The 72,089-nt window shown below is 40.6% G+C and overlaps 1 protein-coding gene and 1 long non-coding RNA gene across 2 annotated transcripts in view; both read left to right on the top strand.

Moving 5' to 3' along the window:
- Positions 1-5,269, top strand: part of LOC131217382 (disease resistance protein At4g27190-like) — a 24,038-nt gene extending 18,769 nt beyond the window's left edge. Inside the window, exon 3 of the mRNA XM_058212298.1 lies at positions 3,891-5,269. Within this exon, the coding sequence (XP_058068281.1) occupies positions 3,891-5,269 (1,379 nt within the window). The remainder of the gene's footprint in view (positions 1-3,890) is intronic.
- A 39,026-nt stretch (positions 5,270-44,295) lies between these two features.
- On the top strand, positions 44,296-48,187 carry LOC131258064 (uncharacterized). The gene is made up of 2 exons (XR_009177842.1): positions 44,296-44,945; positions 47,984-48,187. It is a non-coding gene; the product is annotated as an uncharacterized LOC131258064 (long non-coding RNA).
- The last annotated feature ends 23,902 nt before the right edge of the window (positions 48,188-72,089 follow it).

Raw genomic sequence — 72,089 nt, 5'->3', positions numbered from 1 at the left:
CTCATCCAAGTGACTAACTAGTGCATTTCTGATCACCCTTTGTGAAAAACTACAATCATGCGGATTTTCTGTACTCTGAAAAACTACAATCATGTGGATTTTCTATATTTGTTAAGAGGAGTTTCTTCAAGGCATATACCAAGTACTCAAGGTATCGGTCGGCCTAGTTTCTCATCTCTGTTATGCTCTCTCTGTGAGGTTTTCTTGCGTTATTTTCAACTGTTCCGAGCCCGTGCCAACCAAAATTATAATGTTAAACAAACCCGGCCCTAGTGTGAGGCCCACCTTGAAGATGTGTTCTATATCTACATCGTCCATTCATTTTACCAGTCCATTCTAGGACGTGGTTCCAAAAATTGAACAGATCTAAATATCAAGTGGGGCTCCTAGACTTGGTAACTGGTGTTGAACATCTACCCCATCAGTCAGATGTACCATTCCATGATAGGCCTAAGGCTTAAAATTCAAGACAATCCGTGACTTTTTTAGGCCACACCACATACAAAAGTTGAGAGGGGTTACCCACCATTAAAATATTCATAATCATTTGTTGGGCCCACCGAGATGTGGTTCACAAATCCAGACCATCCATTATGTGTGTCCCACTTGGATGAGGAGTCAGACCAAGTTTCATATGTATCAAAATTTCAGGTGGGCCCCACCAAGTGCTTTTATATGTTTGAGCCATTTCTTCACATGATTTTAGATGGTATGGCCCACTTAAGTTCTGTATATGGCAGATTTTTGGCATATCCCATAATTTAAAGAGGTCCCATCAAATGCATGGTGTTGATGGTCGAGATGCCATTAAAAAAAAAAGACTTTTACCTACGAAATATTTCGTAGGTAAAGGTTTAATATATGTTTTTTAGAAAAGTTTTTACCTACGACAATTTTCGTAGGCAAAAGTCTCAACGTTTGAAATTTAAATTAAATATTATATTTTTACCTACGAAATATTTTGTAGGTAAGAGTTTGATAAATGTTTTTTACCTACGAACAATTTCGTAGGCAAAGGTCGAATTTTTAGTTAGAGATTAGATTTTTACCTACGAACCATTGTGGAGGTAAAAGTCGCATACACGTTTTTTAGCTACGAAATATTTCGTAGGTAAACGCCTCATCTACAACTATCTTATAAAAGTTTTTACCTACGAAAATAGTTGTAGGCAAAAGTCTCATAGACGTTTTTTTACGTACGAAAGTAAAAGTAAACTTTTCAATTTTTGAATTTTTTCAAAAATTTAAAACACCTTTACCTACGACAACTTTTATAGGTAAAGATGGGTTTTACCTACCAGATTCCATTTCGTAGGTAAAAGTAATCTTTCGTTCGTTTGTATTTTGGAGATGGGAAAGAAATGGAAAACACTTTTTAACTACGAAAATATTCGTAGGTAAAGATGACCTACTACCCACTCAAAGTTGAAAATTTGAAAACACCCTTTACCTAAGAAACGAAGTTGAAAATTTGAAAACACCCTCTACCGAAGAAAATTGGCGCAGGGAAAGATGACTTTTACCTACCTTTACGTACGAAAAGGAAAAATTGAAAACGCCTTTTACCTACGAAAATATTCGTAGGTAAAGATAACTTTTACCTACGAAAATTAATTTCGTCGGTAAAAGTTTCGTCGCTATAACTTTTATAGTGGTCTCATTTTTGGAGCCATGCCCCATATGAGCTGAAAAAATAGATGGACCGAGTGGATTTCTCATAGACACAAAAGCGGGCCCAACGTACTGTCCAAGTGAGGGTTGCAAGGAAATCAGTCAATTAAAAAACTTATCAATGGGATTGTTGGACATTTAAGCCAAGGGCTGGACCCTAGGTGGAGCCCGGTATGATATTTGTGACAAATCCATTCCGTCTGTCAGATTTTTCATCTTATTTTAGCACACATGAGTATAAAAAATGTGGCAGATATATATAAAGCTCAAGTGGGCCACACGAAACTAGAAATACTGGAGATTGAATAATGGCCATTGAACCGTTTCTGGTGCCACAGATTATTTGTGACAAAGCTATATCTTCTCCATCTGTTAAACCAACCCATTTTAGAGCATGGATGAAAAATGAGACAGCTTTGAAGTTCAAGTGGGCCTCACAACAGGAAACAGTAAGAAAGAATGCCTACTATTGAAATATCATGGGCCATTTTGCAACCTAGTTTGAGGTTTAGATCTGCCTCATTTTTTCGATCATAACCTTAAATAAGCTGGAAAGACGGATGAAAGAAGTAGATTTCACACCAACATGAAAGTTCGCTCCACATATGGTCAGGGTGATGGTTGGCACCACGGAAGCAGATTGACCGGTGTACCACACACCACCGACCCAGCTGGTGTCTGTAAGTGTCCTGCGAAGACGACAACCGACACTCCTCGAGCTCTACTAACGGTTGGGATCAAAGTTATATTGGGCCCATGATGATGTACTTATTATATCCACACCGTTAATCCGTTTGGCGAGATCATTTTAGGACATGATTCCAAAAAATGAGTTATAACGAAAGCTTAAGTGGACCACACCACAAATAGCAGTGGGAGTGATTCTCACCAGGACCGCCATAATGTTTATTTTCCATCCAATCGATTCATAAGGTCCCACGGACATGGATGAAGAGGAGAAATAAATATCATATTAATTCAAAACTTTTGTGACCCCAAAAGGCTTTCAATGGTGGACGTTCAATCCCTGCTACCTTTTGCATTGTGGTTCACTTGATCTTTGGATTAGTCTTTCTTTCTGGCTCAGATTAAAACGAACTCAGCCAAATGGATGTATGGTTTGGATATGATATATACCTGATGGTGGGACCCATGAAACTTGGTGACGTCAACACACCAGAAAGTTCAGTGGTGTGTGGTACACCAGCTAATCCGCTTCATGCGGACGCGGATTGCGTCCTACCCCCTCCGGACGGTAGTCCGTCCAGGCAGGGCTCTGTGGGGCCCATCGTGATGTAAGTATTTTATCTAAGCCGTTCATCATTTTTCTCATATCATTTTAAAATGAGATCCAAAAAATGAGGCAGGTACAGGCTTAAGTGGACCACAAAGTGGAGATTGAACATCCACCATTAAAAACTTCTTGGGAACTGGAGAAGTTTGGGATCAAGCTGATATATATTATTTTCGCTTCATCCACGTCTACATGACCTTATTTAAAGTTTGGATGGTAAAAAAAACATAACGGTGGCCATTAGAAAGGTTTCAACAGTGGGTGTCATTATCACTGCAGATTCCTTTGGTGTGCTCCACTGGAGCTGTGAACTTACTTCATTTTTTCTAGGACCCTTAAAATGATCTGAGAAAAACGATGAACGGCGTGGATAAAACATTTACAACACGTTGGGCCCCACAGAGCCCTGCCTGGACGGAGTAGGACGCAATCCGCGTCCCGCTTCCTGCCACCACAGTGAATCCAACGCATTGAGGAGAGGAGATGGCAAGTGCGGTAAATTAAGGGCAGTTTTGTCGATACGAAAATATAGAAGCTGATTCATACGTATAATTAATAGCAGGCGGTTTAATGTCTAACCGTTGAAAATATTGCCGGTTTTTGGAAATACATTGTGGCAGGTGTTCGGTTCATAGCTGAAAAGCAAGCGGACATGAAAAGATTTTTTTTTTTTATTTTTTTTAAAATTTAATTTCCGTAAGTTAAAAAAAGTTAGTTGTGGCCTTTCAACTCCCAAGGCTTGGCATATCATGTGACTAAAACAGGATGCCCAAGCTTGTGTTTAAAAAAAATATAGGTGATATAAGGGATACTTATGAAGTCAGGTCGGGATGGATCAGTCTAAAATGACTTTAGCCCAAGCCAGCTTAAGAATTGATCCCTCCCCATTTCCACCCTCATGAAACATGGAATTCAGATTTTGCAGAAAGGAATCGCGCGGAGGCGATGGCAGACTCCAGGGATGATGATGATCGACGGCTCAGAGGAGGAGGAGAGATTGTGAGCGATTGGTCACGATGCATGAGGCAACAGATTTGGGATTGCTTGAGAGATGAAAAGATTTCAGTGTTCTCAGTATGGGGATGGCAGGGAGTGGGGAAGACAAGGATCATGAGACAGGTGGTTGCAGCGGTGATGGAAGAATCCAGAGAATCTAGCCGTCTGTTTGATGTAATCATCCGAGTAAGAGCATCGGGGGTCGAGTGTCTTGCAGAGAAGATGCTGGCGAGAATCAGAGGAGAATTGGACAAATTGTCGAGTTTAAGGAGACGACTTTTAATGGCGTTGGATGCAAAGGGAAGAAGGAATCGGTTGATGGAGGTACAGATGGGAATCAAGGAGGCGTTGGAGATCCCAAAGTCCATGCACTTCTCTGCAGCTGCTAAACTAATCTCGGCTAAGCTAAGCGGCCAGCGTTTCCTCCTCGTCTTGGAAGATGTTTGGGAAAGCATCAACTTGGAAGAGATGGGAGTTCCCCCAGTCATGGCATCTGCTATCACCAGCAGCAGCAAAGTCGTCATCACGACTCGATCCCATGAAGTTTGTAAGGAAATGGGAGCCCAAGTAAACATCATGATGGGGGAGTGGTCTAAAGAAGACGCCTGGGATTTTTTAAAGGAAGAGGCAGCCAATGTGGCCACCAGCATTGGTTTCTCAACAACAGGAGACATGGTCTTGAAATGCTTCTCTTACGTCTCCTTGTTCTGTCAAAACGGATGCTCCATTGATGGGGATTCCTTGATAGATGAATATTGGAGGTCGGAGGGCTTTTTAAATGGATCCTTCAATGGGGAGGAGAATAAAGAAGCGGCTTTCAAGAGACTTGGGAATGTACTGCTCAAAGAGTTAGCAGAGAGATGCATGGTGCTACTGTCTCTGATGTCATCAAACCCAGATTACCTACACTTTTATCTAAACAAGTATGGAAAATATTTAGATAGCACGTCAAAATTTCAAACTACTGAAGACGGATTTATGGATTGGCTACAAGAGCAATTTACAATGGAGGAATCATCGGGAGGACGCTATCATGTGGATATGAATTCTCATGTGAGGCAAGTGATTAATTCTCAGACGTTCCTAGTGAAATACAACTTAGATGGGGAAGAAGCATGCCAATGGATCTCATTATCCCACAATCAGGTAGAAACATTTCAATTCAGCTCTCCAAACTACTCTCTTCTCTCGACGTTGTTGCTCAATGATAACGATCGCATGCAAGAAATCCCAGACAGTTTTTTCAAGAACATGACCAGACTCCGAGTCCTTGACCTTTCTTCTACAAGCATCTCTTCCCTGCCATAGTCCATGTCCTGCCTTCCCGAATTACGGTTGTTGAAGCTTCGAAGCTGCTGCAAGCTAGAGGTTGTTCCTGCATTCTTAAAGGATATGCAGAAGCTTGAGATCCTTGATCTCCATCAAACTCCCTTGACGAAAACGATGGAGGTATCCTTCCACAACATGCGAAGCCTCCGACGTCTCGACATATCGGGTGCCTGCACCCTCAAAAGGCTCTCACTCAAGGGTTGTCATTCTCTACTAACAGTGGTTAGTCTGGAGAAACTTTCAAAACTTGAGGCACTTGATCTTTCAGGCACGAAAATGGAAGAGCTCCCGGATGAAATTTTCAATCTGACTAGCATGCGGTGCCTGGATCTGTTGGGAATGTGATGTAGAGCGGGTTGCGGACAGTTTCATGGCCAAGATGGATCAGAAAAGGCCCGGTCGACGACAGAAGTAATCCGGACCATCGGACCTTAGATCGAGCGTATCTCGCAATCCGGAATGAGTTAGCTGACGTAAAATATATGATTTTGGGGTAGAACGAGCTACTTTAGCCAACCAACCCGCTACGTCGGGTTGCGCCGCCCGGAATTGCGAAAAACCCCTTGATTGACGGTCGTTTCCTTGTTTTAATTTCGTTTTTACTATAAATAGTAAGTTTTAGTTTGATTATAACTCTTCATCCGTTGGGCTTTAGGAGTTGCGCCCAACGTGAAAAGAGCTTAGAATAATTAGGGGAACGGTTTGGTGAAGCCAAATAGGACACTTACTATTTTTGGCCGAAAACCTTGCGCACTAGTAGACATCACGACCGTCTATAAATAGTAAGTTTACTATTTATAGTAAGTCGCGGATTCTAGGAGTTTGAGTTGTAGTTTGATTATGATTTCTTTCCCATTGCTTGATACCCTTATTTAAAGGGTTGTGAACTCAATTTTAATCATTCATCAATCAATTTCGATTTTATTAGAATTTATCTCTATTTTCTGCTTTCTTTCCTCGTGGATTCGAGAAGTCTCTGTGAGGAGTCTAGAGAAGTTCCGTGGATTCGGAATAGTTATCCTCTTGAGGAAGACGGTGCTCGACCTCACGTCCTCCCCTGCGTCACAAAATAGATGGACATAGGGATTTATCACAAACATCTTGGTGGGCCCCATCTATGGTTGAGTAACCTGCTCTCTAGACTTAAATGTCCACCGACCAGTGTAGCGCAACGAGAGAATCAGCAAGCCATGCAAGGGCTGCAGGCTTCCATCGACCGCATAGCGGATCTCTTGGCGGAAAACTTAAGGCAACTCCGTGTTCCTGGTGTCAATTCTCCACCCCCAATTAATCGCCCTGATCGCAGGATAGTACCGACAGTGCATCCAAGGGTCATTCCTGAGGAAGGGGGCTCCAGTGAGGAGAAAATCGACGACATACTCTTCCAACATCCCAGACATGGCGGTGATCGAGTAGATCGAACAGATCGAGAATTCAAGATGAGGGTTGATATTCCTAACTTCAATGGCCAATTACACATTGAGGATTTCCTCGATTGGCTTTCTGAAGTTGAGCGATTTTTTGACTATATGGACATCCCTGAAGTAAAGAAGGTCAAGCTTGTGGCCTATAAATTGAAAGGAGGAGCTTCAGCTTGGTGGGAACAACTGCAACTCGCGCGAACCAGGCAGACGAAAGCACCAATCCGCACCTGGCAGCGGATGAAGCAGCTACTACGTGCACGATTCCTCCCTAGCGATTACGATCAGGTATTATTCCAACAATACCAAAATTGTCGACAAGGTAGTCGGTCGGTGAGAGAATACGCCGAAGAATTTTACCGCTGGCGGCGCGTAACGATTTGGTCGAGACTGAATCGCAGCAAGTCGCCCGATTCAACGGTGGATTGCATATGGCTATCCAGGATCGGGTCCAGATGCAGTCCGTCTGGACGATGAATGATGCGATCAAGTTGGCTACTCGTGCAGAAGTGCAACTTGAACGTCCTAACACACGAGTCTATCCTACTGCAAGGATTCCTGTGGCAGGTCTGCCCCAGGGAACTACACAGCCTAAAGGGAAGGAACCCGTAGGAGCACGCACTCAACCTCCTACGTTAGAGAACCGAGATCAGGGAAGTGGGCAAGCTAGACCCCAAAGGGGCGTATCGACTGCTGCTGGTCCAAGTAGAATCCCGAACCCCTATGCTCGGCCAAGGCCCGATAACTGCTATCGTTGTGGCCAACCGGGCCACCTATCAAATACTTGTCCCCAGCGAAAAGTGGCAAACCTCGCCATCAATGATGGTAGTGCTGATAACGCTTATGAAGATCCAGATATTGAAGAACAGGAGCATACCACCGAGGACGAGGCAGATGATTCAGGTTGGGTTCAGCAAGATCACGGCGAGTCGCTTGTCGTGAGGCGACTATTATATGCGCCAAGAAAAGAAGTGTATCCACAGCGGCATAACATCTTCCGCACTAGGTGTACGGTGAATCGAAAGGTTTGTGACGTGATCATTGATAGTGGGAATAGCGAGAACATCGTTTCCAAGGTCATGGTGGAAAAATTGCAATTGAAAACGGAGCGTCATCCCTCTCCATATACAATCGGTTGGATCAAGAAGGTCAGCGAAACAAAGGTAACTGAACGGTGCACCATATTCTTTTCAATTGGCAAACATTATAAGGATGAAGTAGTATGCGATGTGGTCGACATGGAAGCATGTCACATACTACTCGGTTGGCCCTGGTAATCTGACCGTGATGCCACTCATAAAGGGCGAGATAATATATATATCTTCGTCAAGGACGGCCGAAAGACCATATTGGCCCCTATGGATCCAGAGGGACCACCTGAAACTTCTAAAGTGGAGGGCCATTTTCTCTTAACCATACAGGACTTCGTGGAAGAATCAAAGGAAACAGGACAGACTTATGCATTAATTGTAAAAGGGGAAGAACTCGAGCCCACCAACATCCCTGAAATACTAAGGCCCCTGCTACATGAATTCAAAGAAATCTGGCCCGATGACCTTCCCGATGGGTTACCCCCCATGCGGGATATCCAACACCATATCGACTTTGTCCCTGGGTCCAGTTTACCGAATCGTCCCCATTATCGAATGAGTCCGAATGAGTGCGAGATTCTGCAGGGACAAGTAGAGGAGTTGATCCGTAAGGGTCTTATTCGGGAGAGTATGAGTTTATGTGCTGTACCAGCTCTATTAACTCCAAAGAAAGATGGGAGTTGGCGCATGTGTGTTGACAGCCGAGCCATCAACAAAATCACCATAAAATACAGGTTTCCTATACCACGGTTGGACGATATGCTGGACATGCTAGAGGGTGTAAAAATATTCTCTAAATTGGACCTAAGGAGCGGCTACCATCAGATTCGAATACGGTCAGGTGATGAGTGGAAAACAGCCTTTAAAACGAAGGAAGGATTATACGAATGGATGGTCATGCCCTTCGGGCTTTCGAATGCGCCTAGCACATTTATGAGATTGATGAACCAAGTTCTGAAACCTTTCATTGGGCGGTTCGTTGTGGTTTACTTCGATGATATTTTGATATACAGTCAAGACGAAACCACCCATATGGAACACCTCAAGAAGGTCCTTCAAGTGCTCACTAAAAATAAACTGTATCTCAATTTTAAAAAATGCAGCTTCATGACTGATAGCCTATTGTTTCTGGGTTTTGTCGTCACATCCACGGGCATTCGGGTGGATGAGGAAAAGGTGAAGGCAATCAGAGAATGGCCGGTTCCTACAAATATTCACGAAGTGCGAAGTTTTCATGGACTGGCGACATTCTATCGTCGGTTCGTGAAAAATTTCAGTACCATTGTGTCACCAATCACAGATTGCATGAAGAAAGGGCAGTTTCAGTGGACTGACGAAGCCGACAGGAGCTTTGCCGAAATCAAGCGCAGATTATCCACGACCCCGGTTCTTATACTTCCCAACTTCGACAAACTATTTGAAGTCGAATGTGATGCCTCATATGTCGGAATTGGAGGAGTTTTGTCTTAAGAAGGTAGGCCGGTAGCCTTCTACAGCGAGAAACTTAGCGATGCACGTAAGAAGTGGTCTACATATGAGATCGAGTTATACGCAGTGGTCCAGGCACTGCGGCACTGGCGACATTATTTGATTCAAAGGGAATTCATACTTTACACGGACCATCAAGCTCTCAAATTCATTAATAGTCAAGCTAACATTAACCGTGTGCATGCTAGGTGGATCTCGTTTTTACAGGAATTCACGTTCGTACTAAAACATAAGTCAGGGCAACAGAACAAGGTAGCTGATGCACTGAGTCGCCGTGCAACTTTGTTAGTCACCATGAGCAATGAGGTTGTCGGGTTCGAGCGCCTCAAAGACATATATGCCGATGACGACGACTTCAAGGACGCATGGGTTAGATGCCAAGAAGGTCACCCCAGTGACTTACATATGCAAGACGGGTTCCTTTTCAAGGGAAATCGATTGTGCATCCCAAACAGTTCGCTAAGGGAACAGATAATCCAAGAGCTACATGGAGGTGGCCTCAGTGGACACCTTGGGCGAGACAAGACGCGAGCTCTTGTGGAAGAACGGTATTACTGGCCGCAATTGGTACGTGATGTGGGAAGGGCAGTCCAACGTTGTTATATTTGTCAAACCTCTAAGGGGCAATCTCATAATACAGGCCTTTACACTCCGTTACCCGTGCCTGACGGCCCTTGGGAGGATTTATCTATGGACTTCGTGCTTGGTCTCCCACGAACACAACGCGGCATGGATTAGGTGTTCGTGGTAGTAGATCGTTTCTCCAAGATGGCGCACTTTATTCCATGCAAGAAGACTCTCGATGCAACACACATGGCGAATCTATTTTTTAGAGAAGTTGTGCGGCTACACAAGGTTCCCATGACTATTATTTCTTACCATGACACGAAGTTCATTAGTCACTTTTGAGGGACTTTGTAGACTCGATTCAATACACGACTTCAGTTCAGCAGCACCAACCACCCATAGACTGACGGGTTGACCGAGGTTGTGAATCACACGTTGGGAAACTTCCTTCGATGTATTTCAGGAGAAAAACCGAAGCAATGGGATTTGGCCTTGTCTGAAGTGAAATTTGCATTCAACAACATGGAGAACCTCTCGACGAAGAAATCCCCGTTCTAGATTATTTATGAATGAGTACCTCGCCACACACTTGACTTAGTCCCCCTGCCTAAGCTCCCAGGTATAAGCATTGCAACAGAACATATGGTAGACAGGATCATGGGCAGTCATGCAGAGATATAAACCAAGTTACATGCCTCGAACGAAAAATACAAGGAGCAAGCCGACAAGCATCGGCGACAAAAAGTGTTCGAGGTGGGTGACCAAGTAATGGTCCATCTGCGCAAAGAACGATTTCCGACCGGAACGTACAATAAGTTGAAGAATAAAAAGATTGGACCGGTACCAATCATCCGAAAGATCAATGACAACGCTTATGTTGTTGATCTTCCAGATGACATGGCGATCTCACGGACTTTCAACGTCGCGGACTTGTTCGAGTATCATGAACCAGCGCATGATGAGAACTCGAGGACGAGTTCTTTTGAAGTGGAAGGGACTGATGTAGAGCGGGTCGCGGACAGTTTCATGGCCAAGATGGATCAGAAAAGGCCCGGTCGACGACAGAAGTGATCCGGACCATCGGACCTTAGATCGGGCGTATCTCGCAATCCGGAATGAGTTAGCTGACGTAAAATATATGATTTTGGGGTAGAACGAGCTACTTTAGCCAACCAACCCAGCCACGCCGGGTTGCGCCGCCCGGAATTGCGAAAAACCCCTTGATTGACGGTCGTTTCCCTGTTTTAATTTCGTTTTTACTATAAATAGTAAGTTTTAGTTTGATTATAGCTCTTCATCCGTTGGGCTTTAGGAGTTGCGCCCAACGTGAAAAGAGCTTAGAATAATTAGGGGAACGGTTTGGTGAAGCCAAATAGGACACTTACTATTTTTGGCCGAAAACCTTGCGCACTAGTAGACATCACGACCGTCTATAAATAGTAAGTTTACTATTTATAGTAAGTCGCGGATTCTAGGAGTTTGAGTTGTAGTTTGATTATGATTTCTTTCCCATTGCTTGATACCCTTATTTAAAGGGTTGTGAACTCAATTTTAATCATTCATCAATCAATTTCGATTTTATTAGAATTTATCTCTATTTTCTGCTTTCTTTCCTCGTGGATTCGAGAAGTCTCTGTGAGGAGTCCAGAGAAGTTCCGTGGATTCGGAATAGTTATCCTCTTGAGGAAGACGGTGCTCGACCTCACGTCCTCCCCTGCGTCAGAATGGAGCATCTGAAGATGATTGACTGGAGAAATATACATCGGCTTCCAGAAAAATTAAATTGGGATCGTTGTGGCTTGGACTTGATGCATGAACCGCACCAAGACAGCAGCAGACGTCGCATCTCGGTCAGTGATGCTGGTGTTTTCAAGTCTTTGGGCAAAAAATCGAGGCTCTGGAAATCCTACTTTCTAAAATTCCATTTCTTGGTCTGTCCCTGCAAAGGAGGACGCAAGGATATATGTGCTCATTTAAAAAGAAACCGATTTCTCTACCGGCGTATTTATTCAAGATTTGACCCATCTTTGAGTTATGAAAGAATTCTGGAGGTTTGCGGGGGTAAGAATTCCCTGGACGGTGTTATAGGGGTTCTCTCGGTGACAGAATTCTTTCATTTGTACGGCAATGCATTCGTTAAGGCACTGTCCGATCTCGGCATGAAGATGGACAACCTTAAAGAATGTTGGATTGAGAAATGCCATCAATTGGAGTATCTGGTTGTCGGAAGAACGGCAGACGTTGATGCAGTGGTCTGTTTAGAGAATCTAAGGGTGTCCGATCTTGCCAAATTAAGAACAGTGTGCCGGGGGAAGTTGGGAAGAGGGAGCTTCGCATTTCTAAAGAATATATATTTGGAATGTTGCCCGAAGCTCATCTACTTCTTCTCTTCAAGCATTCGGTTACAGAATCTCAAATTACTTGAAATAAAATTCTGTTGTAGACTGGAGAAGGTTTTTGAAGAAGACAATGTAGCAGGGCAAAATGCATTTCCACAGCTAGTTAATTTACGTCTTTGGGAGCTACGCAAGCTAAAAAGCATTTGTGGTGGCCACTTGCCGATGCTGAAGAAGTTGAAGATTCGAGGATGCCCGATGCTAGAGAAGCTTCCTTTCAATAACACAAATGATTCTACAAAAGAAGTCGAGATCCAAGGTGATCTGAAATGGTGGGAAAGCATAAAATGGGAGGGCAGCATCAAGCTGTTGAGGGTCAAATATTGCATATCAGACCCATTTATTGCATGAGTTTACAAGCATGACACCGTTTAATAGCCTAATTTAATTGAATTTGTGATGCAGGGCGTCTTCATGAGCTTGGACTGGGAAAGGACACTAAAAAGCATGGATTTACCGATCTGACGACACTAAAGCAGTGGACGGACTCCAGAAGACCAAGAGCGACGAAATTATACATCAGGGACCCAAGAAAATCAAAGAATTGAAGCTCAAGTGGCCTGAAAAGTGTCCAGAATGCAAGATCATAGGGTTCCCACCATCTGATCAGTTCAAAACTCCATACGTGTCCTGAAGACCATAAATGAACCGTACACGTGAAATTTCAGCTCCTGGATCACTGTGGAAAGGGCCCAACGGACAGATCAGCCCACAAATTATCAATCTGGGGCCCGCCAGACAGCTGGATATACTTCATTTTTGGATTCAACCCCTTAAACTGCGTGTTAAAACAGATGGATGGAGCAGATTTCTTACAAACATCACCATGGGACCCATGCATGCAGTGCACGTGCAAGGTGCACAAGTGCACCGGACGAGCATTAATGATAAGAAAGTCGGTCAGCAGGCGCTGACCGACTCAAAACGCAAAATTCTTTATTTTTACGCAGCAACGCAACGCTGCCGACCGTCGGTTCCGCTTGTGGGCCCCACACATCATGCATAACACCAATCAGAACGGTCCATTGTGTCCCACGGGTGCCTATAAGCCTCACTTATGTGTCCTTTTGGGCCCCTGAACGTAATAACAGGAAGATTACCGTCCAAACGGAAGATGGACGGCGGAGTAGAAAGCATTGTGGGCCGCATGGAATTTAGTCCAAAAGTAGTGCTTCCCACCTGATTTTTCGAGTAGAACACAGTGGACGGATCGGATTTTCCAAAGAGGAAGCCAGGTGGGCCCCACAAAGTCACAGCGAAAGCCTTTCGCAGGCTCTGTTTTAGCGCTGGACGTCGTCCGACTTTTGCGGCGTGTTGTGCGATCATGGCGGTGATCGGACGGACGATCTGAACCGTTCATCATCAAGGTCTGCCCGAAATCTTCCAAAGGACGTTGTCCTTTTGGAAGGAAAGCAAAGAAGAAGAAGAGGAGAAGACGCCGAGTTTTGCTGCTGTGCGTGAAGACGTCTCCGCAACCAACTCGTCCGCGGACTCCGGCCTTTCGCACGGGCACTCTATTCCGGGTAGGACTCCCGGACGACAATCTGTATAAGAGGACGGAAGACAGGAGGCTGGGGGGTGGTTTTTTGCAAGGAAGGAAAGGAAGGAAAGGAAGGTAAGGAAGAAAGGAAGAAAAGTGAAAGAAGAAAAAAAGGAGCAGAAGATGTGGAGGAACAGCGGCAAGAACCAAAAGAGGACAACAATGATGGATCCAGTGATGTCCCACAAAAAGTGGAACCGGAACTTCTAGAGAAGCCAGTTGCTCCATTCCCCCAACGGTTGGTTTCACCAAAACCTCTCTCTAACTCTCAGGATATCCTAGAGGTGTTGAAACAGGTGAAAGTCAACATTCCTCTACTTGATGTCGTTAAACAGATACCTTCATATGCCAAATTCCTAAAAGACTTATGCACGACCAAGCGACGGAAAATTATTCAAAAGAAAATCTTCTTGACTGAGAAAGTGAGCGCCATTCTGAAGCAAGACGTGCTGCAGAAATTCAAGGATCCCGGTAGCCCAACCATATCATGTGTAATCGGGAACCATCGAATTGATCACGCACTTCTTGACTTAGGAGCGAGCGTCAATTTGATTCCCTACTCGGTATACAAACAGTTAGGTTTGGGTGAATTAAAACCCACCCTAACCACACTACAACTTGCTGATCGCTCTGTTCGTGTACCAAGAGGGATAATTGAGGATGTGTTAGTCCAAGTGGATAGATTTTACTACCCTGTAGACTTTATCATCCTGGACACCGAACCCATCAATAACATGAGCACTCAGATTCCCGTCATTCTTGGTCGCCCATTCCTTGCCACGTCAAATGCAATTATCAATTGCAGGAATGGTATCATGACTATGTCTTTTGGAAATTTGACATTGGAGTCAAATATTTTTTTCAATAACGGCAGCAATTCAGAGGATGATGACGATTTCCACGATATTAACATGATTGACTCTTTCGTGGAAGATACGACACCTCTGACCTTATCCTCCGACCATCTAGAGACGTGCCTGGCCCACTCCCATGATTTTGATGATGACATGATTAGGGAGACTTGCGCCTTGCTTGATACTGCACCGGTACTTGAAGTTAACCGATGGAGGCCACAATTTGAAGAATTACCACAAACTGATGTAGTGCCTCTGCCGTCTAACCTCAAGCCGCCGAAGCTTGACCTAAAACCTTTGCCCTCTGATTTGAAATATGCATATTTGGGTCAAGATGAGACATATCCGGTGGTGATCTCTGCCCACCTGGAGAAAGAACAGGAGAGTATGCTTATATCTACTCTCATTGAGCATAAAGGAGCCCTAGGATGGACGATAGCGGACCTCAAGGGAATCGATCCCTCGATTTGTACTCACCACATATATCTTGAGGATAATGCAAAAACCGCTCGGCAACCACAACGTAGACTAAATCCAAACATGAAGGAAGTGGTTAAAGCCGAGGTTCTTAAACTATTGGATGTGGGTATTATATACCCTATATCCAATAGTCAGTGCGTGAGTCTAACTTAGGTGGTTCCTAAGAAGTCCGGAATCACCATCGTAGCCAATGCTAATAATGAACTCGTGCCAACTAGAGTCACTACTGGTTGGAGAATGTGCATTGACTACAGGAAGTTGAATACCGTCACGAGGAAAGACCACTTTCCCTTACCATTCATTGATCAGATCCTGGAAAGGTTAGCTGGTCATTCCTATTATAGTTTTCTTGACGGGTATTCGGGCTACAACCAGATAGAGATAGCCCCTGAAGACCAGGAAAAGACCACATTTACATGTCCCTACGACACCTTTGCCTATCGAAGGATGCCATTCGGACTATGTAATGCCCCTGCCACCTTTCAGCGATGTATGCTTAGTATTTTTTCTGACATGGTGGGGCAATATCTAGAGGTCTTCATGGACGATTTCTCTGTTTACGGTCCATCTTTCAGTAAGTGCTTGGAAAGTCTTAAATGTGTGCTGAAAAGATGTGAAGAGAAGAACTTGGTACTTAATTGGGAGAAGTGTCATTTCATGGTTCAGAAGGGAATTGTCCTTGGGCATATCATCTCGTCCAAAGGAATCGAGGTAGATAAGGCAAAAATCGATCTTATCTCTAACCTACCTCCACCCAAGAACATCAGAGACGTGCGATCCTTCTTAGGACACGCAGGATTTTACAGGAGATTCATAAAGGACTTTAGTCTTCTCTCTCGCCCTTTATGTAATCTTCTTCAAAAGGATGCTCCGTACGAGTGGACTGAGCAATGCCAGGAAGCTTTCACCAAGCTTAAAGGCATGTTAACCACTGCACCTATCATGCAGCCACCCGACTGGAGCCTCCCTTTTGAACTTATGTGCGACGCTTCTGATTATGCTCTTGGGGCAGTCCTAGGCCAGAGAAAAGATAAGAAGCCCTACGTCATTCACTACGCAAGTAGGACTCTAAATCCTGCCCAAGTGAACTACTCGACTAAGGAAAAGGAACTCTTAGCCGTAGTGTTCGCCTTGGACAAATTTAGGTCCTACTTGATCGGATCCAAGATCATTATATATACAGATCATGCGGCACTGAAGTATCTTCTTTCTAAGAATGATTCTAAGCCCCGCTTGATAAGATGGATCCTTCTACTCCAAGAATTTGATTTGGAAATTAAAGATAAAAAGGGAGTAGAGAACGTAGTGGCTGATCACCTTTCTCGCCTTAATACCTCTGATTCCCTTGAGGCGACCCATATCAATGACATGTTTCCTGATGAACAGCTGTTCAGAGTCTCCCATTCACCTTGGTTCGCTGATATTGCTAATTATCTTGCTACAGGTGCCATACCCACATTGGACCGCACAAGATAAGAAGAAATTTTTCACCGAGGTGCGCAACTTTTTCGGATGATCCTTACTTATTTAAATATTGCCCAGGACCAAATCCTAAGGAGATGTGTACCGGACGATGAGCATCAGAGCGTCATCTCCTTTCATCACTCTCAAGGCTGTGGTGGTCACTTTTCTCGCTAAAAAGACCACGGCCAAGATTCTGCATGTGGCTTTTATCGGCCCACTATGTTCAGGGACACTCATGAGTTTTGCAAAGCTTGTGAGCGTTGTCAGAAATTGGGAGCATTGTCCCGTCGAAATATGATGCCCTTAAATCCCATCCTTATCATTGAAGCATTTGATTGCTGGGGCATCGATTTCATGGGACCATTCCCCCAATCGTTTGGAAATCTGTATATTTTGCTCGCCGTGGATTATGTCACTAAATGGGTTGAAGCGATTCCGTGTCGAAAGAATGACCATCGCACGGTCATTAAATTCCTGAAAGAGAACATCCTTTCTCGATTCGGAACGCCTCGAGCCATCATTAGTGATGGGGGCTCACACTTTTGTAATAGACCATTCGAGAGCTTAATGAAGAAATACGGTATCTCTCATAAGGTAAGCACCCCATACCATCCACAGACAAGTGGACAAGCTGAGATTTCCAATAGGGAGATTAAACACATTTTGGAGAAAACGGTCAACCCAGATCGTAAGGATTGGTCAATCCGACTGATCGATGCCTTATGGGCATACCGTACTGCCTTTAAAACTCCTATTGGAATGTCTCCCTTTAGACTTGTCTATGGGAAAGCTTGTCACTTGCCTGTGGAGCTGGAACATAAAGCATACTGGGCGATCAAAAATCTTAATTTCAATCTAGACAACGCTGGCTCGCTACGCAAACTTCAATTGAATGAACTTGAAGAAATCCGGAATGATGCGTATGATAATTCGAGAATTTACAAGGACAAGATGAAAGCATTCCATGACCAACACATTTTGCGAAAATCATTCACGCCTGGTCAGAAGGTCCTTTTGTACAATTCTCGATTACATCTCTTCCCGGGTAAGCTTCGATCTCGTTGGACCGGCCCTTACATTGTTGTTACTGTTTTTCCTCATGGGGCCGTTGAGATAAGAGATCCCGACAATGGCAAGGAGTTTAAAGTCAATGGCCATCGATTGAAACCATTTGTCGAGAAATTTGATTCAGAGGACATGTCCATGCCTCTGACTGATCCTGTTTACCAGGACTGATCTCCTAGTCTGATGGAGGTATAGGTAGGTTTATCGCTTTCATAGGATTATGGTAGTTGTTTTGGTCTGGCTGAAGATGTTAAACTTAGCGCTCCTGGGAGGCAACCCAGCTCTTCATTTCATTTCATTTTTATCATTAGTTAGTTCAATGTTTGTGGGTAACATTACTGCAAACCCTCACGAGACTACAACTCGTCCACTAGGGGTAACCTAGGGGTTTAAAGGCTTGTTGCATGCGCTAAATGCAATCGAGAGCACCTGCGAAAGTGGTATAGGTAGAATTTTATTTTTGTTAGTTTTGTGCTGACTGGATTCCATGCCGCGATCTCTTTGAAAGTCTATCATGATTCATCACCCAGGTACTATCTTCCCTTCACTTTTTCTTTACTTTTGTTGTCCTATGCGCATTCCATACTCATATCCTTTACATTGAGGACAATGTAGCTTTTAAGTTGGGGGTGGGAGATTAGGTAACCTAATCAGTGTTCTTTCATCTTGAGCAACTGTGAAAATTTTTAAATTTTTTCTGGACTTTCTGGTGAATTCAAAGTGATTTGACGACCATCTTTGATTTAGAATTACAAGATATGGAATGTTGGTGATTTACTGCTCTTGGATTCAGTTGCTCGTTAGATTTCACAGTTAAGTTTAATTATTAATCCATGATTAGAAGTTGTAAACATTGATTGAGTCATGATTTCACATGTCACATCTCGCTTACACGTTAAGATTTCAGTTTGAAACTGAAGGGTTAATTTGATGATCAGTAAGCATAGAAGGAACCAATTGGAACAATTGCCCGTCAAGATCAATTAAAAGGAAGAGATACCGTTGACAAAGGTTAGGCAAAGAATCTTCACTATAGGTTTGCTCCCTATAAGTGTGGACTTCATTCCCCTTCTTGGTTATTAGTCTTTAAAAAAAAAAAAAAAAAAAAAAAAAAATGAAGGAATGAAAAGATGATCTTTGAGGCAAGCTTTGGTTATTATGAATTCTCTTGTTGATTACCAACGATATCCTGAAATAAAGAATTGAATATTAATGTTGAAAGTTGGGATTACACTTTACATCTGTGGAACTCAATGTTTAGGATTATTTCTAACTAAGGGACTAATACTTTGAATGAAGCTTACCGTGTGTTTGAGTCTAGGAGAGAGTAAGGCCTAACATTCATGAATTGTTGAATTCTGAATATCTAGATTGTTTTTCAAAATCACTCGAGTTCATAGAAATTCTCCTGTAATTCTCAACTTATTTTTTCGCATACTTTGCTCGGGACTAGCAAAATGCTGGTTGGGGGTTGTGTTGAGGGTCAAATATTGCATATCAGACCCATTTATTGCATGAGTTTACAAGCATGACACCGTTTAATAGCCTAATTTAATTGAATTTGTGATGCAGGGCGTCTTCATGAGCTTGGACTGGGAAAGGACACTAAAAAGCATGGATTTACCGATCTGACGACACTAAAGCAGTGGACGGACTCCAGAAGACCAAGAGCGACGAAATTATACATCAGGGACCCAAGAAAATCAAAGAATTGAAGCTCAAGTGGCCTGAAAAGTGTCCAGAATGCAAGATCATAGGGTTCCCACCATCTGATCAGTTCAAAACTCCATACGTGTCCTGAAGACCATAAATGAACCGTACACGTGAAATTTCAGCTCCTGGATCACTGTGGAAAGGGCCCAACGGACAGATCAGCCCACAAATTATCAATCTGGGGCCCGCCAGACAGCTGGATATACTTCATTTTTGGATTCAACCCCTTAAACTGCGTGTTAAAACAGATGGATGGAGCAGATTTCTTACAAACATCACCATGGGACCCATGCATGCAGTGCACGTGCAAGGTGCACAAGTGCACCGGACGAGCATTAATAATAAGAAAGTCGGTCAGCAGGCGCTGACCGACTCAAAACGCAAAATTCTTTACTTTTACGCAGCAACGCAACGCTGCCGACCGTCGGTTCCGCTTGTGGGCTCCACACATCATGCATAACACCAATCAGAACGGTCCATTGTGTCCCACGGGTGCCTATAAGCCTCACTTAGGTGTCCTTTTGGGCCCCTGAACGTAATAACAGGAAGATTACCGTCCAAACGGAAGATGGACGGCGGAGTAGAAAGCATTGTGGGCCGCATGGAATTTAGTCCAAAAGTAGTGCTTCCCACCTGATTTTTCGAGTAGAACACAGTGGACGGATCGGATTTTCCAAAGAGGAAGCCAGGTGGGCCCCACAAAGTCACAGCGAAAGCCTTTCGCAGGCTCTGTTTTAGCGTCGGACGTCGTCCGACTTTTGCGGCGTGTTGTGCGATCATGGCGGTGATCGGACGGACGATCTGAACCGTTCATCATCAAGGTCTGCCCGAAATCTTCCAAAGGACGTTGTCCTTTTGGAAGGAAAGCAAAGAAGAAGAAGAGGAGAAGACGCCGAGTTTTGCTGCTGTGCGTGAAGACGTCTCCGCAACCAACTCGTCCGCGGACTCCGGCCTTTCGCACGGGCACTCTATTCCGGGTAGGACTCCCGGACGACAATCTGTATAAGAGGACGGAAGACAGGAGGCTGGGGGGTGGTTTTTTGCAAGGAAGGAAAGGAAGGAAAGGAAGGTAAGGAAGAAAGGAAGAAAAGTGAAAGAAGAAAAAAAGGAGCAGAAGATGTGGAGGAACAGCGGCTGAACGGTTCTTTTTTTTTTCTTCCTTTTTGTTTTTCTTCTTTCTCTTAATTGGAGATTAGCCTACCCATGTTTGGCTAAACCCCTTAGCTAGGGCTAAGGGGAGAAGCTTGTAGCGAGATGGGAGACATTATTTCCTGTTTTTTTTATGAACTGAACTTGGATTTAAGTTGATTATCATAAGGAATATTTTTATTAGTCTTTAATGGTCTGTTGTGACAGAAATTACAATGGATTTGCAATGGCTTTGAATATTTCTTTCCTCTTTTTATATTTATGAAGTCAGGAAGCCCTGTTGTTCACCATCGTCTCCTGGGCATGGTAGGATGACAGTACCTTTCTGATCTTCATAAATTGTTGATTGGTTGGTAATTAGTTTAATCCTGTTGTTTGCTTTGTCTCCTGGGCATGGTTAGATGATGGAATCCATTCTAATTCATATACCTCTCATTTCTTGAAAACCACATCAAGTAAGTTCAGTTTGAATTCCATATGCGAGCATAAGATCTCCCGGATCTCTACAAGTGGATCCTCTGAATCCCTAGTTTCCCTTCCCTGAACTACTTAAGTTTTAGATAATTATTTCACAAATTATTTCCTAAATTCTATTTGGTTTAGATCACATCTTAGTCTAGTTCTAGTTCTACTTGGTTTCAGATAACGTACAGGTATCAGTCCCTGTGGATTCGACCTTGGTCTTACCGAGTTTATTACTACATCACAACCCTGCACTTGGGGAGTGAACACAAGCCACGCAACATCAATTTCAAAGAAAGGCGTCCATAACCAAGTGATTCTTCTCTGCTTAAACACCCATTGTTTACTATGTTATTCTTCTCTTCTTGAACTATTCTAATTCTTTTCAATTATTTCTGTTATGATGTGGTAGAAAGAAGAGGGTGTTCCATTGGACTTAAATGATTTAATCTTAGTTGCTTCAAATTATAAATTTCAGTAAGAAATTGGATGCATTACTTGGCAAATCATACTTCAGCAGTAAGCAAAACTCAGTTTTTCTATTTTTCTGTTACATCAATAAAATTATATACGGTAGTGCCCCAACAATTAAAAAGAAAGAAAGAAAGAAAAAAGTATAAACTAATCAACCTCACCCCAACCAATGGATAAGTCTGCAACTTGGGCGGGGCTCATCCCAATCGCGATTGATCCAACTCAATTGTTCCATGTTGGGGATGTTTAATTCTTTATAATATCAATGCTCTTAATCATGTTTATCCAATCCAGAGAAACAGGCACGGTTGGATAATAGTTTGGGCTGGGTTACGGGAATATGCATAGGCTGAGTTGAGGTAAGTCTGGAAATCGGGTCCCATCATATGGCCGATTTGTAGTCTTAAACAGGGCGTCATTGAAATACCCTTGGTATTTTCTACTTTTGGTAATCGTTTGCTATAGAAATCTCACATTTTAATTAGGGATTTTTATCACAAATTAGGATTTACCAAATAATGCCCTTACCAACCAAAATGACAGAATGACAGTCCTTTTTTTTTTTTTAGCACTGAAATTACCATAATGCCCAAGGTGCACTTGTTTATTTTGAAAGTGAGAAAGTAGACATTCATAGGGCCCATTACATATTTTTATAATATTCAAGCTGTCCAATGGATATAATTCCCTATGATGTGGAGAGGAACAAAAAATTGGATCAATCTAAAAGGATGACGAGAAACACCATAAAAAATAATATACACCTCTTAAAAACATCAAATTATAAGTGCAGCCCATCCGGTGATTCTACCAGAAAGATTTTTTTTTCTTTTTATCATTCTGATTATTATATTTGGTTGCTAATGTCATACACAAACTGTGTGGGCTGCTGCAATTTTTTTTGACTTCATTACTTTCTAAAGAAAAAAAATACACGAGGGTACTTCGGTCATTTTCCTTCACAAAAAGCATGAATTTAAGTTATTTAACTGGTTCAATATTTAAATTCTAAAATATTTATTAATTTATAATAAAAATTTGTTTTAAGTGAGATTTTCGGTACACTATACTGAGAAATTAGGGAGAAAATGAGATTTGTCACTACAAAGACCTGTAAATAGCTAACGGCCAATCTTAGATGCACCGAAAATATGGTGACCGTCTGCCATCCAAAATGAGGATTGTAATCGAAACAGTTAGGAGCTACTTTCATCCCACTGTGTGGGAGGAACCATTTCTCTGAAATCCAAACGCACAAGACGGTTATTTTCCAGATGCGTGCATGCGGGTCGCTAGAGCTTTGAATCTATCAGCACTAAAGCATCCAATACCTATCGTTGTTTACACCAAGATTAATAGAAGTTAAAGAAGCCGAGTTCCCTGTTGGTTTCGGTACCTGGTTGGCGTGGGGCCCATGGCTAGTCTATCCAAGCCATTGATAAGACATCCCCGATCATGGATGGATCATTCCCAGTATATCTTCCCAATCAGTCAACTGTAACCTTCCTATTGTTAAAAAGAAATGAACCAAGAAACAACACTCACTGGAGGAAAGGCCAAATATTTGATGACTAGGAGCCTAGGATCTTCCCATTTGGGAGATTTTGGGGGAATCGTCCATCCATGATGGCGGACTTAAGATGAATGGCTTGGAAAGATCAACCATGAAGCCTGTTTACTATGTTATTCGTCTGTTCTTGAACTATTGTAATTCTCTTTTAATTGTGTTATGATGTGGTAGAGTGGTAGAAAGAGGAGGGTGTGCCATTGTAGGGCTGTACACGAACCGAGTTAGCTCGCTCGACTCAACTTGAAAAAGCTCGATTCGAAACTGAGTTCTAGCCGAGTCGAGCTGAAAATTCGAGCTTGCCCGGGCTCGGCTCGACTCGGATCGAACCCCAACTCGAATCGAACCAGTTCAGTGACTTGGTTACTTTGACACTGATGTTGCTCAGCAAGTGTTTGATTAAAGGACTCAACAAAGTGTCAGCTGGTGGCAAGGAAGGTATGTATATGAAACAAATACCTTTTTTCTTGATTTTGATGTTGACTACCCACAAGGTGTTTGATGAAATACTTGTGAATAGCTGCTGCTGCTGTTTTACATACAGTAAGAAATTAAAAGTGCGCTCCATGTGTCTGTGAAAATGTTTCACAGGCTCGATCTTGGCTTGAACTTGGCTCGAACTGGCCCGAGCTGCTAACCAAACCGAGCCGAACTGGCCAGTCAGGCTCGAGGACTGAGTCGAGTTCGAGCTGGGGTCAGCTAGTGGCTGAGCTGAGTCGAGCTGTGCCAAGCTTGACTCGGTTCGACACGTGTACACCTCTAGCCAGTGGACTTAGGTGATTTAGTTTTAATGGCTTTGAATTATGAATTTTAAGAAGAAATTGGATGTGTTGCTCTTTTGCATGTATTTTGGAAAGGTAAACTAGTACCGGATTTTCTTGGCAAATCATGCTTGTGGCAGTAAGCAGGACTTATTTTTTATTTTTTTTCCTTTTATTTTCCTGATAGACTAGAATGGGTCCATTGGTCTTTCGTGTTAGATGATACTTGTTCCGGGCCTTGCTACTTTGTATGAGTTTGTTTGGTTTTTCAGGTTTCATTTATGTTCCACTAATGTAGATGTAATTTTCTATTATATCAATAAAATTACAGATGACAGTGATCCAACAATAAAAAAAACAAGGCATAAACTAATGACCTCAGCCCAACCCATGGATAAGGCTGAAACTTAGGCCAGGTTCATCCCAATCCCGACTGGTCCAACCCAATTGCTCCATGGTGGGGATCTTTAATTCTTTATCAACACTCTTAATCATGTTTATCCAATTCAAAGAAACAGGCACTCTTAGATAAAAGTTTGGGTTGCTAAGTTGAGGTAGGTCTGGAAATTGAGTCCCAGCTCATTCCTGATTTTCAATATTAACCAGTGAGCTATGGAATCAAGCTTTGGTAGGCTCACAAGCCAAATACTCAGCCCACCAAAGCAGACTCATATACCGTGCTTGGAGATCTTGAGTGTGCTGGAAAATTCTACTACAAATACATTGCGAGGTTACAAACTGATGATCTACTGTTCTCAGCATAATGAATTATGCTATAACAGATCATTTTGTTTTCTAACTTCTTGTGTGGACCACAATGAGTCATCCAAATAGGCCCTTTGTTTTGTTTTGTTTTGTTTTTTTTTTTTTTTATTATTTATTTTTTTAAAAAAACTTTTGGTAATCATTTGATGTAGAAATCTCACATTTTAATAAACCGATTGGACAAATTTTCAAATGAAGTTCATTGCTCAGCTAGATGTATCTCCTTCACACATTTATGTGCAACCTGGACATTCATAAGGTGGCCTCAATGGAAAAACACCTTTTTAGCCCAAGAATCAAGCTGGTCCATTTATCAGGTGGCCATGGATGTCTTGGAAAATGACAACCAATGGTATAATTTTTACATTGTGTTGTACTTAGCTAATCAGTGGGCTGCATGCCGGGGGACATGTCAAACTCATTTTTGGAAAATATCGGGCTGCTTGTGCTTGGGGTGAAAGCAGCTATTGTTTGCTGAAACAAAGTGGCTGTTGTTAAATGGAGAAGACCATCCCCAGGCTGGGTTAAATTAAATGTTGATGGTTCTTCTCGCAGGAACCCAGGCAAAAGTGGAAGCAGAGGAGTCTGCAGAGACCACTTTAGGATGCCTGTTCTTTGCTTTTCACCAATCTTATGGTATCTCATCTAACACAGAAGCAGAGTAAAGGGCCATTTTGGACAGTATTAAGATATGTAAACAGTTTAACCTGTCAAATGTAAACATTGAATTAGATTCCCTAGTGGCAACAAAGGCCATTCTCAACCATCATAGTGTTCACTCCCCAAGTATAGGGTTGTGATGTAGTAATAAACTCGGTAAGACCGAGGTCGAATCCACAGGGACTGAAACTTGTACGTAAATTGAAACTAACTAGAAATAGAACTAGCCTAAGATGTGATCTCAATCAAATGTAAATTTAAGGAATATTTGTGGAATAATTATCTAAAACTTTTAAGGAATTCAGAGGAAGGAAACTAGGGATTCAGAGGATCCACTTGTAGGGATCAGGGAGATCTTATGCCTGTATTAAGATTTATGGAAATCAAACTGAACCTACTTGATCTGGTTTTTAAGAGATGAAAAGTATATGAATTAGAATGGATTCCATCATCTAACCATGCCCAGGAGACAAAGCAAACAATAGGATTAAACTAATTACCAACTAATCAACAATGTATGAAGATCAGGAAGGGTACTGTCATCCTACCATGCCCATGGGACAATGATGAACAACAGGGCCTCCTGACGTCATAAACATTAAAAGAGAAAAAGAGATATTCAAAGCCATTGCAAACCCATTGTAATTTCAGTCACAACAGACCATTAAAGACTGAGAAAATATTCCTTTAATAATCAACTTAAAATCAAATTCAGTTCAGAAATTCAAATTAAACGCATGAAGTAGTATCTCCCATCTCGCTACAGGCTTCACCTCTTAGCCCTAGCTAAGAGGATTAGCCACACATGGATGGGCTGAATTCAAATATTAAAAACAAAAGAAGGAGAAAAGAAAGAGACAAAAACCAGGTCCAGGTCCAGCCCAAGCGATGCTGCCAGCAGCCAACCTCTCTGTACTCTCTCCCGCACCTTCTCGTTTCTTCCTTTTCTTCCTTTTCTTCCTTCCTTCAAAGCTAAGCCCCACCCTCTTGCTCACATCTCGGCTCTACTGTTTTTCTCTCCGTTTCTCTTCCTTCGTTCCCCTGGAGTCCGTCCCTTGCCTTGGGTATCATCAGAGCGTTAAATCCATGGTTTAAGCACCCTTTTTCAGTTCATGCTTGTAAATATACTCTGCATCACAAATACAATTAAATCCGGCTATTAAACGGTATCATGCTTGTAAATCCATGAAATAAATGGGTCTGATATGCAATATTTGACCCTCAACACAACCCCCAACCAGCATTTTGCTAGTCCCGAGCAAAGTATGCGAAAAGTAAGTTGAGAATTACAGAACAATTTCTACAAACTCGAGAGATTTATGAAAAACAATTCAGATATTCGAATTCTAAGATTTATGAATGTTGGCATTACTTTCTCCTAGAATCAAACTCACGGTACTTCATAATCAAGCTCAAATAGTAATCCATTAATTAGAACAATGCTAAATATTGAATTCCATGGATGTATAGTCTAATCTCGACTTGTCAACATTAGGTTTTACCTCGATATTTAAGGATATCATTGGTAACAAATAAGAGAATTCACGATAACCCAACTTGGCTTACACATTATCTTTTTATTCTTTTATTTTTGATTTTTTTTTTTTTCATTAGAAGTAACGCCAAGAAGAGGGATCAGATCCTCACCTATAGGGAGCAAACCTAAGGTAAAGATTGTACACCCAACTTTTTCACATATCATTCATGGGGAATCGAATCCTCACCTATAGGGAGCAAACCTATGGTAAAGACTGTTCGCCCAATCCATTCAATTTCTCAAGTTGGTTCCTTTCATGTTTAGTGATTACCAACTTAATCCTTTAATATCAAACTGAAACCTTAATATGCAAGAGAGATGTGTCCTGCGAATTCATGACTCAATCAATGTTTACAAATTCTAATAATGGATTAACAATTCAAACTTAGCTGTGAAATTTAATAGATAATTGAATCCAAGAGTCATGAAGTACCAACATCACGCATCTTGAAATTCTAAATGCCCTAGATGGCCGTCAAAATCACTTCGAATTCATCAGAAAGCCTGAAAAATTAAAAATTTTCACAACTTTTGCTCAAGACCAATAAATACTGATTAGGAAACCTAATCTCCCACCCCAACCAAAAATCTACATTGTCCTCAATGTAAAAGAAATAAACATGCAATGCACATGGGACAAAATAAGTAAATGAGAAGTGATAGGAAGATAATACCTGAAAAAATCAAGAGGCTTTCCATAGCTATTTACGTAAAAGAGGGTCAGTACAAGAGAGAAACCAACAACAGTAAAGACAAGATCCTACCTATACCACTTTCGCAGGTGCTCTCGATTGCATTTAGCATATGCAACAAGCCTTTAAACCCCTAGGTTGCCCCTAGTGGACGAGTTGTAGTCTCGTGAGGGTTTGCAGTAATGTTACCCACAAACATTGAACTAACTAATGAAAAAATGGCATGAAATGAAGAACTGGGTTGCCTCCCAGGAGCGCTAAGTTTACCGTCTTCTACCAGACAAATAAAGCAACTACCCTAGTCCTAAGAAAGCAAGGAAACACTACTGAGTCAAGCCGCAAGGTTCCTCTTTCGGCCAGTATCTTGATAAGTTTCTCAGTAAGTTCCTCAACAGGATCATCCAAAAGCCCTTTTTGCAATAGGCTTGGACGCCTTGGAGCATGACCTTCCATAGAAACTTATGTACCTCATAAGAAATTTTCCGTTGAAGTGCTTGAGATATCCAAAGTATATATGATTCACCTGTGTCAGAAAAAGTTGCAAAGTTAGTATCCCATGATGAATCAGAGACTACAGGTAGATCAAATTGAGAAAAATTTTCAGGAAGTGGTGTAGTATCAACACATTCCGAAGTAGCAAACTTCAATTTAATTTTCAGCTCCTCCTCCCCTAATGATACACATTCAGGGTCTGTGGAAGAAGGAGCTTCAGGGTAAGGGTTCACTCGGTCAGTGATGACTACCGAGATGTCGTCTTGCAAGGCATTCACTATGTCTCTTATCATGGGATCATTTGAATCTGCAAAGTGTGCCAAACAATCATCAAAAGAGTTGGGACATTCAGCTGAGGGTGACTCATTTTCCACATTAAAGCTTGCGATGATCTGCCCAAGGAATCCATTGTCTTTAAAGGTAAACGGAGGTGTGCTATCTTGCTCCAGCCCTACACAGATAGATTGAAAATCAATAGGGGAAGCATCGATGTGATCACTTTGTTCATTGAAACTACTCAATCGAGGTGTTGAGTTGTCAAATGTGTACAACTCAGATGGTAGCCTCAACTTAGTGGTTTCAATTTCCAAGGTTGTAGCGAGCAACTTGTCCTTCTCCCGAATCATATCATCATTTAATTCAGAGGAATGGTCCAAACATGTTTCACAAGAGTTAGAAGGGTCGATTGTAAGGGGCTCATCCTCTACCTTAAAATCAGACATGTCAGGTGAGGGGAGTGACTCATTATGATCGACCACTTCATGTACATCTTGATCATTGACCTGGACCAAACTTGAGATTGATTCTAGGGGACCTTGGGCTGTATATTCATGATCATCATCCCAATAAGCATCATCGTCTAATTCAGTGCAGTACACACTTGGGATGGGGTCACTCTCCTCACATTCTACACCTAAGTTCGGTTGAGGTTCACATAAACCAACATCTCCCTCATCATTGAAATCTAGTGTATCCTGTGAGTGAAGTATATCATCATCATTATATTCGAAAGACACCCATGTATCTCCACCATTCTTTTGAACAGTCATTGAGATCGACTCATCGGGGAATTGAACCGTATGCTCATTAATGGAATCCAACTCCTCATTCCAAATTTCAGATTTCTTCAAAAGCAAGTGAGGATCATTTTCCTCGCATTGTATTTCTGGATTGGATTGTAGTTGGGATGAGCAAGATTCCTCTATCATATCGAAGCGCGAATTGAGTGCTTCCATTGCTTTTCTAATACACTCCATGTTATGCTGAAATGAATTCTCTTGGATCGTTTCTGGTTGGTTCTCAAATGTAGGGTATTCAAGAGAATAATCATTACAACATGTTGTTGGTTCATCTTCCCAGTTTTGATGGTTCCACTGGTTATAGTCATACTGATCATACATGGGAGAACATGATGGTTGATAATAATCCTCATTCCCATCATTATGATCATATACAGACCTATTAGCCGATGGAGCATAACGTTCTAGTCGGTTCTCAATGTCTGTTCTCGATGGAGAAAAATCTTGAGGTATACGTTGAATTCCACAACCCTCAGGCATTCCCCAATATCTCTTATCCATCTCGGCATATGCATGTACCCACGCTTCCATAGTAGAACCCTAACCCTGAGTCTAATTCTAAGAAAAATAGAAAAAATCCTACAGAAGTATGGAAAGTAAGAGGAGGAGAAGTTAGAAAGAAGGTACCAAATGAGAAGTTCCTATGTTAAGATCCTGTAAAAGAAAACAATAGAAAGTTAGTTTCTAAAAAAAAAGGAACGTTCCCTAAACCTAGAAGCTAAGTTAGTTTCTAAAAAGAAGACCTGGAATTAGAACGTCTCTAAAATAGAAAATCGAAGCCTAAAAATAAAATAAATGAAAGATGAGTTAGTTTCTAAAATTAGGAAGAATTTCTAAAAAGGGAAATAATTATCCTAGTTTCTAAAAATAAAAGATGAAAGTTTAAAAATAAACTAGTTCCTAAAAATAAAAAAAAAAATACTAGAAAATAGAAAAATTTCAAAACTCAAATTCTAATTCTAAAAATAGAAAAAGTAGAGGAATTAGAAAGGGATTACCAGTTTAGAAGTTATTTCAGGATCCTACAAAACAGGAAAACAGGTTAGTTTTTAAAAATAAAATAAAATAAAAACTTTTAGCCTAAAGTTAGTAAAATCATAATCCTAACCTAATTCTAAAACTAATTAATTTCAGAAAAACATAACCGTCAGTCCCCGGCAACGGCGCCAAAAACTTGTTCACTCCCCAAGTATAGGGTTGTGATGTAGTAATAAACTCGGTAAGACCGAGGTCGAATCCACAGGGACTGAAACTTGTACGTTATCTGAAACCAAGTAGAACTAGAACTAGACTAAGATGCTATCTAAATCAAATAAAACTTAGGGAATAATTTGTGGAATAATTATCTAAAACTTAAGTAATTCAAAGGAAGGAAAACTAGGGATTCAGAGGATCCACTCGTAGAGATCAGGGAGATCTTTTGCCTGCATCAGGAATCATGGAAATCAAACTGAACTTACTTGATCTGGTTTTCAAGAGATGAAAGGTGTATGAATTAGAATGGATTCCATCACCAAACCATGCCCAGGAGACAAAGCAAACAACAGAATTAATCTAATTACCAATCAATCAACATGCCATGAAAGTTAGGAAGAGTACCGTCATCCGACCATGCCCATGAGACGATGGTGAACAATAGGGCTTCCTGACTTCATAAACATGAAAAGGAGAAAAGGAACATGCTCAAAGCTATCACAGACCCATTGTAATTTCAGTCACAACAGACCATTAAAAACTAGGAAAAATATTCCTTTAATAATCAAATATATCAAATTCAGTTTATGAATTAAAGACACACAGTAAAATCTCCCATCTCACTACAGGCTTCACCTCTTAGCCCTAGCTAAGAGGTTTAGCCACACATGAAGGGGCTAAGTCTTAAAAAATAAAAGAAATATCAAGGAAGAGAAGAAGAAAAAAAACCAGGCTGCGTCACTTCTCTCTCTCCATTCCTTAGCTTTTTCTTCTTTTCTCCTTCTTTCTTTCTGTTCCTTCAAAGCCAAGCTCCTCCTCCAGCCACATCCAACTTCTCCTTCCCGTGCTGCCAACAGTTTCCAGCCACGCCCTGTCTTGAATGCTCCTTGTCACGTTCCAGCGGACCTCCCTCTAAAACCTCTCTAGCCGCAGAAAACCCACCTGCTGCCTCCCTGCCAAACTCTTCCTTCTCTCTCTTTATAGGTGCTAGGGGCTGTGCAGGAGAGGCCTGGCCGGATTGCGAAATCCTTCACGGCAGAGTCCTTGCAGAACTCTGCTTCTGCAACAGGAGACGCTTAACTGATTACGTTTGGACTCAGTTTGCGAGGAGGAGTCTTCCCCTCTTTGAAATCTGCCAGCGTGGCGAGTGTAAGCACCCCTTGTATGATCAAATGGACGGCTTGGATTGCTGATCCGTTCACGGACGGCGACCCGCAACTTCCCGCAACTTCCGGTTTTCCCGGACGCGCGTAAGGCGTACGCAGAGGCGCTGACGTGTTCGGTGGGCCCCACAGAGGTGTTTTCGAGGAAATCCACCCCATCCATTAGATTGCCCTCGAAATTTCGGTCAGAAACGGATAGTTTTTCATGTCCATTGGCTTAGAATCAGAGAAGAAATCATTCAAACATCAATTTAAACGTTGCAGGGCAGTCCACTTATGGCCTCTGTATCGCACACGTGTGCTTGCATGGATCCAAAATTTCAGCATGGGTTTGAAGATTTCATGGCCCTCTACTTGATCTGGTTTTCAAGAGATGAAAGGTGTATGAATTAGAATGGATTCCATCATCTAACCATGCCCAGGAGACAAAGCAAACAATAGGATTAAACTAATTACCAACTAATCAACAATGTATGAAGATCAGGAAGGGTACTGTCATCCTACCATGCCCATGGGACAATGATGAACAACAGGGCCTCCTGACGTCATAAACATTAAAAGAGAAAAAGAGATATTCAAAGCCATTGCAAACCCATTGTAATTTCAGTCACAACAGACCATTAAAGACTGAGAAAATATTCTTTTAATGATCAACTTAAAACCAAGTTCAGTTCAGAAATTCAAATTGAACGCCTGAGGTAGTATCTCCCATCTCGCTACAGGCTTCACCTCTTAGCCCTAGCTAAGAGGATTAGCCACACATGGATGGGCTGAATTCAAATATTAAAAACAAAAGAAGGAGAAAAGAAAGAGACAAAAACCAGGTCCAGGTCCAGCCCAAGCGATGCTGCCAGCAGCCAACCTCTCTGTACTCTCTCCCGCACCTTCTCGTTTCTTCCTTTTCTTCCTTTTCTTCCTTCCTTCAAAGCTAAGCCCCACCCTCTTGCTCACATCTCGGCTCTACTGTTTTTCTCTCCGTTTCTCTTCCTTCGTTCCCCTGGAGTCCGTCCCTTGCCTTGGGTATCATCAGAGCGTTAAATCCATGGTTTAAGCACCCTTTTTCAGTTCATGCTTGTAAATATACTCTGCATCACAAATACAATTAAATCCGGCTATTAAACGGTATCATGCTTGTAAATCCATGAAATAAATGGGTCTGATATGCAATATTTGACCCTCAACACATAGCATCCCCTGTAAGATTTGATATATTGTGGGTGATATAGGAGCTTGAATGCTTAGACTTCTCCATCTCACATGTTTATAGAGAGAGCAAATGCAGCAGATGAGAGACTAGCTTGTCTATGAAGCCGTGGTGTGGTCGAGAAGTGATCTCCCTATGGAAGTTAGGGGTCTCTTAGAAATGGATGGCGTAGGGCTGGGCTGCATTAGAAGCAAAGGCTGATCCAATTGGCAGGAAGCATGTCTGTAAGGGCTGGGAAGTGTACAATGCCCTCAGATTCTGATTCTTTCCTACCTTGCAGACGCATCTGAGCTTCCCTTGTGTAAGACCTTCTGATGCAGGCTTAGAGGAATGGACTTATCTGCAGAGTATTGTATGTGCATGCCAGGGCTGCAGGTTAGTTATGTAAAATATAAATATGGATGAATGGTTCCAGAAGTTGCCGCCGTTACAAGTTTTCTGTTGGATGCGGCCTGTAGTCGAGCTCATCGCAGGCTAGGCTGTATGATGTATAAATGGAGTTGGTTTAGAGATAAGTTATTGTAGCCCTTTGTGAGGTGGTGGATGTGTCTGGCCTGCTTTGCAAGCTCAGTGGCCCTCATACTTCTCTCTTTCGAAATGTATATTGTGCTGCTCATGCTGTTAATAGAAGTCTTTGTGTGTGCGCGTGCATATGTGAGTGTGAGTGAGTGCGTGCATGCGTGTGTGTGTGAAGAGAGAGAGAGAGAGAGAGAGAGAGAGAGAGAGAGAGAGATGCAGATGTTGAAGAGGTGATTTGGGTGTGTTGTATAGTGTGTTAGTGGGCAGGGGAAGGGTATGTGCGAAATGGAGGTGTGTGTAATTGAGTGTTTTGTGTCTAAATGTAAATCAATGCAGCTGCTCCATTTGGATTGCTGTTGCTAGTTGATTACGGTAGTTGTTGCAGACGCCTCTGTTTGGACAGTTTTAGCTGATGTTGGTTGGAATGGGAAAGCTGTTCCTGCTGAAGTTTGGAGTGTGATCAGCTGCATATGGATGCAGCTCTTTCGGTTGGATTTGGATAAATCTGGATTTGGGTTTTTAGCTGAAGCATTTTCTCTTCAAATCCAGGAGCTAGATGATGAAGTATTAATGGAGAATCAGAGTTAGAATGTGCTCGGTGTTGCCAAGTCGGAGTAAGGCTGTAGTGGTTATTCTCAGAGTTGTGTTCCGGTGAACCTGCTAGCAATTCTGGATGGTTCTGGGTCTGATCCTCTAAATTGCTCTGTTTGATCATCGTCCTCTGCTCCTGTTATGCTGTGAGGGTAGTTGCTGTTGCTATGCCTGTTTGCTTCAGCTGCTGCAGCTGCTTCTGGTTTTGCTAGACATCTTCATTCTTCAACCTCCTTGCCGCTGTCTTGAAGACTACAATTTTGTCTGTGACTTCGCCTATGACTTTTGCAAGGCCATTATGTTGATCGGGAAGTAGGTCAATAAGGGCTATTGGAAACGCAATGCCATGTCTAAACATGTAATCTATCTTATTCCATCTTGGGGTATAGAAAATTTTCAGAGGAAAGGAATGGGACTCCATTGTTGGGTGACTGGAAGCAGGAGCTTCTGCTGGGATGAAATCCACTCTTGTCACATATCCTTTAGATGTCTTGCCGCTAACGATAGCAGTTGAAACTGGATCCAAAACGATGTCTAAGGTTGCACTGAACATGCTAAGAGATGGAATTGCTTCCTTTTCAGTGAGTAATCTTTAGACTGTGTTAATGAGGAGAAGTCTTAGAATATTCTTTTTTTGTGGGATATCAAAATGTTCATTAATTGTAGCAGAACATCTAAACCATTGATCTTGTTAGATCTTTCTGTTAAAATCTTCAAGGCGATGTTGGCAGGCAGCTTCCAACTAGCTTTGACATTTTCTTGTTAGATCCGATTGCAACATGGACTAAAATATCCAAGCCTAAATTTATTGGCAAGATGCTACTATAACATGGACGAGCGTGACAGAATCTATTGTATCTATGATCGGGACCATTTGATTCACGGAGTGGATGGGCCATATCCCCAAGGCCAGATCAACAGTGGGGGGACAAGTGACATTTTCAGCTAAAAACTTGTATTCGATCCCAGTTTCAGCCATCTACAGGTCAAAGATCAAGGCCCATCAGCGCTCAGTTGACACCATAGTCACAAACCCTGTTGTCTCTATTTCTCGATCGGCCCAGAAATTTCTTGGGAGATTCAAAATTTGAGGTTTTTCTCGGGATAATTTGGAAAATCTCATCAAATATAAAAATATTTTTGTAAATAAATATCTTTAAATTTAATTATATGTTCACATAACAAATAGTTCAGTATATATTTTGTGATGTTATCAGCATTGCTTGTCACACTGGTTGTGACTCATACTAACACAGCATGAAACAGAAAAAAGGATTAGACCAACGTCAAAATCCTACAAACCAGAGAGAAGATTCTCAAAAGGACAAGAGGTAAATTTTATTAAATGAAAGATATCTCTGCTATTCAGATTACATCTTTATTTATAGAGGAACTGCTAGAATACTAAAATAGGATTAATTGAGAAGGGAATGGAAACGGACAGTAATCAAGCCTACAATCAAGGCATAGATTGATTCTGACTTATTTATTAACAAATAATACTTTTCTAAAAATAGAGACCCGGCTGTCTTCATCCGAGAATGGAACCTCCACACAATCAGGGCTCTTGATTTCTGCTAGTGCTTCCGTGCCTTTTGATTGGACCGTTGGCGTTCCAATAGCTCCATGAAGTCTTCTGCCATTTGTCCTACATCGGTCCCCTCCACTGGGAGAGAACTCGACCTCGAGTTAAGTTCTGGATAAAGTGGCTCCTCAGCATGATATTCAAATAAGTCCGCAACATTGAAAGTCTTCGAAATCCCCACATCATCTGGCAGATCGATCTCATATGCATTGTTATTGATCTTCTTCAAAACCTTATATGGACCATACTTTTTTAGTTTTAGCTTATTGTAAGTTCCGACTGGAAATCTCTCTTTACGTAGAAAAACCATAACTGAATCACCCTCTTTGAACAACTTGAGACGCCTGTGCTTATCTGCAATTGCTTTGTACTTAGCATTAGTCTGCTCTAGTTTTTGTTTCACCTCTGCTTGCACAATTTGGGCTTGCTCGACCATGTTTTCTGCTGCCATGCTAAACCCTAGTCCTTTTGGGAGTTGCACCAAGTCCACAACATGTCTCGGGGGCTTCATATAGACCATTGCAAATGGTGACTTTCCTGTGGCATTGTGCACTGCATTGTTATAGGCAAATTCTGCTTGAGCCAATGCATGGTCCCACTGTTTCGGCCGATCTTTATAGATACTGCAAATTAAATTTCCCAAGGTCCTATTTGTTACCTCCATTTGGCCATCTGTTTGAGGGTGTGCAGTAGTGCTTCAGTTCAACGAAGTATCAAACATCTTCCACAAAGTCATCCAGAAATGACTAAGGAACCTTGAGTCACGATCAGAAGTAATGGACTGGGGCACTCCATGTAGCCGAACTACCTCCCGGTAGAATAGTCGCGCTATGTGAGAGGCGTCTGACGTCTTCCGACAAGGAATGAAGTGTGACATTTTGGAAAATCTGTCCACAATGACAAACACAGAGTCTACCCCTCGCTGGGTTCAAGGTAGTCCTAAAACGAAATCCATGGACAAATCTTCCCAAATAGTGGTAGGAACTGGTAAAGGCATATAAAGACCAGTATTTTGTGACTGACCTTTAGAAGTTTGGCATTTGTAACATCTCCTCACAAAATTTCCCACATCTCGCTTTAGTTGAGGCCAGATGTACCGCTCCTCCAAGCTTGCCACAGTTCTGTCTCTGCCCAAGTGTCTGCATAACCCTCCACCATGCAGGTCACGAATAAATTTCTCCTGCAGAGAAGTCCTAGGAATACATAAGCGATTCCCTCGAAACAAATATCCATCATGCACACAAAAATCATTGATAGGTTGATGCTCAATGCACTTCGCCCAAATCTCCCGAAAATCATCATCCTCTTCAATCATTTCCTTCAAGCACTCAAACCCAACAATCTCATGAGCCATCGTCACGAGCAAAGTAGCACGACGGCTCAATGCATCAGCAACTCGATTCAGTGCTCCTGATTTGTGCTGAATAGAGAAAGAGAATTTTTGAAGAAAAGTGGACCACCTCACGTGCATGTTGTCTATGTGCTTCTGGCTATTGATGAATTTCAAGGCCTGATGGTCTGAATATAATACAAATTCCCTCTGTATAAGATAATGCTTCCAGTGCTTGAGAGCTTGGACTACTGCATAAAATTCTTGATCATACGTGCTCCATTTTTTTCAGGTGTCGCTTAACTTCTCACTGAAGAATGCTACCGGTCATCCTTCCTGTGACAGAACAGCTCCGATCCCCACACCGCTAGCATCACACTCCACTTCAAATATGATGCGGACACAGGTGCATTCAAGGTGTACCAACGAAGAAAGCGCCAACCACAAGTGTCGTCCTTGTGGATAGGCGAATATTGAGGAGCTGAAGACCTTTCACATGTGATTGGGCATATAGAAGACCCCACTTAGGGAAGACACATGTGAAGGAAGATTGGAGAAAGAAGACCGAGTGCCCAAATTTTTTCATACTTATGTTATTTGTGCGTTTTTTGACTTAGTTAGGGGTCTTTTAGTAATCTTATATCTTTATTTGCTTATCCTAGGGGTATTTTAGTAATTTTATGTCTTTATTTGCTTATTTAAGTGGGGTAAAGCCCTAAACACGAATTTCAACTATTGATGAATGAAAAGCAAACCCTTTGGTTGCCTCCTTCCTCTCTTCTCTCTAATGGTGCTTCTTCTCTCCCCTTGATCTTCTTCTTCTAATTTCTTCTTGTGCCCCTCCAACTTCCTCAAGGTAATAACTTTCTTTCTTCTATTTTTTTTGTTTTGGCTAATTCCTCTTCGATCAAAATCTTGAGAACCGATCTAAACCCTAAATCCCCAAATTCTCAAATCCCTAATCCGAAAAACTTCTTGGTTCTTCGGACTAGTGATCTTCATTGATCGATTGGGTGTGACCATGCAAGATCGGGAGGTCTCATCCCTCGCCGGATCCAACCTAAGTAGTAATTGAATTCCATACTCCATGGTTGTAGTGATGGCCCGCTCCATTGCATGTTTCCTTTATGATTTTCTCAGTTATGATGATTATTGTTAGAATTTTAGATCATTTATTCCTTTTATTTCCGCTGTTTAATTATCTCCATGAGCATGCATCATAATTAGGGTTGTCCTACGTCAAATTTGGTATCAGAGCCTAGGCTTGCATGGTTTTTGTCTAGATCGAGTTATCAAATTAGGGTTTTGATTTTTTAGGTTTAACTTAGGAAAGTTCCAGGTTTAGAAAGTTTTCAATTTTAGAAACTTTCCAATTTTAGAAAGTTCCTAATCTGGAAAATTTTCAGATTTGAGTTGTTTCCTGTTTCAACTTAATTGTGTCTGTTCATAGTAGTTTTGCATTCATCGCATTCATCTTGAAAGTCATAACACCTAGTAGTCTAGTTAGGTAGAGTTTGGTTCAAGTCTTCATTGTATGCCCACGAGAAGAGGTAGAGGTTTCGGACTTCAACCTACCATGAATAACGAGCAGTTATCTGAGCAACTTGCTCAATTGATACAAAAGATAACCGCTCTAGAAGCAGGTCAAAGGCGTGAGTTTGCCCACCTTGAGAACCAAATTACCACAACCATGACTAAGGTGGAGCAACTAGAGGCGTTCCAAAAGGAAAATCCCGCTGTAGGGGAAGATGCGCACTCCCAAGTGGAAGGAATCATTGAAGAACGTGCTGCCACACGTGGTGGTAGTGAGGATAGAGATCGTGGTAACGGTCGTGGTGTGGTGCGAGAGGCACGAGCCGCATGTGGTCATCAAGACCGTTATGATCCAGATGAGCGTGCGATGAAGAGTGTGAGAGTTGAGGCCCCGAGTTTTGATGGACGCTTGGATCCCAAGGCATTTCTTGACTGGGTTGCTGATATGGACCACTACTTTGAGTGGTATGGCATGTCAGAAAACCGTTAAATGCGGTTTGCTAAGATGAAGCTTGTGGGTCAAGCCAAGCTCTTCTGGACCAACACCGAGCGTAGGATAGAGAGAGTTGGTAGAGCCCCTATCACACATTGGTATGAGATGAAAGAGAAGTTGAAGGAGAAGTACATTCCTCTCTCATACCGTCAGAAGCTCCTTGACCAATGGCAATCCTTACGCCAAGGGTCAATGCCTGCCGCTGACTACATCGCTAAATTTGAAGAGTATGTGATGCGATGTGATATCCGAGAAGACCCTCTAGTAACGCTCTCGCGTTTTAAGACGGGCCTTTGTGCGGATCTTCAGCGCGAGCTTATTACTTGGCCCTTAACGGACTTAGATGAAGCATATCAAGTCGTGCAGGAGTTAGAGCAGTATCTGAAGGCTCCTGTCGTTCGTCGTTTTGAGTCCCGAGACTCCAATGCTAGATCTAGTTCCCAAGGAACTAGACCTAATATTAGTAATCAACCTAGGGCACAGGCGACCATTCCGCCTAGGCCTAAGGAAGACAAGGGCAAAGGGGTTCTTGGTGCCGGTCCTATTAATATGCGCCAAGTGAGGTGCTATGAGTGTGGCAACCTTGGCCACATGTCTAATCAGTGTCCTACGAAAAGCCGTGGGAGAGCCTTAGTTATAGGCGAGCCCCACGAAGGTGGAGATGACCAGGGTGATTATGAAGTTGAAGAGTATCACCCTGAAGGAGGACTTACTGATGAAGAAGAAGTAGATGGAGACGTAACGCTTGCAGTAGTCAGGCGTGTGTTAGCTCAGTCTAGAAGTAGTGCTGACTGGCGTTGAAGCACTATCTTCTACACTATTGCCAAGTGTGGTGAAAAGAATTGTAAGGTGATAGTGGACAGTGGAAGTTGTCAGAATGTGATTTCCACTAGCACCTTAGATCGCTTAAAACTGAAATCCACACCTCATCCAGACCCGTATAAAGTTTCTTGGGTTGACAAGACATCCCTACCTGTCACCCAGCAATGTCTAGTCCCCATCGAGTTTGGGTCATACAAAGAGTCCCTGTGGTATGATGTTTTACCTATGGATGTGGGATATGTTATCCTAGGTAGACCGTGGCTATTCGATAATGATGTCACGATCTTTGGCCGTTCGAATGCGTGTACTTTTATGTATAATGGTAAAAAGATCAAACTTAATCCCATGCCACCTGAGAATACACTAGGGAAGAAGAAGGATGAGAAGGCAAGTGAGCCTAGAGAAATGGAAAAATCCAAACCTAAGTCTTTACATATAATCAGCGCAAGAGAGTTTGAAAAAGAGGCTAAGGAGGATTCTATGGTGTATCCCCTTGTGGCTAGAGAAATTACACCTGAGGTTCCATCAGAGTTGCCCTGTGAGGTGACCTCGGTCCTGAAGGAATACAGTGATGTATTTCCTGAAGACTTACCGAATGAGTTGCCACCTATGAGGGACAAACAGCATGCCATTGATCTTGTCACAGGGTCTACTCTACCGAACCTTCCTCACTACAGGATGAACCCTGCAGCGCATGCAGAGTTGAAGAAGCAAGTTGATGAGCTTCTGCAAAAGGGTTTCATCCAAGAGAGTATGAGCCCGTGTGCCGTGCCTGCATTGTTGACGCCAAAGAGAGACGGCACGTGGCGCATGTGTGTGGACAGCCGTGCCATAAACAAAATTACTGTCAAGTATAGGTTCCCTATACCTAGACTTGATGATATGCTTGACATGTTGGCCAGGTCCACTATATTCTCGAAGATAGACCTCAAGAGTGGATATCACCAAATCTGTATACGCCCGGGAGATGAGTGGAAGACGGTGTTTAAGACGAAAGATGGGCTGTATGAGTGGTTGGTCATGCCCTTCGGCTTGACTAACGCACCCAGTACTTTCATGCGGGTGATGACACAAGCTTTGAGGCCGTTCATGGAAAAATTCCTAGTGGTGTACTTTGACGATATTCTTATTTATAGTACCACTAAGGAATCACACCTTGAACATTTAAAGAAGGTCTGTAGTGTCCTTAGGAAGGAAAAGTTGTACGCTAATCTTAAGAAATGTGCATTCATGTCTAGCCAAGTTGTGTTCTTAGGATTTATAGTGTCATCTGAAGGGATGCGCGCAGACCCTGAAAAAGTCAGGGCCATAGTTGAGTGGCCAGAACCAAGGAACATTCATGAGGTGCGAAGCTTTCACGGCCTAGCAACTTTTTATCGTCGGTTCATTAGGGGTTTTAGCACGATCATGGCTCCCATTACTGAGTGCATGAAAAAAGGAGAGTTCGTGTGGTCTAAAGCCGCCATCAAGGCTTTTAAAGAAATTAAGGGCAAGATGGTGGAAGCTCCTGTCATGCGTCTACCTGACTTTTCTAAAGTCTTTGTAGTAGCGTGCGATGCGTCTGGTGTCGGTATAGGTGGAGTGTTGAGTCAAGAAGGACACCCAGTGGCCTATTTCAGTGAGAAACTGAATGAGGCAAAACAAAAATACTCCACTTACGACAAAGAATTTTATGCGGTAGTGCAATCCCTGAGACATTAGCGACACTACCTCCTACCGCAAGAATTCGTTTTGTTTTCTGACCACGAGGCTTTGAGATATTTGCATTCTCAGAAGAAACTCAACCCAAGGCATGCCAAGTGGGTAGCGTTTCTTCAGGAATATTCGTTTATTTTGAAACACAAGGCCGGAGTTGAAAACAAACCAGCGGATGCCCTTGGTAGGAGAGTGGCGTTGCTCAACTCCTTGAGTGTAGAGGTAGTCAGATTTGAGTAACTGAAAGATGAATACCCCATATGTCCTGATTTTGGGGGTACTTACGCGTCGCTCTCTAGTGACCAGCATATTATGGGTGAATATGTTCTTAAAGATGGCTTTCTTTTCAAGGGAGACAGACTTTGTATTCCCCGTATGTCCCTTCGTGAATTCCTCATCTGGGAGCTTCATTCAGGAGGGATAGCTGGTCATTTTGGTCGTGATAAGACCATTGCCCTCGTGGAAGATCGTTTCTATTGGCCAAGCCTCAAGCGAGACGTAGCCAAAGTTTTAGGGCAGTGTCGAACATGTCAACTGGCAAAGCAAAGAAAGCAAAATACTGGGCTGTACACGCCATTGCCAGTGCCACATGCTCCGTGGCAGGACATTAGTATGGACTTCGTGCTTGGGCTTCCCAAGACTATTAAAAAGCACGATTCCATTTTTGTCGTTGTGGACCGTTTTTCTAAAATGGCGCATTTCCTCCCATGTTCGAAGACGTCAGATGCGTCTCATGTTGCTCGTCTCTTTTTTGATGCTGTGGTGCGTCTCCATGGGTTACCTAAAACCATAGTGTCTGATCGTGATGTTCGATTTACTAGCTATTTTTGGAAGACATTGTGGCACATTATGGGAACTCATTTGCAATTTTCTACTGCTTACCACCCACAAACAGATGGTCAAACTGAAGTGGTAAACCGTAGCCTTGGAAATCTTCTACGTTGTCTAGTGGGTGAACATGTTAAGACTTGGGACTTAATTTTACCAACTGCTGAACTTGCTTATAATGGGTCAGTTAATAGATCTACAGGGTTGAGTCCTTTTGAAATTGTAAGTGGTTATAAACTTAGAATGCCTATAGATCTCTTACCTATGTCTGTTACCCAAAGGTCTTCTGAGTCAGCCGATGCATTCGCACGCCATATTCATGATTTGCATACACATATTAGACAGCGGTTAAATAAGAGCAATGATGATTATAAAGTTTCAGCTGATTCTCATCGTAGAGTGTAAGAATTTCAAGAAGGAGACTATGTAATGGTGCGAATAAGGCCAGAGCGATTCTCTCAAGGATCTGCAAAGAAATTACAAGCGCGTAGTGCTGGACCATTCAAGATATTACAAAAGGTTGGGTCCAACGCGTATCGGGTTGCCCTTCCACCTGAAATGAGCATTAATCCAACTTTTAATGTGGAAGATCTAGTCCGTGCCCATACTCCCATTGTTGATACATCGTCCCTTTCATGGCCTTTTTCTGAGTTTGCTACCCAACCCCTTCCACCCCCTCCTCCACCCATTACCCATAAAGAAGCAATTGAAGAAATCTTGGATGACGAGATAGTATCCACGAGAGATGGGGGTTTCCAAAGGTATCTTGTCAGGTGAAAAAACAAACCATCGTCTGAATCTACGTAGCTGTCGGGCGACGCATTGCAAGGTATTGATCCAGATCTACTCGAGCGCTACAAAAGCTTCAACTCGTCGGAGTCGAGTTTTTCTCACCCGAGGGGAATTGATGCGGACACAGGTGCATGCAAGGTGTACCAACGAAGAAAGCGCCAACCACAAGTGTCGTCCTTGTGGATAGGCGAATATTGAGGAGCTGAAGACCTTTCACATGTGATTGGACATATAGAAGACCCCACTTAGGGAAGACACATGTGAAGGAAGATTGGAGAAAGAAGACCGAGCGCCCAAATTTTTCCATACTTATGTTATTTGTGCGTTTTTTGACTTAGTTAGGGGTCTTTTAGTAATCTTATATCTTTATTTGCTTATCCTAGGGGTATTTTAGTAATTTTATGTCTTTATTTGCTTATTTAAGTGGGGTAAAGCCCTAAACACGAATTTCAACTATTGATGAATGAAAAGCAAACCCTTTGGTTGCCTCCTTCCTCTCTTCTCTCTAATGGTGCTTCTTCTCTCCCCTTGATCTTCTTCTTCTAATTTCTTCTTGTGCTCCTCCAACTTCCTCAAGGTAATAACTTTCTTTCTTCTATTTTTTTTGTTTTGGCTAATTCCTCTTCGATCAAAATCTTGAGAACCGATCTAAACCCTAAATCCCCAAATTCTCAAATCCCTAATCCGAGAAACTTCTTGGTTCTTCGGACTAGTGATCTTCATTGATCGATTGGGTGTGACCATGCAAGATCGGGAGGTCTCATCCCTCGCCGGATCCAACTTAAGTAGTAATTGAATTCCATACTCCATGGTTGTAGTGATGGCCCACTCCATTGCATGTTTCCTTTATGATTTTCTCAGTTATGATGATTATTGTTAGAATTTTAGATCATTTATTCCTTTTATTTCCGCTGTTTAATTATCTCCATGAGCATGCATCATAATTAGGGCTGTCCTATGTCAAAACACCTTTTCAAAGCTAGGCAGAGCTAGCACGGGCGCCGTGCACAATTTTTCTTTAATTAAGCCAAAGCTCTTTTCAGCTTCTTCACCCCAATTAAAACGGCCCTTCTTCATGCACTCCGTGATTGGAGCCATTCAGGCACGAAAATGGAAGAGCTCCCGGATGAAATTTTCAATCTGACTAGCATGCGGTGCCTGGATCTGTTGGGAATGGAGCATCTGAAGACGATTGACCGGAGAAATATACATCGGCTTCCAGAAAAATTAAATTGGGATCGTTGTGGCTTGGACTTGATGCATGAACCGCACCAAGACAGCAGCAGACGCTGCATCTCGGTCGGTGATGCTGGTGTTTTCAAGTCTTTGGGCAAAAAATCGAGACTTCGGAAATCCTTCTTTCTAAAATTCCATTTCTTGGTCTGTCCCTGCAAAGGAGGCCGCAAGGATATATATGCTCATTTAAAAAGAAACCGATTTCTCTACCGGCATATTTATTCTCAATTTGAGGTCTTTGAGTTATGAAAGACTTCTCGAGGTTTGCGGGGGTAAGAATTCCCTAGACGGTGTTGTAGGGGTTCTCTCGGTGACAGAATTCTTTCATTTGTACGGCAATGCATTTGTTAAGGCACTGTCCGATCTCGGCATGAAGATGGACAACCTTAAAGAATGTTGGATTGAGAAATGCCATCAATTGGAGTATCTGGTTGTCAGAAGAACGGCAGACATTGATGCAGTGGTCTGTTTAGAGAATCTAAGGGTGTCCGATCTTGCCAAATTAAGAACAGTGTGCCGGGGGGAGTTGGGAAGAGGGAGCTTCGCATGTCTAAAGAATATATATTTGGAATGTTGTCCGAAGCTCATCAACTTCTTCTCTTCAAGCATTCGGTTACAGAATCTCAAATTACTTGAAATAAAATTCTGTTGTAGACTGGAGAAGGTTTTTGAAGAAGACAATGTGGCAGGGCAAAATGCATTTCCACGGCTAGTTGATTTACGTCTTTGGGAGCTACGCAAGCTAAAAAGCATTTGTGGTGGGCACTTGCCGATGCTGGAGAAGTTGAAGATTCGAGGATGCCCGATGCTGGAGAAGCTTCCGTTCAATAACACAAATGATTCTACAACAGAAGTCGAGATCCAAGGTGAGCTTAAATGGTGGGAAAGCATAAAATGGGAGGGCAGCATCAAGCCATGCAACATCCATTTCAAAGAAAGGCGTCCATAACCAAGTGATTCTTCTCTGCTTAAACACCCATTGTTTACTATGTTATTCTTCTCTTCTTGAACTATTGTAATTCTCTTTAATTATTTCTGTTATGATGTGGTAGAAAGAAGAGGGTGTTCCATTGGACTTAAATGATTTAATCTTAGTGGCTTCAAATTATAAATTTCAGTAAGAAATTGGATGCATTACTTGGCAAATCATACCTCAGCAGTAAGCAAAACTCAGTTTTTCTATTTTTCTGTTATATCAATAAAATTGTATACGGTACGGTAGTGCCCCAACAATTTAAATTAAGAAAAAAAAAAAAAAAAAAAAAACAAGGTATATATAAGCTAATCACCTCAGCCCAACCAATGGATAGGTCTGCAACTTGGGCCAGGCTCATCCCAATCCCGATTGATCCAACTCAATTGTTCCATGTTGGGGATGTTTAATTCTTTATAATATCAATGCTCTTAATCATGTTTATCCAATCCAGAGAAACAGGCACGGTTCGATAATAGTTTGGGCTGGGTTTTGGGAAAATGCGTTGGCTGAGTTGAGGTAGGTCCGGAAATCGGGTCCCATCACATGGCCGATTTGTAGTCTCAAACAGGGAGTCATTGAAATACCCTTGGTATTTTCTACTTTTGGTAATCGTTTTCTATAGAAATCTCACATTTTAATTAGGGAATTTTATCACAAATTAGGATTTACCAAATAATGCCCTTACAAACCAAAATGACAGTCCTTTTTTTTTAGCACTGAAATTACCATAATGCCCAAGGTGCACTTGTTTATTTTGAAAGTGAGAAAGTAGACATTCATGGGGCCCATTACATATTTTTATAATATTCAAGCCGTCCAAAAGAGATAATTCCGTATGGTGGAGAAAAACAAAAAATTTGATCAATCTAAAAGGATGACGAGAAACACCATAAAAAATAATATACACCTCTTAAAAACATCAAGTTATAAGTGCAGTGGATCCAGTGATTCTACCAGAAAGATTATTATTATTATTATTTCTAATCTTTCTGATTATTATATTTGGTTGCTAATGTCATACTCAAACTGTGGGACGCTGCAATTTTTTTTTTTTGACTTCATTACTTTCTAAAGGAAAAAAATACACGAGGGTACTTCGGTCATTTTCCTTCTCAAAAAGCATGAATTTAACTGGTTCATTATTTAAATTCTAAAATATTTATTAATTTATAATAAAAATTTGTTTTTAGTTAGATTTTCCGTACACTATCCTGAGAAATTAGGGAGAGAGTGAGATTTGTCACTACAAAGACCTATAAATAGCTAACGGCCAATGTTAGAGGCACCAAAAATATGGTGACCGTCTGCCATCCAAAATGACGATTGTAATCGAAACAGTTAGGAGCTACTTTCATCCCACTGTGTGGGAGGAACCATTTCTCTGAAATCCAGATGCACAAGACAGTTATTTTCCAGATGCGTGCATACGGATCGCTAGAGCTTTGAATCTATCAGCACTAAAGCATCCAATCCCTATCGTTGTTTACACCAAGATTAATAGAAGTCCAAGGTTCCCTGTTGGTTTCGGAACCTGGTTGGCGTGGGGCCCATGGCTAGTCTATCCAAGCCATTGATAAGACATCCCCGATCATGGATGGACCATTCCCAGTATATCCTCCCAATCAGTCAACTGTAACCTTCCTATTGTTAAAAAGAAATGAACCAAGAAACAACACTCACTGGAGGAAAGGCCAAATATTTGATGGCTAGGAGCCTAGGATCTTCCCATCTGGGAGATTTTGGGGGAATCGTCCATCCATGACGGCGGACTTAAGATGAATGGCTTGGAAAGATCAACCATAAAGCCTGTTTACTATGTTATTCTTCTGTTCTTGAACTATTGTAATTCTCTAGTGGGGGTGGCTAACAGTGAAGTGTGATCTGACAGTGGGTGTACTAACAAGCTAAAAAAAAAAAAAGAACTATTGTAATTCTCTTTTATTGTGTTATGATGTGGTAGAAAGAGGAGGGTGTGCCATTGGACTCGGGTGATTTTAGTCTCAGTGGCTTAATTTGAATTATGAATTTCAATAAGAAATTGGATGTATTTTGGGAAGCTAAACTAGTACAGGATTTTCTTGGCAAATCATGCTTGCGGCAGCAAGCAGGACTCTTTTTCTTTTTTTAAAAAAATAAATAAATTTATTTTCCCTTTTATTTTACTGATAGACTGGGTCCACTGGTCTTCCATGTTAGATAATTTTTTCTCTGGGGCCTTGCTACTTTGTATGAGTTTGTTGGGCTTTTCAGGTTTCATTTATGTTCCACTAATGCAGATGTAATTTTCTATTATATCAATAAAATTAATTACAGACGATAGTGATCCAGCAATCCAAAAACAAGGCATAAGCTAATGAGCTCAGCCCAACCCATGGATAAGGCTGAAACTTGGGCCAGGCTCATCCCAATCCCGACTGGTCCAAACCAATTGCTCCATGGTGGGGATCTTTAATTCTGTATCAACACTCTTAATCATGTCTATCCAATCCAAAGAAACAGGTACTTTTGGATAAAAGTTTGGGTTGCTGAGTTGAGGTAGGTCTGGAAATTATGTCCCAGCACATGCCCGATTTTCAATCTTAACTAGTGAGCTATGGAAATAAACTTTGGTAGGCTCACCAGCCAAATACTCACCCCACCAAAGCGGACTCTTATATGGAGCTTGGAGATCTTGAGTGTGCTAGAAAAGTCTACTACAAAGACATTGTGAGGTTACAAACTGATGACTCTACTGTTCTCAGCATAATGAATTATGCTATAACAGATTATTTTGTTTTCTAACTTGTTGTGTGGACGACAATGAGTCATCCCCTTTGTTTTTGCTTTTTTCTACTTTTGGTAATCGTTTGATGTAGAAATCTCACATTTTAATCAACCGATTCGACAAATTTTCAAATGAAGTTCATTGGTCAGAGTTGTGTTCTGGTGAACCTGCTAGATATTTTGGTGTTTCTGGGACTGATCCTCTAAATTGCTCTGTTTGATCATCGTGCTCTGCTCCTGTTATGCTGTGAGGGTGGTTGCTATTGCTATGCCTGTTTGCTTCAGTCGCTGCATGTGCTCCTGGTTTTGCAGGACATGTCTTTATCCTTCAACCTCCCTGCGCGCTTTCTTGAAGACTATGCAATTTTGTCTGTGCCTCCACCTCCGATTTTTGCAAAGTCATTATTATGATTGGGAAGGAGGGCGGTAAAGGTTATTGGAAAGGCAATCTACCACGGGTGACACAGAGAATTTCATGTAGTGCCATGCAGCTGTTTGCTTATGAATCTTATAAATATTCAGTTTTTGATGTCCAAACATGTGAATGTGATCTCTCTTTTCGATCTTGGGATATAGAAAATTTACAGAGGAAAGGATGGGGAGCTCTCTGTTGTTGGGTGACTTGAAGTAGGGGCTTGAGCTGGGATGAAATCCACTTGCCACATATCCTTCAGATGTCTTGTGGCTAAGGCTATCAGTTGAAACTGGATCCATAACGATGTTCGAGGGTTGCACTGAACATGCTAAGAGATGGCATTGCTACCTTATCAGTGGGTCTTGGACCTTCTCTTCTTGTAATTGCACTGCACCTTACATTGCTGTGAACTATTGCATTTTCAACTTGCGAGCTTACCATTTCAGAAGTCCTTTTATATTTACCAGGAAAAAAAAAGACCTAGGCATTCAGGGTTTCATAACACCAAGTGTTACATGACCATTGTAACAAATATTGCATTTTCAACTTGCGAGCTTACCATTTCAGAAGTCCTTTTATATTTACCAGGAAAAAAAAAGACCTAGGCATTCAGGGTTTCATAACACCAAGTGTTACATGACCATTGTAACAAATATCACAGATCTTGAAAATCTTGTGCAACGTTAATAAAACAACATATTAATATCTTGAGATTTTCAAACACTGGCAGCATTTTAATTTTCAGTAATTGTATTGTAAAATTATATTGCTATATTAACACATAACATATCTAAAATTTTAAATAATTATTACATACGTACACATATAATAATTTTAAAATGATTTGTTAGTTTAACTTCTAAATTTTAAATTTTTAGCAAGATTTTTCCCATGATAATTCAAGAAAAAAAAAAAAAAGCTGAAAAACTCTGGGGAGCTTCTGGAACTGACAAATTGCCACGAATGATTTAGATAGTTTTTGAAGGTTAATAGATGAAGGATGATATCATCCATAAACCGCTACTTGTTAATCGATGAAGCTGGTTCTATTTGAAGGAAGCTTTCTCCACATTAGTTTGCAGTCTCTATTCAAGCGGGCCACAACAGTACAACCTCCGACGGTCTTTAAAGAGCATCTGAACTCCCAGCAGAATTTGTACGTTCTCTGGAGATGTTCTGTTGTCTTTTTTTTTTTTTTTTTTTTTTTTTTTTCAAATTTAATTTCTAGAGCGATTCAAAAGTAATCTTTAGAAATTGTTAATGAAGAAAATGGCTTAGAATATTCATTTTTGTGGGATATCGAAATGTTCATTGCTTGTAGCAGAACATCTAAACCATTGATCTTGTTAGATCTTTCTATTAAAATCTTCAAAACGACGTTTCGCAGGCAGTTTCCAACTAGCTTTGACATTTTCTCATTAGATCTGATTGCAACATGGACTAAAATTTCCAAGCCTAAATTTATCGGTAATAGATGTACTAAAATATCCAAGCCTAACTTTATCGGTAAGAGACGCTACTATAACATAGACAAGCATGATTGGGACCATTTGATTTGCAGAGTGGATGGGCCATATCCCCAAGGCCAGATCAAAAGTGGGGACAAGTGACATTTTGAGCTAAAAACTTGTATTTGAAACCATTTTCTGCCATTTACATGTCAAAGATCAAGGCCCATCAGCACTCGGTTGACACCATAGTGACAAACCCTGTTGTTGCAATTTGCCCAGAAATTTCTTGGGAGATTCAAAATTTTAGATTTTTCTAGGGATAGTTTGGAAAATCTCATCAAATATAAAAATATTTTTGTAAATAGATATCTTTAAATTTTAATATATTTTCACTTATCAAATAGTTCAGTATATACCTTGTGATGTTATCAGCAATGTTCGTCACACTGGTGGCAGTATAATGGTTTCTGTAATATGTAGATATTAGATAATATGCGTAAAGAAGCATCCATGAGGATGTGACTTTTTCCTTGTTGACTGCAGTTTCAACACTATGTTTAGACAAATCCATTGTTTGAAGGGTCAGAATTCATGTAGTGTGAGATTCTGAAGCATGTATAATGTTCTGGTTCTGATAGTGTAGCCGCACCCTTGCAGAACAAAATCATAGGAAAAGGTGGACAATTGCAGTGAGTTTGTCAATGAGATTCCAAAAAGGCATAGATTTGGATTTGCTCAACAAACAGAGGATTAGCAGTGTGACAAAGGTCTCTATGTTGAAAAATCTCATTATACTATTGTGGGAAATAAGATGAACAATATAATTGGGGAATTTTCAAAATATCGGCAAATTTAAATCACTCATATTTTTTCTGGATAATAATGTAAAAATTTTCTGATGTTAGGAATTTTGACAAATTGGGATTTTACCAAATAAAGTCCCTGTGAATGAAAGGGCGGAGAAGTGCTTTTTGAGTGGTGAAATTATCATAATACATACAGTGCACTTTTGCTTTAGAAAGTAGTAAAGTGAAATATTGTGGGACACATGTGGTAATTTTATGATATTCAATCCATCCAATAGATGTAATCCGCTAAATGTTGAGAAGAATAAAAAATTTGGTCAATCTAAATGGAAGATGAGCCACACTATAAAAACATCAAAATACATGTATAACCCATTTGGTGATTCAATCAAAAATATTTTTGGTCCGTGGGATCATTGATTGGTAGTAGATGTTTGGTAGACTTGGATATCATATACATACAATGTGGGGCCGTAAATTTTACTAACTGTACTTCCTTTTAAAAAACAACACCTGAGGGTATTTGGGTAATTTCCATTCTAAAAAAGAACAAGATTAATAATATTTTTGAAAAAAATTAGTAAGATTTTCACAATAATATCGTGAGACAACATCAAAATTCAAAAACCTCCCAGCCTAAAATTTTTGGAGAATGAGGTTTGTCACTACGAAGAACTATAAATAACCCACGGCTAATCTTAAATGCACCCAAACGAAAAGATGGTGACCATCTTCTATCCAAAATGAGCATTGCAATGGTAAGAATGAGGATTGCCTACGAGGCTGTAACGGCTGGGAAGCTAGGTGGGCCCTCCGTGATATTTTTGAGAAATCCACCCGTCCAACCCTTTTTACAGATCATGTTAGGACCTGGGCCAAAAAATGACGCAAATCCAAAACTCAAGTATCCTCCAGACCGAGCATTGAATGTCCATTGTTGAAAATTCACGGGGCCACTGAAGTTTTGGATCAGGCTAATTTTTTGTGATTTCAGTTCATCCAAAGTAGGAATGACATTACCAACAGTATGGATGACATACAAACATCACGGTGGAGCAGTAAGGTTTCAATGGCAGGCATATACTTGAGTTTTCAATTTGCATCATTTCCCGGCCCATATCCTAATATGGTACGGCAAATGGATGGACTGAGTGGGTTTTCCACAAATGTCAGGGTGGGCCTCACTTGCCTTCTCATTATGTGGAAGGAACTATTCCTCTGAAATCTGAATGCACAAAGCAGTTATAATCTTAGTATACGCAATAAAGCATCTAATCCCAAAAGTATTGTTGTTTACGTTCGATTAGCTTAACTTCCCCATTGGTTTCCGAACCTGGTTGGTAAATATGGGGCCATGGTTAGTCTATCCAAGCCATTGATTTGACATGCTCGATCATGGATGGACCAATCCCAATATATCCTCTCAATTGGTCAACTCTAACCTTCCAGTTGTTAGCATGAAATTACATGGTTAAAAGATTTGATGGTGAGGATCTTCCAATTTGAGAGATTTTGAGGGAATTGTCCATCCATGACAAAGGGCCAACAGATCAATGGCTTGGATATATAGATCAACAATGAACCCCACATCTTTAAACTAATTCCAAACAAGGAACTCAGGCCTTGAATGAAAGGCACTATGGCCTCTTCTACTGTAAATGGTGCCAAAATTGCGTTTGATTGTAAAAGAGATTCCTCTCTTTGATAGGACATTCCTTTCTCTCTCAGGGAAGGAAGCATCGACCGTTCTCTTTTCCTTTTCCCTTCATCCAAGGAAGCATCACTTCTTCATCACACTTGACTTCATATTCACATCTGGGCAGCATTTATAAACATATGCTGTATGAAGCTTTCAGGATTACTGCAGCAGTTGATGCCTTGTTAATTTTATTTGAGTTGCTACTGAAAAGTCACTGAGTAGCCAAATTTCAGGCATGTACATCTATTCAAAATTTTCCTCTTTTTCTTGCATTAAGAGATTTATTATTATTATTATCATGGCTTGTGTGAATATTTCCACTAAGCATTCTTGTAACGTGTGCAAGTGGGATGGTTTGCTTGGGGTTGAGGCAAATTCCCAAGCTAAACCATTTAATTATCAGAACTGATTATCAATAGGCACCCACACCCCTCCTTGTAGCATAGGACATTTTTAGCCATTGGATGCCATTAAATGTTTTTTTTTTTCTTTCTTTTTTTTCTTTTTTTCATGGCTCCCACTCAAAGCATTCAATGGCTGAAAATGCTCTGTATGTCCAGGTGTGTTGCAACCCCTGTAGGTGATCAGTTCCCTTTGATAAGTGGGTCTGAGTTTCAAACTCAACCCAATCCACCAGTGCATGGGTTGGATTTAGGTCGGTTCCAATTTTGAGTATTGGTAGAATTCAAGTTTGTTAGTGTTAGGGTAATTATAATAGGTTGGGATATTTTTTTTATTTATTGGGATAATTTTTTATTTGTTAATAAGATTATATAGTAAAATTTCTCTGAATCTCTACAAATATTGGATCTCTTTTATACATTTCAGTGATTGTTAACAAAATAAAATAAAAATTATAAAATAATACCTCATTAATATGATATTCACATCCCTATATATTTTGAAATTAAGTTTTCATTAAGCTATGTCATTAATAAGTCATATCTATCTTCTCTTAGTTTTCTCTAACTTCCATCAATTCAAAGTATGATTTGTCTTGATATGATGAAAACGCCCACCAATTAATGAAGTTACATACAAGGTTATGGGTTGGACCCTTGTGGTGCCAACGCAAGCTCCTGCGAGAGTGTGAGTGTGTGGGGGAAGGGTGAGTATGTGTGTGTAAAAAACGAAGAAGAAGAATTAAATTAGTACCTAGATGTAAATATAAAAGAAAATTCCTAAGAAAAAAATCAAAAGCTTTCTCTTGACAATTCAATGGTAGTAGGGACGTAGCTGCTGCTGCTCCCATCATAATGCATGTGTTTTATCTACTCTGTCCATCGGTTTCTCCATTTCATTTTAGGGCGTCTTTGGATTCACGTATTGAGACGTATTGTATGATATTAGGGGTCCTGATTTGACATTTACAATGTTTGGATTGGAATTAAAATGCCTGGAATTCCAGGCGCCCGCATACATTCAAAATCCAAAACTTATTAGATCTGGTTTTAATAGTGCAGCTACACTATTAAAATCTTCAAAACGATGTTTCGCAGGCAGTTTCCAACTAGCTTTGACATTTTCTCATTAGATCTGATTGCAACATGGACTGAAATTTCCAAGCCTAAATTTATCGGTAAGAGATGGACTAAAATATCCAAGCCTAACTTTATCCGTAAGAGATGCTACTATAACGACGAGCATGATTGAGACCATTTGATTTGCAGAGTGGATGGGCCATATCCCCAAGGCCAGATCAACAGCGGGGACAAATGACATTTCGAGCTAAAAACTTGTATTTGATACCATTTTCTGCCATTTACATGTCAAAGATCAAGGCCCATCAGCACTTAGTTGACACCATAGTGACAAACCCTGTTGTTGCAATTTGCCCATAAATTTCTTGGGAGATTCAAAATTTTAGATTTTTCTAGGGATAGTTTGGAAAATCTTATCAAATATAAAAATATTTTTGTAAATAGATATATTTAAATTTTAATATATGTTCACTTAACAAATAGTTCAGTATATACCTTGTGATGTTATCAGCAATGTTTGTCACACTGGGTATGGCTCATAGAGTGAAGGACAACCCAAAAGAAGTACGACACATGAGCCAGTATAATGGTTTCTCTAATACGTAGATATTAGATAATACGTGTAAAGAAGCATCCACAAGGATGTGATTTTTTCCTTATTGACTGCAGTTTCAACACTATGTTTAGACAAATCCATTGTTTGAAGGGTCAGAATTCATGTAGCGTTAGATTCTGAAGCATGTACAAAGTGCTGGTTCTGATAGTGTAGCCGCACCCTTGCAGAACAAAATCATAGGAAAAGGTGGGCAATCGCAGTGAGTTTGTTAATGAGATTCCAAAAAGGCATACATTTGGATTTGCTCAACAAAGAGAGGATTAGCAGTGTGACAAAGGTCTGTTATGTTGAAAATCTCATGATACAATTGTGGGAAATAAGATGAACAATATTCAATATTATTGTGGAATTTTCAAAATATCGACAATTTTAAATCACTCATAATTTTTTGGTATAATACTGTAAAAATTATCTGATATTAGGAATTTTAAAAAATTTGGATTTTACCAAATAAAGTCTCTGCGGATTGCATCCAACCCGCGGTCAGTAATCCGTCCAAGCAGGGCTCTGTGGGGCCCATTGTGATGTAAGTCTTTTATCCACGCCGTTCATCACTTTTCTCAGATCATTTTAAAGTAAGACCTTAAAAATGAAAAATGACGCAGGTACACAGCTCCAGTGGACCACACCAAAGGAAGTTGCGGTGATAATGACACCCACCGTTGAAACCTTTCTAAGGGCCACTGTGATGTGTTTTTACCATCAAACCTATTCATAGGTTCATGTAGACGTGGATGAAGTGAAAACAATAAATATCAGCTTGATCCGAAACTTCTCCAGCTCCCAAGAAGTTTTTAATGGTGGACATTTAATACCCACTTTGTGGTCCACTCAAGCCTTGGCACTGCCTATTTTTTGGATCACATACTAAAATTATCATATAAAAACTATGAACGACGTGGATAAAACACTTATATCAAGGTGGGCCCCACAGATCCCTGCCCTCCGGGCCGGGTAGGATGCAATCTGCGTCGGTGAACGAAACGGTGGAGAAGTGGTTTTTGAGTGGTGAAATTATCATAATACTCATAGTGCACTTTTTTCTTTAGAAAGCAGTAAAATGAAAAATTATGGGGCCATGTGATATTTTTATGATATCCAATGCCTCCAGTGCATGTAATTTGCTGTGATGTTGAGAAGAACAAGAAATTTGGTCGATCTAAATGTAAGATGAGTCCTACTATAGAAAAATAATATACACTATTTAAAAACATCAAAATACATGTATAACACGTGATTCAATCAAAAAGATTTTTGGTCTGTGTGATCATTGATTGGTTGTAGATGTTTGATAGACTTGGATGTCATATGCATACAATGTGGGGTACAAAATTTACCAACTGTATTACCTTTTAAAGAAAAACAACACACGAGAGTAGTTGGGTAATTTCATTCTAAAAAATAACAAGTCGTTCCCTAAAAATACCAAATTATAACTAGTTTGTTGTTAAAATTTTAAACTATTTATTAATTTATACATAAATATTTTTTAAATTTTAGTAAGATTTTCACAACAATATGGTGAGAAAACATCAAAATTCAAAAACCTCTTAGCCTAAAAATTTTGGAGAATGAGATTTGTCACTGCCAAGAACTATAAAAAGGGCCAACGGCCAATGTTAAATGTATCCAAACGAAAAGATGGTGAACATCTTCTATCCAAAATGAGGATTGCAGTGGTAAGCACGAGGATTGCCTGCAAGGCTGCGACTGATGAGAAGCTAGGTGGGCCCACCATGATATTTTTGAGAAATCCACCCTGTCCAACCCTTTTTACCGATCATGCTAGGACATGGGCTAAAAAATGTCGCAAATCCAAAACTTAAGTGGGCTCCCTTGTTGCGCAGCATACCAACAACGCAGTGAATCGAGATCTAATCTCCGGTCTCACTCACAAATGATAAACAAGAAGAAATATAAACTAGAAACAAATCAAAGCAATCCAAACAAACCACAAGACAAGATATACATGGAAAAATCTCAAACTAAGATAAAAAACCACGGATGCAAACTTCCACCATGAAGAAGAACGAAGATTACAAGGCAATATACTAACCTCTCCCTTGGAAGTACAGAGAAAATCCTTTGCCCACACCTTAAAAATATTTTTCAATATTCACCTTAACCCTAGAATAGCCCTAGAAACCCCAATTTATAGTTTTGACAACTTTCCTTTCGCACCCTTGTGAAACGTGACACAGAAATCCGCAGTCCGCATCAGATTCAGAAACGAATCTGCGTAACCATGACCGGTCGAGCGGATCCCACGACCGGTCGAACGGATCTCATGACCGGTCGAGCATGACCCATGACCGGTCGAGCATGACCCATGACCGGTTGAGCACCTCGGACTAAAAAATTGATGCTCGCTGGAGTTCGAGTTGTGTCAGTCCACGACTGGTTGAGCAGGGGCTAAGATCGGTCGAGCAGGGGCCACGACCGGTCGTGCGACCCCCAGATGTGGCTCCACATCTCAACACCCCTGACTGAGCATTGAACATCCATTGTTAAAAATTTGTGGGGCCACAGAAGTTTTGGATGAGGCTAATTTTTGTGTTTTCAGTTCATCCAAGTAGGAATGACCTTGCGAACGGTATGGATGACATATAAAAATCTCGGTGGACCACAGAGGTTTCAACGGTAAGCATATACCTATCATCATTTTCTTGTCATAAGGCATACTTGAGTTTTCAATTTGCATCATTTTCCAGCCCATATCCTAACATGGTATGGCAAAATGGATGGACAGGGTGGGCCTCACCTGCCTTCTCACTACGTGGAAGGAACTATTCCTCCAAAATCCGAATGCACAAGCTTAGTATCTACAATAAAGCATCTAATCCCATAAGTATTGCTATTTACATTCGGTTAGCTCAACTTCCCCACTGGTTTCCGAACTTGGTTGGTAGATGTGGGGCCATGATTAGTCTATCCAAGCCATTGATTTGACATGTCCAATCATGGATGGACCAATCCCAGTATATCTTCTCAATTGATCAACTCTAAACTTCCAGTTGTTAGCATGCAATTACATGGTTAAAAGATTTGATGGCGATGATCTTCCAATTTGGGAGATTTTCAAGGGAATTGTCCATCCATGATAGGGGCCAACAGATCAATGGCATGTATATATAGATCAGCCATGAACCCCACATCTTTAAACTAATTCCATACGGTAAATCAGGCCTTGAATGAAACACACTATGGCCTCTTCTGCTGTAAAGAGAACCAAATTGTTTTTGATTGTGAAAGAGATTCCTCTCTTTGATAGGACATTACTTTCCCTTTCATAGAAGGAAGCATCGACCATTCTCTTTTCCTTTTCCCTTCATGGAAGGAAGCATCTACTTCATCGTACTTGCCTTCATATTTACCTCTGGGCAGCATATATAAACACATGCTGTATGAAGCTTTTAGGCTTACTGTAGCAGTTGATTCCTTGTTAATTTTATTTGAGTTGCTACTAGAAAGTCACTTAGGAGTTAAATTTCAGGTGTGTACATCTATTGAAAATTTCCTTTTTTCCTCGTATCAAGATATTTTCTATCATGACTTGTGTGAATTTGCACAAAGCATTCTGGTAAGGTGTGCAAGTGGGATAGGTCACTTTGGGTTGAGGGACTTCCGGAGGAGAACCATTTAATTATCAGAACTAATTATCTATAGGTGCCCACTCCCTGTGGTATAGGACATTTTTAGTCATTGGATGCATTAAATGTTCTTTTATTTTATTTTTCCATGGCACCCACTCAACCCATACAATGGTTGAAAATGCGTGTACCACACAGTGCGGTGCAGCCCCTGTAGGTGATCAGTTTCCCTCGATAAGTGGATCTGAGTTTCAAACCCGACCCAATGCACCAGTGCATGGGTTGGATTTAGGTCCGTTTCAAGTTTAAGTATTGGTAGAATTTAAGTTCGTCAGTGTTAGGGTAATCCTAACAGGTTGGGATATTTTCTTATTTGTTGGGATAATATCTTATTTGTTAATAAGAGTATATGGTAAAATTTCTCTAAATCTCTGCAAATACTGAATCTCTTTTATACATTTTGGTAATTGTAAATAATTTTTTTTTAAAAAAAAAAACGTTTTCACAAAAGAATATATACCGTATTAATATGATATTTACATCCCTATATCTTTTGAAATTAAGTTTTCATTTATCTATGTCATTAATAAGTTCAATGTGAAATGACTACTTTCCCTTAGTTTTCCATCAATTCAAAGGGTGAGTGTGTATAATAAAAAAAGAAGAAGTAGAAGAAGAATAATAATTAAATAGGTACCTAGATGTAAATATACAAGAAAAATCTTAAGAAAAGAATATCAAGAGCTTTCTCTTAACAATTCAATGTTAGTGGGGTCATGGCTAATGCTACTCCTATCAAAATGCATGTGTTTTATCCACTCTGTCTATCCATTTCTCCATATCATTTTAGTGCATTAGCCCAAAAATGAGGCTATTGTTGCTCATTTCTCCACTCTGTTTATCCATTTCTCCATGTCATTTTCTCTTAACAATTCAACGTTAGTAGAGATGTGGCTACTACTGCTCTCATCATAATGCATGTATTTTATCCACTCTGTTTATCTGTTTCTCCATATCATTTTAGTACATCAGCCCAAAAACGAGGCTGAACCAAATCTCAGGTGGACCACGCCATAGGAAATAGTGGTGATTAAACGCACGACATTAAAAACTTCCTTGGGCCCACTGTAATGCCCACCATAATGTTTATTTTCCATTTAACCTGGTTAATTAGGTCACACAGTCTTGTATGAAGGGAAGAAACAAATATCAATTTGATCCAAAAATTTTATAGCACACGAGTTTTTTTAATGGTGAGTGTTCATCATCACTCTTTCCCGCACTATGGTCCACTTGAGATTTGGATCTGACTCATTTTTTAGTTTATTTCCTAAAATAATATGAAAAAAATAAATGGACAGCATGGATTAAACACATACATCATGTTGGGGCCCAAAGCCCAACATATGCATTCCAAGTTAAAGGCACCGATTTGGTGTCTCGTGGACGCGGATTTGACACAGGAACTTCCTGTAGTCGGAAACCGTACAGGGCCACAATGATGCCCATCATAAATCCACTCTGTCCGACAGGATTCTAAACATCAGATAGATCGAAAACTCATGTGGACCACACCACACCAGGTGGATGTTTCCACCGTTGAAACCTTCCTGGAGCTTACCATGATGTTCATGATCTTACAGGCTATCGAATTGTTCTGAAGGTTATTTATTACTACTTAAAATAAACTGTAGGCACAAATATCGTCCTGATGCAAAATATTTGTGGCCCCATGATGTTTTCAAGCGTTCAAAATCTATTATGATTCGTTGGATCTGCCTGATTTTAATACTTCCTATTGTTATCTTGCAAAACTGACGAACAGAGTGGATATGTTACGGAAATCTCTGTGGACCCCACACAGCTTTGGAATTTATGAAGCCTTAGGCCACCGGCAATCTCCTGCCGTTTCTATGGCAGGTTAAAGATTTCCAAATTAGTTACGGCCGATACAGTGGTCCACCTTGATGTATGAACTCTGTATCTTTGTGATCCATCTGTTTTCTGGGCTCTTTTTAGGGCATGAACCCAAAAATTAAACAGATCCAAATCCCAGCGGGACCATATCATAGAAGTAGAGCTGGGCATGGGACGACTTGACTAGTCTGACTCATTCATATCCGACTCGGTTCCAACTAAGTGCATCAATCTGAATCAAGTTGACTTCATCCAATCCGAACTCAAACCAAGTCGAGTTTGAGTCATCCAGTAACTTGACTTGACTGGACCCGAAATCCAACTCAGTATTGACTTGACTCGATTAAAAACTCAACTATTATATATATATATATATATATATAAACTAGGTTTTTAGTTGATGGAGAGGTTGCACCGAAGAAGTTGCAATTCTGGCAAGTGAATCTAGGTTTCGAGTTATGATTTTAGCATGTGGATACCTGTTGCACCCGACCTGAATTGGTGACAACTTGACCTGACTCGATACTTGTGACTGGGTCGGACTCGGTCTGGATTAGTTCAAGCCAGAACCGAACTCGGATCAGGTCAGGCATGCTAGACTCGGTATCAAGTCGGGTCAAGTTTGGATCAAGCTTATTTTAAAACCAGATCGAGTCGGTGTTGGGGATTTGTGCTACGGAATCACACAGATATGGATCTAGGATAGCAATTCAATGGCGCCAAGCAATCACAAGAGAACACAAAGATTTAACATGGATGCGGGAAAAAACCACGGCACAAAGCGACAAAAATCCACTATAAAAGCACAGATTACAAAGAGAGATGACTTACCCGATTTGAATAGCCTCGAATCTCACCCTTCCTACACCCTTCGCAAACCCTAGAACCCTTTAGAAACCTTTAGAAAAACCTTTAGAAGCCTTAGCACTATTTTAGAAAGGCCCTAGAGACTCCTATTTATAGTTTAGGAAACACCCCTTTTCACACCGACTTAGAATAATCTAGAAACCGCCTCAAATTTACGCAGTTTGCGCACAGTCTGATTAACCTTCGACTAGTCAAACCTGTCCCTCGACTGGTGGAGCTTGTCCCTTGACTGGTTGAGCGTCCTGGAAATCCCAAATACATTGTTGCTGGACTTCGAATCGAACAGGCTTCGACTAGTCGAGGATTTTCCGAATTTTTTAGATTTAAGATATTTGTTAACAACAATTTCCATCATGTCTTCAATCTTCAAACGTGTAGCTTTTTGACATTTTCTCTTATCTCTACATCGCATCATATTTTCAATTAATGCTTCTCGTGCATACTCCGTCCTTCTTTTACGCCATCGCCAAGTCCAGAGAAGTTGTACAAAACTTGCACTTCACTGTAGGAACGACCTTAGTGAGCATATCTACTGGATTCACGCTGGTGTGAATCTTTTCCAGTGTTACACCTCCTTCCTCAAGCACCAGTTAGATAAAGTGGTGATGAACATTAATGTGTTTAGTACGTGAGTGATAAATAGAATTTTTAGCTAAATTAATAGCGTTCTCGCTATCACAGTTAACCAGCACAGCCTCCTACTGAAGTCTTAACTGATTTATCATGCCTCTGAGCTACACTTTCTTTAAACACTTTTGTCATTGCCATATATTCTGCTTCGGTCATGGAAAGAGCCACCACGGACTGAAGCTTCGACATCCAACACCTGCCAGTACAAACGGGTATCCTGAAATAGACTTTCTGGAATCCATACTGCCTGCGTAGTCTGAATCCGCATACCCTACCAATTTTGTCATTGTCTTTCCAAAAGTTAAGATGTATTTTTTTGTACCTCGAATGTATCAAAGTAGCCATTTCATTGCTTTCCAATGTTGTTTGCCAGAATTTGACATATATCTGCTCATAGCAACGACTGCCTGTGAAATATCTAGTCTCGTACAGACCATGACATATATTAAACTGTCAACCGCATTCGAATAAGGCACATGAGACATAACCTGCTTTTCCTCATTCGATTTAGGACATTGTTTTAAGGAAAGATTGAAGTGAGCCTCGTGGGGAATGCTCACTGGCTTTGCCTGGTTCATTCCATATTTGATCAGCTTCTTTTTAAGGTATTCTGCCTGTAATAACCAAAGCCTGCTCCTCTTCATGTCTTTATGAATATCTATGCCGAGAACTCTCCTTACAATCCCTAGATCTTTCATCTCGAATGTCCTTGATAACCGAGTCTTCAGTACGTTGATTTCAGACATATAATGACTGGTGATCAACATATCATTAACATACAATACTGGGATAATGAATCTGTCATCACTCAGTGTCTTGTAATAGACACAGTGATCATATTCACTCCGAGTAAATTTCTGACTCAACATGAAAGAATCAAATTTTTTATACTACTGCCTAGACGACTGTTTCAGGCCGTACAATGACCTCATTAACCTACAAACTTTTTTCTCTGCCCATTTAATTTCGTATCCCTCTTGTTGCTTCATGTAGATCTGCTCTTCCAACTCCCTGTGCAGGAATGCAGTCTTGACATCCACCTGTTCCAACTCGAGATCATATTGGGCAACCAACGCCAACACGAATATGATAGATACCTGCTTAACCACCGGCGCGAATATCTCTGTGAAGTCGATTCCTTCTCTTTAAGCATAACCATTCACTACTAATCCAGCTTTGTATCTATCCTATTTTCTTTTGAATAACCACTTGCATCCGAAAGTTTTTCGGCCCACTGGAAGCTCCGCCAACTCTCATGTGTGATTTTTGTGCAACAAGTCCATCTCATCGTCCATAGCTGCATTCCACTTTTCTGCATCAGGCTCACTGAGAGCTTCCTGAATAGTAGACGAGTCCCCCTCATCTATAACGAGGGCATATGAAATATTAGAGTCGTCCCTGTATCTTGCTAGTAATCTGCGATCACATGGTGGATTTCTTCTCGCAAGTGGCTGCTCCACCTGATCCTCTACCTCTGTCTGCGCATCTGTCACTGCTTGAGTATCATCTATGTTACTCTAAACATTTATGATTAACCTTTCTGGTTCCTTTTGCTCCTCTTGATCATTTTTGCATAATAAGGAGTTTTATCGAATTTGACGTCACGGCTAGTAATAACCTTGCATGTGACCTTGTCGAATAACATGTAACCTTTCACACCAATACCATAGTTAATAAAAATATACTTTTTGGCTCTATAGTCTAGCTTATCTCTCTCAATTGACGGTACATGAAAGCAAGCCTCACAACCAAATATGCGCAGATCTGAGTAGTCGATCTTATGACCACTCCATACTTTTTCTGAGATTTTACATTCAATTGCCATAGAAGGAGACCAGTTCACTAAATAGCAAACTGTGTTAACGGCCTCAGTCCATAAGTCTTTGCCCAATGCAGCATTACTTTACATACATCTGGCCCTTTCCAGGAGAGTCTGATTCATCCGTTCGGTCACACCGTTTTATTCGGGTATGTGATGCACTGTGTTGTGTCTAATGATCCCTTCATCCTTGCAATATTCATTAAACTCAGTAGAAGCAAATTCTCCACCATTGTCAATCTTCAAAATTTTTATTTTTTGCCCTAATTATTTTCCATTATTGCCTTCCATTGTTTGAATATGGTGAAAACTTCATATTTACGTTTCATGAAGTAAATCCAAACTTTCTTGGAGTAGTCGTCAATGAATGAAACAAACCATGACGACCCCCCAATAGAAACCTCTGGTAATGACCTCCATCCGTCAGAGTGCACAAGCACTCCCTTACATAAATGTTTTCGAGTTTTAAAAGATAATTTAGATTGTTTACCAAATATATAATGTTCGCATATATCAAAATCAGAATTTTTAAAAACTTGAATGAAACAACGATCAGATAGTACCTTCATGCCCCGCTCGCTCATCTGGCCCAGACGAGCATGCCACATACGTAGAAAAGTGAAATCTGTAATAGTTGCTGTCGTTCTACCTGCTGAACTGCTCTCGATCAACCTGTAAAAGTTTCTGTGCCTTTGTGCTCTCATGACCACGAGTGCCCCTTTTGAAACTTTAAGGACACCATCAATACTAGTGAAATTGCACCCTATAGCCTCGAGTGCAACGAGAGAAATTAGACTTTTCTTCATATCAGGAACATGCTCAGTCAAGGTATGCTCCATCCCATCAGACATCTTGATGCTCACTGTACTAATAGCCACAACATTACAGGCATTGTCATTACCCATAAAAACCTGCTCACCATCACATTCCTTGTAACTGGCAAACCAACTCCGATGAGGGAGTCGTGTGATATGATGCTCATATGTCAAGTATTTATCGTCTTTATGATTGTCGTATAAGTGACCAATCATGGAAACAGACAGAACATCACCACCACTTGTTTCTTCATTAGATGTGACAATATTAGCCTCTTTGGAAGAAGCCACTGAATTTTCTTCCTTCGCTTTAGGATTTTTACAATCATTCTTCATGTGTCCAGACATCCCACAGTTTCAACACTTTAATTTTCCTTTGCCCTTACCTTTGGATTTAGATCTAGGCCTTGAAGATCTTATACCTTGCTCAGAATCTCTGCCCCCCATAATCAGTATATTGGAAGATGTCCCCATGTCGCCGTTGAGCTTTCTCATGGTCTTCCCTTAAAGGGTTGAGATAACGATGTCGACACTCAGGATTTTATTTGTGGTGTACATTGTGTCCTTGAATGACTCATACGATGTAGGAAGAGAATTTAACAATATACATATCTTTTTCTCATCTTTGACCACTTCCTTCATATCTAGCAATTTACATATCAATTTATTAAAGTTGCTGATGTGGGCCTCCAGATCTCCACCCTTTGCCATCTTGAAGGTATAGTATTGTAGCTTCAAGTGGAAATGATTTTCAGAGGACTTCTTCGTATAAATGTTCTCTAATTTCACCCACAAACTAGATGCAGTTTTCTTCCTCAAGACATTATAGAGAACCTTATCCATGAGACATAAACGGATAAAGACTAAATCATTACTATCAAGGTTTTCTCATTCTTCATCTTTCATGGTAGATTTCCGCTCCTCAAGAGCCTTAATCTCACCTTGCTTAGTTAATAGGCTAATATCTTAACCTTAAATAACTCAAAATTATTTTTGCTTAAGTATTTCTTAATATCAAACTTGGAATTTTCCATTATTGCTAACCCTGCAAATTCAGATCTGTGCCCCAACGATTGCTCTGATACCACTTGTTGGGGATTTGTACGGAATCACACAGATATGGATCTAGAATAGCAATCCAATAGCTCCAAACAATCACAAGAGAATACAAAGATTTAATGTGAAAAACCCTTGCAGAAAAAAACTATGGCACAAAGTGACAGAAATCCACTATGAAAGCACATATTACAAAGAGATATGACTTACCCGATTCGAATAACCTTGAATCTCACCCTTGCTATACCCTTTGCAAACCTTAGAACCCTTTAGAAACCTTTAGAAAAACCTTTAGAAGCCTTAGCATTATCTTAAAAAGGCCCTAGGGACTCCTATTTATAATTTAAGAAACACCCCTTTCTCACCGACTTAGAATAATCCGAAAATCGCCTCAAATTTACGCAGTTCGCGCACAGTTTGTGTAACCTTCGACTGGTCGAGGCTATCCCTCGACTATCGAGCATCCTGGAAATCCCAAATACATTGTTGCTGGACTTCAAGTTGAACAGGTTTCGACTAGTCGAGGATTTTCCAAAATTTTCAAATTTAAGACATCTGTTAATAACAATCGGGTCAGCCTTAACTCGGTTCGACCCAACTCGATGCCCAACTCCATATAGAAGTAGGTGCTAATTGAACACCCACAATTAAAAATTCCTAATGCCCACCATAATGTTTATCTATGGCCATAATTGTAGTGTGGTCCACCATAGATTTGGATTTGCCCCTTTTTTGATTCGTGCTGTAAAATACTCATGCAAATAATCCACACATCATAATGGGCCTACATGAGTACCTTATGCAATCTGCATGGAGGTTAAAGGCTTTACTCAGGTGCCTTTGGATGCGAATTGGGTACTAGCCTTGGCTAGAGACAAACGATTGCCAGAGGCTCTATGGACCCACTGTGATGTATATGTTCTATCCACGCGGTCCATCTATTTTGACATATCATTTAGGGCATGAGCCTAAAACGGAGGTAGATGGAAGGCTTAAGTGGACCACACTATAGGAAGCAGAGGGGATTGAATTCTTAATGTTGAAAACTTCCTAGTGTCCATCTAACCTATTCATAAGGTCACGTAGAACTAGATGAAGGGAAAGCACAAATATCATCTTGATCCAAAACTTTTGTGTCCCTGTGTTTTTTTCAATGGTAGGCTTTCAATCCTTACTAGGGTGTGGTCCACTTGAGCCTTTGATGTACCTCCTTTTTTTTCTCATGCCTTAAAATGGACTATTAAAATGGATGGACAATGTGGATAAAACATATACATCACGGCGGGCCCTATAGAGATCTTAACAAGAATGTCGGTATCTAACTAAGTCTTGGTGGGAATAATACCCAATCCACTTCAGGTGTCTTTGCTAGAGGTTAAAGGCTTTCCAAATTATTTGTGGCTTAGCCTCACCGGCATAGTGTGGCTCTAACAATAAAGCCCACTTTGATGTATGTATTATATATCTATGCCTTTCATCTATTTTATTGGCTACTTTTAGGGCCTGAACCAAAATTTAAGCAAATCTCTTATTTGTTATTCAATTAAACACGAGGCTATATGTGTTAGTGAATAACTCATATATTCAATCAAACGTGTGTGATTAGGATAGTGCGGGCGTGCCAGATTGTACTCGACTCGAGTTCGATTGAATGCTTGAGACCCCAAGCCTAATTCAGTATGAAGGATCATATCTATGAAAGTTGATCTACTATCTAACCACCAATCATGTAGGAATCAGACAATTTAAAAGGGGAGGGTTTGTCATTCTGATGGTGAATTTTTACTTTTAAGTTAAGGACTTTTCTTTTAACGGTGATCGCATGACTTAGGTTTCTTTGTAATGCAGTAATGGATATAAAGGTTGAAACGTTGATTTTATTGATTTATAATTAAAGCTTAGTACAATCAGAGAAATAAATTGAAGATAAAGATATGCGATCACCTGTGCAGACAATTGAGGTGTATGGTCAGTAAGATGTGATTGGGGTATGATCCTCTAAGTAAGGACTCGGTTGATCAGGTATTCGACGATGGTAAGTGATGGATATTTATGCTATTCTTAGGCGTACTATAGCAATGGCATTGGATAGTGATGATCTAAGTTATCCAAAACTTCAGACATTTTGCAGAGGGGTTGGACAGAAGTCAAGTAACTAAAAATACTAGAACTAATATTAATAGCATTGCACTGTGTAGAAAGATTTTGTTTAGTGTGGGCCTCGAGCTCTTCATCACATACTCCTTATATAGCTCAAGAAGTGGCAACCCTTATTGATTTTCCTTCCTGGTCTAGGATACGTGATGGTTGTGGCATCAAATTGCTTTCATATCTCCTTACAACTTGGCTACAAATGTCATTGAATGTTATAAAATAGTTTGTATCCTAGTCGAATTTGGATTTCTCATCAAGTCCTTTGATTTCCTTATGTTTTAGGAGAAATCAGCCTCTCAAACCTTCGTAGTCACCATGGAGCATTAATCATCTATATGGAAATCCCGTTTTGGCAAGATTATGTGAGATGGCCTTAATGAGTATATTTGAATTGCAATAGACTTCTTATCTCATTATGTATTTATAAGCTTGTCGAAGATCCTTCTTCGACTACACGTGCCATTTTGTATAAGGGTCACATGTCCTTTGTCGCAGTATCCCATTTGTAAGCATGTGTATAGCTCTAAGCTATTCTTCTTTAGGCAGGTGATGTGTCACCGAAGGATATAGGGTGAAAGATATCTTCAAGGTGCAATTAGGATTCCGTCTGTCATTAGTATGTAAAAATTGCCCCCCCTCCCCCCACTTTATATATGATTTGTTTGGCATTTCAAATTCAATAATTGCTCAAACATGCGACATATGGAGACACAGGGTTTCCACTCAACCACTGTGTGCAATAATACTACGTTGGAAATCTATTGTCTTAAATGTTAAGGCGAGAGTTTCAATAGTGATGAGTGCTTATAAATAAAGCTTTTTATCGTCATAACTCGTCACCTAATTCTTTCACCTTCTCATAGTCTTTCTGCCATGAAAATCCTTACTCATTCGGCTCTAGTGGTGGCAACCCTTTGAAACAATGATACTCTCCATGGGTGGCAACCAAAGCTAAGAGACTTGACTACCATTTTTTGCAAAAAGTGAAGGACTCGACCTCCAGAATGACAATCAGCCCGAGACCTATTTTATTTTTTTCTCTCATTTTTTTATATATACATGTCTTTATATAAGAAAAATTTTTTGTCACTAATCTTTATTATAGTCAAATAAGGAAAAAAAAAAAATCTTTTTAGCACATTGCGAGTCATTATTCTCTTTCTTTTCTTTCATTCATCATCATTGTCAGCCTGCTCAGTGGTTAACTCATCTTCTATTTGCATGGACTCTCATAGAGTTGTGTAGTACTTCTTTAGATAATAGTCATTTATAGGATTTTTCCTCACTTGGTTGTTCATGTCATGCAACAAGATCTACTCTTCCGTTCAACACTTATTTAACTACCAGTGACCCCTGTTAGAGACCACTTACTATACATTCGATCCTTGGTGCTAATAGGAAAAAAAGTATTCCAAACCATTTCTTCTTCACCAAAAGCTCTTCCTTTTACCATCTTATTGTAGGATATGACAACCTTAACCTTATGTACCTTCAATATATCAAGAGCATATAATCCAACATTGTTGAGGGTTCATTCCCCAAGTATAGGGTTGTGATGTAGTAATAAACTCGGTGAGACCGAGGTCGAATCCCAAGGGATTGAAACTTGTACATAATCTGAAATTAAGTAGAACTAGAACTAGACTAAGATGAAATCTAAATCGATTGTAGTTTGAGGAATAATGGTGAAATATTAATTTAAAACTTAAGGAATTCAGAGGAAGGAGACTAGGGATTCAGAGGATCCACTTGTAGAGATCAGGGAGATCTTATGCTACTTTAAGAACTCAACTGGACTTAGAGTCCCATCTTCATCCAGTTGAAGGGTGTAACCATGAAGATCAAAACTGAACTTCCTTTGATCTTATTTTCAAGAGATGAAAGGTATATGAATTAGAATGGATTCCTTCACCAAACCCTGCCCAGGAGACAAAGCAAACAATAGAATTAAACTAATTAACAACCAATCATAAGATGTATGAAGATTAGGATCTGTAACATCATCCGACCATGCTCAGGAGATGATGTGAACAATAGGGCTTCCTAACGTCGTAATTAAAATAAGGAAAGGAACATGCTTAAAACTATCGCAGACCCATTGTAATTTTAGTCGCAACAGACTATTAAAAACTGAAAACATTCCCTTAATTAAATTAAAATCAACATCAGTTCAGTCAAAACAAAAGGCAGAAGTAAAAAGTCTCCCATCACGCTACAAGCTTCACCTCTTAGCCCTAGCTAGCTAAGAGGTTTAGCGGACCATGATTAGGCTATCCTCAAAATTAATCATAAAAAAATTAATTAATTAATTAATTAAATTAAAAAAACTTAAGAAAAAAGAAGAAGAAGACTCTTTCAAACTCTCTGACGTTCTCTGACCCCTTGGATGGCTTCGTAAATGCCTTTATTTTTGAATCGGCATGTTTGAAAAAAAAATATTTCATTCAATTCTTCTAAATGGTCAACCAATAACAACCATGTTTTTGAATCGGCCACCTCATCTTCTGACCTCTTGGAGGGCTTCGTAAATGCCTTCATGCACTTCTCACATAATGATCACGGTCTCGTCTTTTTTCAAACATTTTAGTAAAAAGTCATAATCTCCTTTCCGGTATAAATCCTCCTATAGGATTAAGTAATGTGGCGAGATCCTTTTAATATTTTGATCCCGGTGCTTAGCCTCATTAAATATTTGATAATTGGATTTCTCCAATCATTGTTCGTTGTTTTTAACAGGGCCATTTTGTCTCTTTGTTGCGTGGCAGGGAGGGAGTATTTCTAGAGAGTAAGAAGTCTTCTGGATAACCCCTCTAACACTATAAGTACTTCTGCAATTTGTGCCATCTCATTGGCATCAACATTGAATTCTCATAGAATGTATATGAGCATGACATCATCAAAGTTGGCCATCCTGTAATACCACATTAATGCCTAACTTGAGCCTTTATACAATCCAGTAAATTGATTGATCACTAGTTATGAATCTTCAATTATTTCAACATTCTTAGTTCCTGGTTCCATCAAGATGTCTAATATGATATTCAACACTCCATATTTGACTTGGTTATTTTTGCACTCAAACTCAAGCTAAAAAGTGCAATCCTCCCTTTTCTTGTTTGGGGAGATGATGAACCCGGCTCTTATGTCCTTGATCTATCAAATATAAGCCGTCAAGGAGTGAGATGGATAATATACATCTTTAGAATATCTTATGAGATGTGGTTGTCGATTCTCATAGGATGGTCAACTAGAAAGTTAGCTAGAGCTTGTCCTTTCACGAACTTTTAGGATATGCATTTAAAAGTAAATTCTAACAAAGCTAGAATCTACTTACCATTTCTTCTTGGTAAGATCGGCCATATCAACATATACTTGATTAAATCAGTCGTCGATATGACATGAATTATTCATGTCAGTAAATAGTGATGAAACTTTGTGGTGGTGGAAAACAATGATATATGAGCACGACTTCTCAATAGTTGAATATTGTCGTTTGGCCTCACGTGAAGTTCATCAAAGATAATAAATCACCTACTCCTCCCGGTCTTCATTCTTCTGTGTCAATATCACTCTAACTAACTTATCGGTTGCTGCAATGTAAAGTTAGAACATCCGACCCTTTCTGGGAGGAATTAGTACCGATGGCTTGGTGAGATATTCATTTATCTGATTAAAAGCAGGCTAATGCTCATGCCATCAAAGAAATTCCTCATTGGCCTTTAATTTGATCAATGGAGAGAATGTGTTGATCTTTTCAGCTGAATTTGAGATAAATTGGTATAAGAAGTTTACATCTTCTTTGAAAGATTTGAAAGTCTTGAATCTTTCTTTGGTGATGTAAATCTGATTGTACCTAGAGTAGCCATCCATGAACGACATTATCTTGTGTCTGGTGGCCTTGTTGACAAGTTGATTTGTAATTGGCATCGAACATTCGCCATTCAGTGTTTCCAAGTTTAGGTTTTTAAAATCTATGTAGATCCTCGGCTTCTTTTTTCATGACTGGAACTATATTCGAGATTCAATCTACATAAGATTTTTTGAAAGTCTTGAATCCTTCTTTGATCAGAAGTGATACTTAACAAAGTCTCTGTCCAAGCCTGGTATTTCATGATAATCTTAGGCAAAGCAATTAGAATAATCCTTGAGGAAGGTGATCATCTTCATTTGGGCCTGAGGATTGAGCTGTGTGTTGTGTATATCGGCCGGGGTTCTTCTTGTGTACCAAGATTCACCTCAATGAAAGTATCTTACATATCGACCTTCATATCATCCATCTTTACAGGTGTAGACTCCAACTTGTAGAATGCCATGCCATTGTTGTTAGAAAGCCTTCACTCATCAGTTGTTTAGGTTGCTCGACCGATCGTGGGTCAGGCTCTACCGGTCGAGGGAGCTGCTAGACCGGTCGAGTACTGCTCAACTCAAAGTCCAGCAAGCATCTATTTTTTAAGGTCCGAGGTGCTCGACCGGTCGTGGCCCATGCTCGACCGATCGAGGGGTTCCCACGACCGGTCAAGCAATCTACTCGGCCAGTCATGGTTACGCAGATTCATTTCCGGATTTGATGCGGACTGCGAAAATTTGAGTCGGTTTTCGCAAAGGGAAGTTGCCTAAACTATAAATAGGTGTCTCTAGGGTTTTTCTAGGGTATGAGAAAAAAATCTAAGGCTTCTTAAAGGTATTCTAAAGGGTTCTAGAGTTATCAAAGGGGGTAGTAAGGGTGAGATTCGAGGTTGTTCGAATCAAGTAAGTCTTCTCTCTTTGTAATTGATGCTTTCATAGTGGAATTCCGTCGCTTTGTGCCATGGTTTTTTTCCACAAGGGTTTTTCACGTTAAATCTGCGTGTTCTTTTGTGTGCTTGGTGTCATTGGATTGCTATCCTAGATCTAAATTTATGTGATTCTGTAGGCTAAAATACCAACAAGTGGTATCAGAGAAATCCTTGGGGCACAGATCTGAATTTGAGGGATTAGTAATAATGGCAAGCATTAGGTATGATATTGAGAAGTACTCAGAGAAAGATAATTTTGAGTTATGG

The sequence above is a fragment of the Magnolia sinica genome, chromosome 10 (assembly GCF_029962835.1).
Source record: "Magnolia sinica isolate HGM2019 chromosome 10, MsV1, whole genome shotgun sequence".
NCBI classification, from domain to species: Eukaryota; Viridiplantae; Streptophyta; class Magnoliopsida; order Magnoliales; family Magnoliaceae; genus Magnolia; species Magnolia sinica.
Note: the sequence above shows the minus strand (reverse complement) of the source record. Positions and strands in the feature narration are given on the sequence as shown.